Below are 71,190 nucleotides of genomic sequence, written 5' to 3'. Positions count from 1 at the left end.
CTAGACCGTACTTACTTCCTCCTATGCTTAGATAGGCGACGGGTCCGAAGAGGTCCATATGTAGCAGCTCCAGGGGTCTTGAGGTGGTCATCACATTCTTGTTGTGATGTGCTCCTCCCACTTGTTTACCTGCTTGACAAGCTGCACAAGGTCTATCTTTTTCGAATTGCACGTTAGTCAAACCTATCACGTGTTCTCCCTTTAGAAGCTTGTGAAGGTTCTTCATCCCCACATGTGCTAAGCGGCGATGCCACAGCCAGCCCATGCTAGTCTTAGCTATTAAGCATGCGTCTAGACCGGCCTCTTCTTTTGCAAAATCAACTAAATAAAGTTTGTCGTCTAATACACCCTTAAAAGCTAGTGAACCATCACTTCTTCTAAAGACAGACACATCTACATTTGTAAATAGACAGTTATATCCCATATTGCATAATTGACTAACCGATAGCAAATTATATCCAAGAGACTCTACTAAAAACACATTAGAGATAGAGTGCTCATTAGAAATTGCAATTTTACCTAACCCTTTTACCTTGCCTTGATTCCCATCACCGAATATAATTGAATCTTGGGAATCCTTATTCTTGACGTAGGAGGTGAACATCTTCTTCTCCCCCGTCATATGGTTTGTGCATCCGCTGTCGATAATCCAGCTTGAACCCCCGGATGCATAAACCTGCAAGGCAAATTTAGGCTTGGGTCTTAGGTACCCAACTCTTGTTGGGTCCTACAAGGTTAGTCACAATTTCCTTAGGGACCCAAATGCAAGCTTTATCACCCTTGCATTTTGCCCCTAATTTCCTAGCAACTATCTTCCTATCCTTTCTACAAATAGCAAAGGAAGCATTTAAAGCATGATAAATTGTAGAAGGTTCATTAACTTTCCTAGGAACATTAACAACATTTCTCCTAGTCATATTATGAACAACATTTCTCCTACCAACATTTCTATCATGCACATAAGAGGAACTAGAAGCAAACATGTCATGAGAATCAAAAGCATCATATGCATTACAACTCCTATAAGCATTTCTAGATTGTCTCCTATCATGGTACATAAAAGCATGGTTCTTTTGCACACTACTAGCCATAGGGGCCTTCCCTTTCTCCTTGGCGGAGATGGGAGCCTTATGGCTTGTCAAGTTCTTGGCTTCCCTCTTGAAGCCAAGACCATCCTTAATTGAGGGATGTCTTCCAATTGTGTAGGCATCCCTTGCAAATTTTAACTTATCAAATTCACTTTTGCTAGTCTTAAGTTGGGCATTAAGACTAACCAATTCATCATTAAGTTTGGAAATTGAGACTAGGTGTTCACTACAAGCATCAATGTCAAAATCTTTACACCTAGTGCAAATCACAACATGTTCTACACAAGATGTTAATTTACTAGATTTTTCTAGCTTAGCATTTAAATCATCATTTATGTTTTTTAAACTAGAAATTGAATCATGACATGTAGACAACTCACAAGAAAGCATTTCATTTCTCTTAATCTCTAAAGCAAGTGATTTTTGTGCTTCTACAAACTTATCATGTTCTTCATATAAAAGGTCCTCTTGCTTTTCTAATAGCCTATTCTTATCATTCAAGGCATCAATGAGTTCATTTATCTTATCTATCTTAGATCTATCTAAGCCCTTGAATAAGCATGAATAGTCTATGTCATCATCATCACTAGACTCATCATCACTAGAAGAAGCATACGTGGAGTCTCGAGTACTCACCTTCTTCTCCCTTGCCATAAGGCATGTGTGACGCTCGTTGGGGAAGAGGGATGACTTGTTGAAGGCGGTGGCGGCGAGTCCTTCATTGTCGGAGTCGGAAGAGGAGCAGTCCGAGTCCCACTCCTTGCCTAGATGCGCCTCGCCCTTTGCCTTCTTATAGTTTTTCTTCTTCTCCCTCTTGTTCCCTTGATCTTGATCACTATCATTGTCGGGGCAGTTAGCGATAAAATGACCAATCTTACCGCACTTGAAGCATGAGCGCTTCCCCTTTGTCTTGGTCTTGCTTGGCTGCCCCTTGTGACCCTTTAGCACCGTCTTGAAGCGTTTGATGATGAGAGCCATCTCTTCATCATTAAGTCCGGCCGCCTCAAATTGTGCCACCTTGCTAGGTAGCGCCTCCTTGCTTCTTGTTGCTTTGAGAGCAAGAGGTTGCGGCTCGTTGATCGGTCCATTCAAGGCGTCGTCCACGTACCTCGCTTCCTTAATCATCATTCGCCCGCTGACGAATTTTCCTAGGACTTCTTCGGGCAACATTTTGGTGTACCTGGGATTCTCACGAATATTATTCACCAAATGAGGATCAAGAATGGTAAAGGACCTTAGTAATAGTCGGACGACGTCATGGTCCGTCCATCGCGTGCTTCCATAGCTCCTTATTTTGTTGATAAGGGTCTTGAGCCGGTTGTATGTTTGGGTTGGCTCCTCGCCCCTTATCATCGCAAATCTTCCAAGCTCGCCCTCCACCAACTCCATTTTAGTAAGCATGGTGATGTCGTTCCCCTCGTGAGAGATCTTGAGGGTGTCCCATATCTGCTTGGCATTGTCCAAACCGCTCACCTTATTGTACTCTTCCCTGCACAAAGATGCTAATAGAACAGTAGTAGCTTGTGCATTTCTATGGATTTGTTCATTTATAAGCATAGGGCTATCCGAGCTATCAAATTTCATTCCATTCTCTACAATCTCCCATATGCTTGGATGGAGAGAGAATAAGTGACTACGCATTTTGTGACTCCAAAATCCGTAGTCCTCCCGATCGAAGTGTGGAGGTTTGCCAAGAGGAATGGAAAGCAAATGTGAATTCGAACTATGTGGAATACGAGAATAATCAAATGAAAAGTTCGAATTGACCGTCTTCCTGTAGTCGTTGTCGTCGTCCTTTTGGGAAGAAGTAGACTCATCGCTGTCGTCGTAGTAGACGATCTCCTTGATGCGCCTTGTCTTCTTCTTCTTTCCATCTTTGCGCTTGTGGCCCGAGCCCGAGTCGTTGGACTTGTCATCCCTTGGCTCGTTGACGAAGGACTCCTTCTCCTTGTCGTTGATCATGATTCCCTTCCATTTAGGATCCATCTCTTCGGGCGGTTAGTCCCTTTGTGAAGAGAACGGTTCTGATACCAATTGAGAGCACCTAGAGGGGGGGGTGAATAGGTGATCCTGTGAAACTTGAAAACTTAAGCCACAAAAGCTTGGTTAATCGTTAGCACAATAATTGCCAAGTGGCTAGAGAGGAGTCAAAACACAATAACCACAAGAAATCAATCACAGAGATGGCACGGTGGTTATCCCGTGGTTCGGCCAAGACCAACGCTTGCCTACTCCACGTTGTGGTGTCCCAACGGACGAGGGTTGCAATCAACCCCTCTCAAGCGGTCCAAAGACCCACTTGAATACCACGGTGTTTTGCTTGCTTTTTTCTCAATCCCGTTTGCGAGGAATCTCCACAACTTGGAGCCTCTCGCCCTTACACTTGAAATTCACAAAGAAGCACGGAGCAAGGGTGGGATTAGCAACACACACAAGACTAGAAATCACAGCAACTCCACGCACACAAGTCGCAACAAGAGCTCGCAACGCAACTCAATGAGTTCACAACTCCACTAGAGCTCTATATGCTAACACAATGAATCAAAGGTGCGGAATCGATGTCTTGGTGCTTAGTAATGTTGTAGGAATGCTTGGTGTACTCCTCCATGCGCCTAGGGGTCCCTTTTATAGCCCCAAGGCAGCTAGGAGCCGTTGAGAGCAAATAGGGAAGGCAGATCTTGCCTTCTGTCGCGTGGCGCACTGGACAGTCCGGTGCACACCGGACACTGTCCGGTGCCCGATTTCCTTCCTTAAATGGCGAAGCCGACCGTTGGCTGACTTGGAGCCGTTGGCGCACCGGACATGTCCGGTGCACACCGGACAGTCTGGTGCCCCCTTCTAGCCGTTGGCTCGGCCACGTGTCCCGCGCAGATCGCGCGGCCGACCGTTGGCCCGGCCGACCGTTGGCTCACCGGACAGTCCGGTGCACACCGGACAGTCCGGTGAATTATAGCCGTACGTCGCCGGTGAATTCCCGAGAGCGGCCAGTTCGCACAAGCCAGCCTGGCGCACTGGACACTGTCCGGTGCACCACCGGACAGTCCGGTGCTCCCCGACTCAGCAGAGTCTTGGCTGCTCGAGCCAAGACATTTCCAATTGGATTTTTCCTGTTTCCAGCACTTAGACACAATACATTAGTCCATAAAACAATGTACTAAGTCTGAGAAACATACCTTTATTCTTGATTTGTACTTTGTTCACCATTTTACACTTAGGCACTTGTGTTGGACACCAAATCACCAAAATACTTAGAAATGGCCCAAGGGCACATTTCCCTTTCAATCTCCCCCTTTTTGGTGATTTATGCCAACACAATATAAAGCAAGTAGAACAAATACAAAAATCAATTCAAATGAGAACTCAAATGTTTTGATTCAAATTTGACATATATGGATCACTCTTTGCCACCACTTGGTTTGTTTTTGCAAATCAAACTCAACTTTCTATCTCTAAGTCAAACACACATGTTAGGACATAAAGAGAGGTATTCCAAAGAAGTTTGATCAAGAATTTCAAAAACTCCCCCTTTTTCCCATAATCAATACTTCTCCCCACAAGAAGCCAACTTTTGACAAGAGAGACAATAAAAGAGTTTTGACAAACCAAAAGCTCTACTCTACTATATTCAAAATCTCTCAAGTGGTAGCTGATCCATTTATTGCTTTGGCCTTTATTTTCTCCCCCTTTGGCATCAAGCACCAAAACGGGATCAATCTTGGCCCTAGAACCCCATTGCCTCACCAAAATCTTCAATAAGAATACAAAGGCAATAAGAGTACATGAGATGAACTTGGAATAAGTTACCCTCTCATCGGAGTGCAGTGGAAGTCTTTCATGGTCCAAGTCCACCTTTTCCCTTTCAAACCTCCTTTGAGACTAAAACAAGCAAACTCAAGCACGTGGTTAGTCTCAAAGGGTCAAGTTGTAACACATCTCCCCCTAAACATGTGCATCACTTTGCAACGGACTTGTGAGGTCCAGGGAGTGTTTGTACAACTTGAGCACCATCATTAAGCAAAAAAATGCATAAGGAACATGATCAAAGGCATAAACACATGTATGCTATAAATCAATCCAAGTTCCTCGAATCTAAGACATTTAGCTCACTACGCAGCCTGCAAAAGGTCTTCTCATCTAGAGGCTTGGTAAAGATATCGGCTAGCTGGTTCTCGGTGCTAACATGAAACACTTCGATATCTCCCTTTTGCTGGTGGTCCCTCAGAAAGTGATGCCGGATGTCTATGTGCTTTGTGCGGCTGTGCTCAACAGGATTTTCCGCCATGCGGATAGCACTCTCATTATCACATAGGAGTGGGACTTTGCTCAGATTGTAGCCAAAGTCCCTGAGGGTTTGCCTCATCCAAAGTAGTTGCGCGCAACACTGTCTTGCGGCAACATACTCGGCCTCAGCGGTGGATAGGGCAACAGAAGTTTGTTTATTAGAGTTCCATGACACCAGGGACCTTCCTAAGAATTGGCACGTCCCCGATGTACTCTTCCTATCGACCTTACATCCAGCATAGTCGGAATCTGAATATCCAATTAAGTCAAAGGTAGACCCCTTTGGATACCAGAGCCCGAAGCAAGGCGTAGCAACTAAATATCTAAGGATTCACTTCACTGCCACTAAGTGACACTCCTTAGGACCGGATTGAAATCTAGCACACATGCATACGCTAAGAATAATATCCGGTCTACTAGCACATAAGTAAAGTAACGACCCTATCATTGACCGGTATGCCTTTTGATCAACGGACTTACCTTCTTTGTTGAGGTCGGTGTGTCCGTCGGCCCCCATCGGAGTCTTTGCCGGCTTGGCGTCATTCATCCCAAACCGCTTCAGCAGGTCTTGCGTGTACTTCATTTGAGAGATGAAGGTGCCGTCCTTGAGTTGCTTCACTTGGAACCCAAGGAAGTAGTTCAACTCGCCCATCATTGACATCTCGAATTTCTGCGTCATCACCCTGCTAAACTCTTCACAAGACTTTTTATTAGTAGAACCAAATATTATGTCGTCGACATAAATTTGGCACACAAAAAGATCACCATCACAAGTCTTAGTAAAGAGAGTTGGATCGGCTTTCCCAACCTTGAAAGCATTAGCAATTAAGAAATCTCTAAGGCATTCATACCATGCTCTTGGGGCTTGCTTAAGTCCATAGAGCGCCTTAGAGAGCTTACACACGTGGTTGGGGTACCGTTCATCCTCGAATTCAGGGGGTTGCTCCACGTACACCTCCTCCTTGATTGGCCCGTTGAGGAAAGCGCTCTTCACATCCATTTGGAACAATCTGAAAGAATGGTGAGCGGCATATGCTAGCAAAATACGAATGGACTCTAGCCTAGCCACAGGAGCAAAAGTCTCCTCAAAGTCCAAACCTGCGACTTGGGCATAACCTTTTGCCACAAGTCGAGCCTTGTTCCTTGTCACCACCCCGTGCTCGTCCTGTTTGTTGCGGAACACCCACTTGGTTCCCACAACGTTTTGCTTGGGACGAGGCACCAGTGTCCACACTTCATTGCGCTTGAAGTTGTTGAGCTCCTCTTGCATGGCCAACACCCAGTCCGGATCTAGCAAGGCCTCCTCTACCCTGAAAGGCTCAATAGAAGAGACAAAGGAGTAATGCTCACAAAAATTAACTAATCGAGATCGAGTAGTTACTCCCTTGCTAATATCACCCAGAATTTGATCGACGGGATGATCCCTTTGAATCATCGCTCGAACTTGGGTTGGAGGTGCCGGTTGCGCTCCTTCCTCCATCACATGATCATCTTGTTCTCCCCTTTGATCACACGCCTCCTGTTGATGAACCTGTTCATCGTCTTGAGTTGGGGGATGCACCATAGTTGAGGAAGAAGGTTGATCTTGCTCATCTTGTTCCTGTGGTCGCACATCACCAATCGCCATGGTTCGTATAGCGACCGTCGGAACATCTTCTTCGTCTACATCATCAAGATCAATAACTTGCTCTCTTGGAGAACCATTAGTCTCATCAAATACAACGTCGCTAGAGACTTCAACCAAACCTGATGATTTGTTGAAGACCCTATACGCCTTTGTATTTGAGTCATAACCTAACAAAAACCCTTCTACAGCTTTGGGAGCAAACTTAGAATTTCTACCCTTCTTCACTAGAATGTAGCATTTACTCCCAAATACACGAAAGTACGATACATTGGGTTTGTTACCGGTTAGTAGCTCATACGACGTCTTCTTGAGGAGGCGATGAAGGTAGACCCTGTTGATGGCGTGGCAAGCCGTGTTCACGGCTTCCGACCAAAAGCACTCGGGGGTCTTGAATTCTCCTAGCATCGTCCTCGCCATATCAATGAGCGTCCTGTTCTTCCTCTCTACCACACCATTTTGTTGTGGTGTGTAGGGAGCGGAGAACTCGTGCTTGATCCCTTCCTCCTCAAGGAACTCCTCCACTTGAAGGTTCTTGAACTCGGACCCGTTGTCGCTTCTTATCTTCTTCACTTTGAGCTCAAACTCATTTTGTGCTCTCCTTAGGAAGCGCTTGAGGGTCCCTTGGGTTTCAGACTTATCCTGCAAAAAGAACACCCAAGTGAAGCGGGAAAAGTCATCAACAATAACTAGACCGTACTTACTTCCTCCTATGCTTAGATAGGCGACGGGTCCGAAGAGGTCCATATGTAGCAGCTCCAGGGGTCTTGAGGTGGTCATCACATTCTTGCTGTGATGTGCTCCTCCCACTTGTTTACCTGCTTGACAAGCTGCACAAGGTCTATCTTTTTCGAATTGCACGTTAGTCAAACCTATCACGTGTTCTCCCTTTAGAAGCTTGTGAAGGTTCTTCATCCCCACATGTGCTAAGCGGCGATGCCACAGCCAGCCCATGCTAGTCTTAGCTATTAAGCATGCATCTAGACCGGCCTCTTCTTTTGCAAAATCAACTAAATAAAGTTTGTCGTCTAATACACCCTTAAAAGCTAGTGAACCATCACTTCTTCTAAAGATAGACACATCTACATTTGTAAATAGACAGTTATATCCCATATTGCATAATTGACTAACCGATAGCAAATTATATCCAAGAGACTCTACTAAAAACACATTAGAGATAGAGTGCTCATTAGAAATTGCAATTTTACCTAACCCTTTTACCTTGCCTTGATTCCCATCACCGAATATAATTGAATCTTGGGAATCCTTATTCTTGACGTAGGAGGTGAACATCTTCTTCTCCCCCGTCATATGGTTTGTGCATCCGCTGTCGATAATCCAGCTTGAACCCCCGGATGCATAAACCTGCAAGGCAAATTTAGGCTTGGGTCTTAGGTACCCAACTCTTGTTGGGTCCTACAAGGTTAGTCACAATTTCCTTAGGGACCCAAATGCAAGCTTTATCACCCTTGCATTTTGCCCCTAATTTCCTAGCAACTATCTTCCTATCCTTTCTACAAATAGCAAAGGAAGCATTTAAAGCATGATAAATTGTAGAAGGTTCATTAACTTTCCTAGGAACATTAACAACATTTCTCCTAGTCATATTATGAACAACATTTCTCCTACCAACATTTCTATCATGCACATAAGAGGAACTAGAAGCAAACATGTCATGAGAATCAAAAGCATCATATGCATTACAACTCCTATAAGCATTTCTAGATTGTCTCCTATCATGGTACATAAAAGCATGGTTCTTTTGCACACTACTAGCCATAGGGGCCTTCCCTTTCTCCTTGGCGGAGATGGGAGCCTTATGGCTTGTCAAGTTCTTGGCTTCCCTCTTGAAGCCAAGACCATCCTTAATTGAGGGATGTCTTCCAATTGTGTAGGCATCCCTTGCAAATTTTAACTTATCAAATTCACTTTTGCTAGTCTTAAGTTGGGCATTAAGACTAACCAATTCATCATTAAGTTTGGAAATTGAGACTAGGTGTTCACTACAAGCATCAATGTCAAAATCTTTACACCTAGTGCAAATCACAACATGTTCTACACAAGATGTTAATTTACTAGATTTTTCTAGCTTAGCATTTAAATCATCATTTATGTTTTTTAAACTAGAAATTGAATCATGACATGTAGACAACTCACAAGAAAGCATTTCATTTCTCTTAATCTCTAAAGCAAGTGATTTTTGTGCTTCTACAAACTTATCATGTTCTTCATATAAAAGGTCCTCTTGCTTTTCTAATAGCCTATTCTTATCATTCAAGGCATCAATGAGTTCATTTATCTTATCTATCTTAGATCTATCTAAGCCCTTGAATAAGCATGAATAGTCTATGTCATCATCATCACTAGACTCATCATCACTAGAAGAAGCATAAGTGGAGTCTCGAGTACTCACCTTCTTCTCCCTTGCCATAAGGCATGTGTGACGCTCGTTGGGGAAGAGGGATGACTTGTTGAAGGCGGTGGCGGCGAGTCCTTCATTGTCGGAGTCGGAAGAAGAGCAGTCCGAGTCCCACTCCTTGCCTAGATGTGCCTCGCCCTTTGCCTTCTTATAGTTTTTCTTCTTCTCCCTCTTGTTCCCTTGATCTTGATCACTATCATTGTCGGGGCAGTTAGCTATAAAATGACCAATCTTACCGCACTTGAAGCATGAGCGCTTCCCCTTTGTCTTGGTCTTGCTTGGCTGCCCCTTGTGACCCTTTAGCACCGTCTTGAAGCGTTTGATGATGAGAGCCATCTCTTCATCATTAAGTCCGGCCGCCTCAATTTGTGCCACCTTGCTAGGTAGCGCCTCCTTGCTTCTTGTTGCTTTGAGAGCAAGAGGTTGCGGCTCGTTGATCGGTCCATTCAAGGCGTCGTCCACGTACCTCGCTTCCTTAATCATCATTCGCCCGCTGACGAATTTTCCTAGGACTTCTTCGGGCGACATTTTGGTGTACCTGGGATTCTCACGAATATTATTCACCAAATGAGGATCAAGAATGGTAAAGGACCTTAGTAATAGTCGGACGACGTCATGGTCCGTCCATCACGTGCTTCCATAGCTCCTTATTTTGTTGATAAGGGTCTTGAGCCGGTTGTATGTTTGGGTTGGCTCCTCGCCCCTTATCATCGCAAATCTTCCAAGCTTGCCCTCCACCAACTCCATTTTAGTAAGCATGGTGATGTCGTTCCCCTCGTGAGAGATCTTGAGGGTGTCCCATATCTGCTTGGCATTGTCCAAACCGCTCACCTTATTGTACTCTTCCCTGCACAAAGATGCTAATAGAACAGTACTAGCTTGTGCATTTCTATGGATTTGTTCATTTATAAGCATAGGGCTATCCGAGCTATCAAATTTCATTCCATTCTCTACAATCTCCCATATGCTTGGATGGAGAGAGAATAAGTGACTACGCATTTTGTGACTCCAAAATCCGTAGTCCTCCCCATCGAAGTGTGGAGGTTTGCCAAGAGGAATGGAAAGCAAATGCGAATTCGAACTATGTGGAATACGAGAATAATCAAATGAAAAGTTCGAATTGACCGTCTTCCTGTAGTCGTTGTCGTCGTCCTTTTGGGAAGAAGTAGACTCGTCGCTATCGTCGTAGTAGACGAGCTCCTTGATTCGCCTTGTCTTCTTCTTCTTCCCATCTTTGCGCTTGTGGCCCGAGCCCGAGTCAGTAGGCTTGTCATCCTTCGGCTCGTTGACGAAGGACTCCTTCTCCTTGTCGTTGATCACGATTCCCTTCCCCTTAGGATCCATCTCTTCGGGCGATTAGTCCCTTCTTGAAGAGAACGGCTTTGATACCAATTGAGAGCACCTAGAGGGGGGGTGAATAGGTGATCCTGTGAAACTTGAAAACTTAAGCCACAAAAGCTTGGTTAATCGTTAGCACAATAATTGCCAAGTGGCTAGAGAGGAGTCAAAACACAATAACCACAAGAAATCAATCACAGAGATGGCACGGTGGTTATCCCGTGGTTCGGCCAAGACCAACGCTTGCCTACTCCACGTTGTGGTGTCCCAACGGACGAGGGTTGCAATCAACCCCTCTCAAGCGGTCCAAAGACCCACTTGAATACCACGGTGTTTTGCTTGCTTTTTCTCAATCCCGTTTGCGAGGAATCTCCACAACTTGGAGCCTCTCGCCCTTACACTTGAAATTCACAAAGAAGCACGGAGCAAGGGTGGGATTAGCAACACACACAAGACTAGAAATCACAGCAACTCCACGCACACAAGTCGCAACAAGAGCTCGCAACGCAACTCAATGAGTTCACAACTCCACTAGAGCTCTATATGCTAACACAATGAATCAAAGGCGCGGAATCGATGTCTTGGTGCTTAGTAATGTTGTAGGAATGCTTGGTGTACTCCTCCATGCGCCTAGGGGTCCCTTTTATAGCCCCAAGGCAGCTAGGAGCCGTTGAGAGCAAACAGGGAAGGCAGATCTTGCCTTCTGTCGCGTGGCGCACCGGACAGTCCGGTGCACACCGGACACTGTCCGGTGCCCGATTTCCTTCCTTAAATGGCGAAGCCGACCGTTGGCTGACTTGGAGCCGTTGGCGCACCGGACATGTCCGGTGCACACCGGACAGTCCGGTGCCCCCTTCTAGCCGTTGGCTCGGCCACGTGTCCCGCGCAGATCGCGCGGCCGACCGTTGGCTCACCGGACAGTCCGGTGCACACCGGACAATCCGATGAATTATAGTCGTACGTCGCCGGTGAATTCCCGAGAGCGGCCAATTCGCACAAGCCAGCCTGGCGCACCGGACACTGTCCGGTGCACCACCGGACACTGTCTGGTGCACCACCGGACAGTCCGGTGCTCCCCGACTCAGCACAGTCTTGGCTGCTCGAGCCAAGACATTTCCAATTGGATTTTTCTTGTTTCCAGCACTTAGACACAATACATTAGTCCATAAAACAATGTACTAAGTCTGAGAAACATACCTTTATTCTTGATTTGTACTTTGTTCACCATTTTACACTTAGGCACTTGTGTTGGACACCAAATCACCAAAATACTTAGAAATGGCCCAAGGGCACATTTCCCTTTCAATATATCCAAGAGACTCTACTAAAAACACATTAGAGATAGAGTGCTCATTAGAAATTGCAATTTTACCTAACCCTTTTACCTTGCCTTGATTCCCATCACCGAATATAATTGAATCTTGGGAATCCTTATTCTTGACGTAGGAGGTGAACATCTTCTTCTCCCCCGTCATATGGTTTGTGCATCCGCTGTCGATAATCCAGCTTGAACCCCCGGATGCATAAACCTGCAAGGCAAATTTAGGCTTGGGTCTTAGGTACCCAACTCTTGTTGGGTCCTACAAGGTTAGTCACAATTTCCTTAGGGACCCAAATGCAAGCTTTATCACCCTTGCATTTTGCCCCTAATTTCCTAGCAACTATCTTCCTATCCTTTCTACAAATAGCAAAGGAAGCATTTAAAGCATGATAAATTGTAGAAGGTTCATTAACTTTCCTAGGAACATTAACAACATTTCTCCTAGTCATATTATGAACAACATTTCTCCTACCAACATTTCTATCATGCACATAAGAGGAACTAGAAGCAAACATGTCATGAGAATCAAAAGCATCATATGCATTACAACTCCTATAAGCATTTCTAGATTGTCTCCTATCATGGTACATAAAAGCATGGTTCTTTTGCACACTACTAGCCATAGGGGCCTTCCCTTTCTCCTTGGCGGAGATGGGAGCCTTATGGCTTGTCAAGTTCTTGGCTTCCCTCTTGAAGCCAAGACCATCCTTAATTGAGGGATGTCTTCCAATTGTGTAGGCATCCCTTGCAAATTTTAACTTATCAAATTCACTTTTGCTAGTCTTAAGTTGGGCATTAAGACTAACCAATTCATCATTAAGTTTGGAAATTGAGACTAGGTGTTCACTACAAGCATCAATGTCAAAATCTTTACACCTAGTGCAAATCACAACATGTTCTACACAAGATGTTAATTTACTAGATTTTTCTAGCTTAGCATTTAAATCATCATTTATGTTTTTTAAACTAGAAATTGAATCATGACATGTAGACAACTCACAAGAAAGCATTTCATTTCTCTTAATCTCTAAAGCAAGTGATTTTTGTGCTTCTACAAACTTATCATGTTCTTCATATAAAAGGTCCTCTTGCTTTTCTAATAGCCTATTCTTATCATTCAAGGCATCAATGAGTTCATTTATCTTATCTATCTTAGATCTATCTAAGCCCTTGAATAAGCATGAATAGTCTATGTCATCATCATCACTAGACTCATCATCACTAGAAGAAGCATACGTGGAGTCTCGAGTACTCACCTTCTTCTCCCTTGCCATAAGGCATGTGTGACGCTCGTTGGGGAAGAGGGATGACTTGTTGAAGGCGATGGCGGCGAGTCCTTCATTGTCGGAGTCGGAAGAGGAGCAGTCCGAGTCCCACTCCTTGCCTAGATGCGCCTCGCCCTTTGCCTTCTTATAGTTTTTCTTCTTCTCCCTCTTGTTCCCTTGATCTTGATCACTATCATTGTCGGGGCAGTTAGCGATAAAATGATCAATCTTACCGCACTTGAAGCATGAGCGCTTCCCCTTTGTCTTGGTCTTGCTTGGCTGCCCCTTGTGACCCTTTAGCACCGTCTTGAAGTGTTTGATGATGAGAGCCATCTCTTCATCATTAAGTCCGGCCACCTCAATTTGTGCCACCTTGCTAGGTAGCGCCTCCTTGCTTCTTGTTGCTTTGAGAGCAAGAGGTTGCGGCTCGTTGATCGGTCCATTCAAGGTGTCGTCCACGTACCTCGCTTCCTTAATCATCATTCGCCCGCTGACGAATTTTCCTAGGACTTCTTCGGGCGACATTTTGGTGTACCTGGGATTCTCACGAATATTATTCACCAAATGAGGATCAAGAATGGTAAAGGACCTTAGTAATAGTCGGACGACGTCATGGTCTGTCCATCGCGTGCTTCCATAGCTCCTTATTTTGTTGATAAGGGTCTTGAGCCGGTTGTATGTTTGGGTTGGCTCCTCGCCCCTTATCATCGCAAATCTTCCAAGCTCGCCCTCCACCAACTCCATTTTAGTAAGCATGGTGATGTCGTTCCCCTCGTGAGAGATCTTGAGGGTGTCTCATATCTGCTTGGCATTGTCCAAACCGCTCACCTTATTGTACTCTTCCCTGCACAAAGATGCTAATAGAACAGTAGTAGCTTGTGCATTTCTATGGATTTGTTCATTTATAAGCATAGGGCTATCCGAGCTATCAAATTTCATTCCATTCTCTACAATCTCCCATATGCTTGGATGGAGAGAGAATAAGTGACTACGCATTTTGTGACTCCAAAATCCGTAGTCCTCCCCATCGAAGTGTGGAGGTTTGCCAAGAGGAATGGAAAGCAAATGCGAATTCGAACTATGTGGAATACGAGAATAATCAAATGAAAAGTTCGAATTGACCGTCTTCCTGTAGTCGTTGTCGTCGTCCTTTTGGGAAGAAGTAGACTCATCGCTATCGTCGTAGTAGACGATCTCCTTGATTCGCCTTGTCTTCTTCTTCTTCCCATCTTTGCGCTTGTGGCCCGAGCCCGAGTCAGTAGGCTTGTCATCCTTCGGCTCGTTGACGAAGGACTCCTTCTCCTTGTTGTTGATCACGATTCCCTTCCCCTTAGGATCCATCTCTTCGGGCGATTAGTCCCTTCTTGAAGAGAACGGCTCTGATACCAATTGAGAGCACCTAGAGGGGGGTGAATAGGTGATCCTGTGAAACTTGAAAACTTAAGCCACAAAAGCTTGGTTAATCGTTAGCACAATAATTGCCAAGTGGCTAGAGAGGAGTCAAAACACAATAACCACAAGAAATCAATCACAGAGATGGCACGGTGGTTATCCCGTGGTTCGGCCAAGACCAACGCTTGCCTACTCCACGTTGTGGTGTCCCAACGGACGAGGGTTGCAATCAACCCCTCTCAAGCGGTCCAAAGACCCACTTGAATACCACGGTGTTTTGCTTGCTTTTTTCTCAATCCCGTTTGCGAGGAATCTCCACAACTTGGAGCCTCTCGCCCTTACACTTGAAATTCACAAAGAAGCACGGAGCAAGGGTGGGATTAGCAACACACACAAGACTACAAATCACAGCAACTCCACGCATACAAGTCGCAACAAGAGCTCGCAACGCAACTCAATGAGTTCACAACTCCACTAGAGCTCTATATGCTAACACAATGAATCAAAGGCGCAGAATCGATGTCTTGGTGCTTAGTAATGTTGTAGGAATGCTTGGTGTACTCCTCCATGCGCCTCGGGGTCCCTTTTATAGCCCCAAGGCAGCTAGGAGCCGTTGAGAGCAAACAGGGAAGGCAGATCTTGCCTTCTGTCGCGTGGCGCACCGGACAGTCCGGTGCACACCGGACACTGTCCGGTGCCCGATTTCCTTCCTTAAATGGCGAAGCCGACCGTTGGCTGACTTGGAGCCGTTGGCGCACCGGACATGTCCGGTGCACACCGGACAGTCCGGTGCCCCTTCTAGCCGTTGGCTCGGCCACGTGTCCCGCGCAGATCGCGCGGCCGACCGTTGGCCTGGCCGACCGTTGGCTCACCGGACAGTCCGGTGCACACCGGACAGTCCGGTGAATTATAGCCGTACGTCGCCGGTGAATTCCCGAGAGCGGCCAGTTCGCACAAGCCAGCCTGGTGCACCGGACACTGTCCGGTGCACCACCGGACACTGTCCGGTGCACTACCGGACAGTCCGGTGCTCCCTGACTCAGCAGAGTCTTGGCTGCTCGAGGCAAGACATTTCCAATTGGATTTTTCCTGTTTCCAGCACTTAGACACAATACATTAGTCCATAAAACAATGTACTAAGTCTGAGAAACATACCTTTATTCTTGATTTGTACTTTGTTCACCATTTTACACTTAGGCACTTGTGTTGGACACCAAATCACCAAAATACTTAGAAATGGCCCAAGGGCACATTTCCCTTTCAGCTGCAGAAATGTGGAAAGCACTTGAAGAAATATACTCGGGAGCTGGAAATGTTATGTTGATGGTGGAGACTGAAGATCGCCTCCATAATATCAAACAGGGGGAGCGATCTGTGGCGGAGTATGTTCAGGAGTTACAATGTTTATGGGCTGATGTTGATCATTATGATCCTATTGAGCTACCACACTCAGAGTGTGTTGCTTGGGCGAAGAAATGGGTGGAAAAAAGACGTGTACTTCAATTGCTAAGGGGGCTAAACTTAGAGTTCGAGAGAAGACGTGCCTCCATGTTTCATCAATCCACTCTTCCTAGCCTACAAGAATCCATAGTTGCCATATCCCAGGAGGAGTCAAGACTCAAAGTGATGAGAGAAAGTTCTCAAATGCCGCCTCATCCTGTGTTTTCAGCTATGAGAACCAAAGATACTAGAGAATGTTACAATTGTGGTGATGTTGGACATATTGCACGTAATTGTTCTAAGCCTTCCAAAGTTAATCGTGGGAGAGGAAGAGGGGCTCCTAGAGGCGGCAGAGGTCGTGGAGGCAGGAGTTGGGCAAGGGCGAATGCAGCAACTACACAAGAACTTGAAACATTTATGGAACACGAAGATGAAACAAAGTTGAGGAAGAAAAATCAAATCTCTGGAGATAAAGATCAGGAGTCTCACACCGGGGATTTTGTCCACTTCGCCTACACTGATGAAGGTAATTATGCTCATGCTTTTGTACCCACACAGGTCACACAGTTAAAATGGATTTTAGACTCAGGAGCATCAAAGCATGTCACAGGCACGTCTAGTGAGTTTACATCATATATAAGATATCCCCACACACGTAAAGAAATTATACAAACTGCTGATGGTACACCACAACCCATCAAGGGTGTTGGCACAGTGCAATGCACTCCATCTATTAAGTTGTCATCAGTTTTGTTGTGCCAACCTTTCCTGTCAACTTGATATCACTAAGCGCCTTGGTTGATCAATTGGATTGTCGTATTATTCTTGATCGAGATAATTGTTTAATTCAGGAGAGGGAAACATGGAAGAGACTTGGGACAGCTACCAGGCGTAATGGATTGTGGTATATGGACCATGAGGGGACTAATGGTACAATATGCACTATGCTGGCAACAAGAATGGAAGAGAAGGAGGTTGCAGTGATGCTCGTGCATTGTAGATTAGGGCATCTTTCTTTTGATAAGATATGCAAAGCTTTTCCTGATGTAATGAGTGGGGTGGATAAAAGCAAGCTATTGTGTGATGCCTGTGAGTTTGCAAAACACACAAGGACATCTTATATTAGTCGAGGTATCAGGAGTATATCTCCTTTTGTGCTAGTTCATTCTCATGTTTGGACATGTCCTGTGACTTCTATTAATGGGATGAAGTACTTTGTTACTTTTATCGATTGTTTTTCTCGGATGACTTGGGTCTATGTGATGAAGCATAAAGATGAAGTACTGAAGTGTTTTCAAAATTTTTGTGCACTAGTTGAGAATCAATTCAATACTCAAGTCAAAATCCTAAGAACAGACAATGGAACCGAGTATGTAAACAAGGAATTTAATGCCTTTCTGTCAAGAAATGGTATATTACATCAGACATCCTGTCCTGATACACCTCCACAAAATGGTGTGGCTGAAAGGAAGAATCGTCACATTTTGGAAGTTGCTCGTTTGCTGATGTTTACAATGAATGTTCCGAAGTTCCTATGGAGTGAAGTTGTATTGACTGCCACATATCTTATTAATCGCACTCCTTCAAAAATACTTGCAATGAAGACTCCATGTGAGATTCTTCTTGGTGAGAATAAGTTTGTGGTTCCACCTAAAATTTTTGGATGTACATGTTTTGTCAGAGATCATAGACCTCAGGTGGGGAAGTTGGATCCTCGTGCTGTGAAGTGCATTTTTGTTGGATATCCTGCAGGGCAAAAGGGATACAAGTGTTGGAGTCCTAGTGAACGACGTTTGTTTGTAAGCATGGATGTTACATTTAGAGAGACTGTGCCTTTCTATGGTGAGAAGACAGATCTAAATTTTTTTCTTGATTCTGTCTCTACTAGCACAGATGAAGCTAGTCGAGAGGGGGAGAACAGAATGGTTGATTCAATGGAACAACAACCAAATAAAATGGAAGTGGTGATTGGTGCTTCTCAAAAGATGCAAGTAATGCCAAGTGAATTGGAGACACATCCTAGTCACGAGAATAATAAAGCTTGTGGAGACAACTTACGATATAAGGGCGAAGTATATACAAGAAGAAAGTCCCATGTGCAATCTCAGGCTCCTGAAACCAATTCAGCATCAAGTACTGAGCAGTTTTCTCCAAACACATTAGAGGCTATAAATGTACCTTTGACGTCTCATGGAGAAACTGAAGATTATGGCACTTATGATTTGCCCATTGCAATACGAAAAGGAGCGCGTGCTAAAGCTGGAGTCCCCCCAACAAGGTATGGATATGAACATGACATTAGCAATTATGTCTCATATGCGTCTTTGTCACCATCATATAGAGCATTTGTTGCATCATTGCATTCCGTAGCAATTCCAAGAGATTGGAAAGAAGCACAATGTAATTCTAACTGGCGTGAGGCAATGTTGGAGGAGCTTAAAGCTCTAGAAAAAAATCAAACATGGGAATTTGAGAAACTACCTAAAGGAAAGAAGGCAGTTAGTTGTAAATGGGTATTCACTGTGAAGCAAAACCCAGAAGGAAGGGTAGAACGATATAAAGCAAGATTGGTTGCAAGAGGGTATAGTCAAACATATGGAATTGATTATGATGAGACATTTGCACCAGTGGCAAAAATGAGTACTGTAAGGACATTGATCTCTTGTGCTTTTATTTTGGATGGCCCTTGTATCAACTAGATGTTAAGAATGCTTTCTTACATGGTGATTTGCAAGAGGAGGTCTATATGGAGATTCCTCCTGGATTGTCAAAGCCTGAGACAATTGGGAAAGTTTGTCGATTGAAAAAATCATTGTATGGTCTCAAGCAGTCCCCAAGAGCATGGTTTGACAGATTTAGACGTGCAATATGTAGCATGGGATATAAACAATGCAACGAAGATCACACTGTTTTTTATCAACGCTTTGGACGACGAATTGCAATTCTAGCTGTGTATGTGGATGATATTATTATTACAGGTGATGCCGAGCTTGAGATTGCATGTTTAAAGAAGAATCTAAGTAAGGAATTTGAGGTTAAAGATCTTGGTCATCTCAAATACTTTCTTGGTATTGAGATTGCTCGATCTCCAAAAGGAATAGTTCTCTCCCAAAGGAAATATGTTTTAGATCTACTTGATGAAACAGGTATGTTGGGGTGTCGGCCTGTAGCAACACCTATCGACTTGAATCATAAATTATGTGTTGAATCTGGTGATCCTGTGAATAAAGAAAGGTATCAAAGTCTTGTTGGACGGCTCATCTACTTGTGCCATACAAGACCTGATATCACATATGCCGTCAGTGTGGTGAGTCGATATATGCATGACCCCAGAAGTGGACATCTTGGTGCAGTGTATCGTATACTGCGATACTTGAAGACTTGTCCTGGAAAGGGAATAATCTTTAAAGGTCATGGTCATCTAAAGGTGGAAGGTTACTCTGATGCAGACTGGGGTAGTTGCCTTGATGATAGAAGGTCAACTTCAGGATGTTGTGTGTTTGCTGGAGGAAATTTAGTATCATGGAGAAGCAAGAAACAATCTGTGGCATCCCGTTCCACCGCCGAAGTAGAATATCGAGCTATGGCCCTTGCGATAAGTGAGATGCTATGGATAAAGGGTCTCTTATCAGAGTTGAATGTATTAAGAAAAGACTTCCTGAAGTTATGGTGTGATAATAAGTCAGCCATGAATATAGCTAACAATCCAGTTCAACACGATAGAACAAAACATGTGGAAATTGATCGATTCTTCATCAAAGAGAAGCTAGATAATGGTACTTTAGAGTTGAATCATGTAAACTCAAAAGGTCAAATAGCAGATTGCTTGACTAAGGGTGTAGGAGTAAAAGAGTGTGATGTGTTATGTAGCAAGATGGGGATGATTGATATCTATCGCCCATCTTGAGGGAGAGTGTTGGGCCATGTGTCTAGTGTTGGCCCATTAACGTGTACATATATACTAGAAGTGTGTGTGGTGTAGTGTGTTGTACGCTTCCATCTTCCAGAAAAACCCACACAAAGTTTCTGAGGCAACAAAATACTTGGTCTAAAGGACACAAAATGTAGAGAGTAGCAATGCAGAAATGTGTCTTTTTCACAGTCGTGTTTAATCTTCATGGAGTTAATGTTCTTTTATTTATGTTGTGTGAAGCAGTAAATAGTGTTAAATATTGATTACTCACCTTGCTATATAATTGGGTACTACACTTCTTAATACAATAGATACAATAGATTTTTTACGTGTCTAAATTTTAACTTGAGTAAATCTTATTCGTGCAAGTAGATATATACAGGTAGGTATAGAATAAAATTCGTTTTAGATAATTAATGAGTTCATACAACACTTAACGTATATGTTTTATATATGCATTCATCATCATCATTCTGAATATGTACATAAAAAACAAGAGCTAAAACGTCTACTATTTTGATGAAACGAAGGGAGTATATGTTTAGAAGTATAACCTTTTTTAGGAGATCCAATTGAGGTTATGGTAGTTTTTCTTTTGGCCTTACTGGTGGTCTTTATTTTGTCCTAGTTAAGAAAAATATGATTATTACTAATAAGATTTTTTTGGTTATGTAGTTACTTACTTAACTGCAGGAAAACATAATCGGTAAATTTAGAAACATTAATTGTGAAATGAGGAGTAATTGTACCTTTGCATTTTTTTCATCAGTATCAGACCTGGAATGATGGTGTCTGCAGTTATGAAGTAACTGTTTGTTTATTATGAATTGTTTGATATATAATTGTGTTTTGTGATGAAGTAAGTATACTGTACTAAGTATATTGTACGATAGTTGTTGAATATGTTATCTTCATTGTAACCTACGACATTCGTTATCTAATCTGAATTACTTGATATCAGGTGGGACAATATATATTATTAAAAATAAAAATACAGGAAAGATCATGTTTTTGGGAGTTGTTGGCTGCACTTTTCCGAAAACTGAGTTGGCTTACTAAATAATTTTAAAACAGCTTAAATTGTGAATTGGTATGGTAAAATAAATCGAAAAGGTAGTGTAAATATGAAGGAGAGTGCTAAGAAGGAAGCTAACCCGCTGCAGCTCCTCGTGTTGACTATGTTGGTCTTCAAAATACACAAATAAAGAAATTATAACCCATGCGACAGAATTGTTTCTTGGTATTTACTTGTTCTGGTTCTGCATCCATCTTGTATTAACAGTTTATAATTTCCCTAGTTCACCGCTAACCGCTTGCTCCAATCAAAGCAAACCATAAAAATTGATGCAAATAATTAAATGATCGATGATGAGGGCTTGTTGTAAAAAAAATTAATTCTGGTTGATTGCCAATGACATGGCACCAGACTCAAACGCGTAGTACAAAAGAAATTAAACCAGACAACACCACTATACAAATGGTGATACAGCTACAGACTCAACCTAGATGAGTCTTCCTTTCATTGGCCACTCAATATTCAACAATATTTAAGATGTATGTATCACAGTTTGAGGCACATTGCACAAAGGACAGCAAGAACAGCGGTAAGTACTGTCAGCTTGTGGACCTCGCTGATCCCTCTCTAGTACTCCTACCAACATATCCTATTTTTTGTTTGAAATGTTAAGCCAGAGCTATGAGAACTTGCCATTTCTTCAGAATCAATCAAGAGTCTAATGTATATCCTAAAGACATGTGAATGCAGTTAAGTAGGTAATAGCAGCAACTTTTATTTCAAACACAGTCTAATGCGTGCAAATGTGCATACCATCTTCACACCATGGATCTTCTTAGTCCTGTTCTTTTTTTTCATGTGCTTGTGTTGCTTCTCCACCTTGGTAGGAAGACCATTCTGCAGAAACCCAAACACAAATTCTTGTAAAAAATAAGCAGACCAGACAGATAGTGTTGTTTGAATCATAGAATGTACATTGCAATATAACAGAATTGTAAGATATTTTTTATGTTTTGTCTCCTTTAGCTTTAAAAAATAGCCAACATATAGTTAATGCAGTGCGGAATTGACGGAATAATGGGAAAGGTCTACATCTGAGTCAAATTAACATGAAAAGGAATTAGAAAATTGAGTAAATATACGCAGCTAATTATGAACTCGGTCCTAGTAGGCTAATGTATAGTTTTAAAACGTTTACAATTTACATGGTAATGGTCGATGTCTAATTTTGCAGCTCCTGCACATCTGAATTCTGAATCAGTATAAATGTGTTGAAGTTAGTCTATTCTTGTCATCAATATTGCTATCAAAAGCATAACACATAGATTTTACCTAGAAACCACTTCACTCGTTACAATTTACATGGTAATGGCCAATGTCTAATTTTTGTAGGTACTACACATCTGACTCCATTTTAAACGACATGTGTTTAAGTTAATCCATTCTTATCATCAATATTGCTATCAAACTATAACAGAGAGATTTTACCTAGAAACCACTTCACTCTCGTTCACTAAACATTTCTATGAGCTTCTGCTCAATCTCCGGCCTCTTAGTAACTAACAATGTGTAATTGTTCAGAAGCTCAGTTTCTCTCTAACAGTCCCCAAAAGGAACAACCAGTTTCATGCCAAGTGATGTTCCATCCAATCTTCCTAAGTACACAGATGGGAATGGTACGAACTCGTCTTGCGGCTTACAAATGCAACCATGTGCTCCGTCTGCAATGTCATTCGGCCACAGACGTGGCGGCGGCACGTGCAGGAACCACAACACTGTTTTAAGGGGGTGAGCAGGGGATGGCGACACAGCCTGCGCCGGCACGGCGGCGGTGTCTCACGCACGGTAAGGCCAGGGATCCCATTTCTCGAGAAAGAGGATGGAGCGCTGACCTTGAGTAGTGGACGCACGTTCTTCGGGTCTTGGCATCCTAGCGTGGGGCCCGCTGGAGGACTCGATGGTGGACCTGGAGCTGCACGTCGGCGCAGGCATGGGCACATTGGTGAGAGAGCGAGAGCTGAGCGTGGGGAGGGAGTTGGGACTCATGGCAGCGTCCACGTCGAGCTGCGCAGGGCGCTTGAGGCCGAGCGATGGGCACGACCGAACAAGGCCGCCGACAAAGCACATTTGATGTGGTAGTCGGCGTGGGCTGTCACGGCTTGCCGCGACTAAGCAGCAGCACACAGTCATCAAGTTTTGTCGCGGCTTCGCAGCAGCACGCTTGTGGGGCGCCAGCGGCCGACATCCCGGAGGAGGACGAAAGGTGATCACGAGGAGGGGGAGGGCCCATGGCGTGGGGAAAAGCGGGACACGCCACCGTCGACGAAGAAGACACCGCCCCTCCATAATCCCCTTTTGACTGTGCGGTGGTGCTCTCTGGAAGTGTCCTGTGTCCTCAGACTGCCTGTTGAGGCGATCTGTCCGAGAGTGGAACGTTCATCGCAACCATTTGGAAACGATCCGACGGCTGGAGAATTAAGGGATGACGTGGATAGGCCCATATACACCGTTTCGAACCGGCTTTGTTATATAGTAAGTAAATGTATCCCATGTTAGCAAGGTATCCATATGCACACCATTTAGACGAAAGATAACCAATCAAGCTAAATACCGTTAGCAAGGTAGTATCCATGTAGTACGTGTTAACGTTCATCGTGAAACACTGAAACTATTGGGGGCTGTCACCCCGTATGTGTCTAGCAAAATTAGAAGAACAATGCAACATATTTATATGTTCCAAGCATCCCAAAGTACGTATGATAGATCCATAGATCGTACGAGACAACCGCCTCTAGGATTATATAAGGGTGTTTGCTCCATGCGATGAACATATCCTTCTAAGTGGTTGGGTAGCTGTGCCACTTCCAAATATATGTAGTCGAAGCCAATGAGCATCCTATGAAAACCACGACTATCTCCCACTTTGAGTAAATATGCATGGTCCTCTGCAGCAAGAGCGCGCAAGTAAACAGGGCCAGATACAATTATGACGGCCTTACAAAAGTGTTTGAGCATGTGTGGTAGGCTCGTTGATTCGCATGTACTCGCCAACGACATGCACGGGGGACATCGTACGCAAGAATCCGAATGGCGACGACAACCTTCTGCAATGTAGAGAGCCCTAGTTCGCTAGCGCGGTTAGACCTCTACACGGAATAGGGTTCCATCTGCTGGATGGCCTCAACAATGTGCGTGCTCGAAGACATGGCGTCACATTATGAAACCCGCAATCGTCGTCCGCTGAATTAGAACGATGGAGAGGATACAAACTTAATCAATTTAGTTGTCGACCAGAAATAAGTCACCTCATCCAAAACTGAGCTCTGTTGTACACGGGTGCATTGAAGAAATAGTTCGATCTGATTCTCGCGTCACCCTCTTAAATGATCATGGTGCATATGCACACACCCTACAATGGAACCATTGTGCGACGTAAGAAGCCACATAATGCTCTTGCATGATGTAGCCAACTCAAGATCCTTATGGTCGGTGTACATCTCCTCAACCAATCATAACGAGAGGCTACTTTTACTGTCGTCCATTAGACCATCTCCAGCAACTTACTTATACCGTACACATACCTATATTCAAACTGTACAAACAATACAATCTACAATGCAAAAAGGTGTTTTTGGTGACCATATGAGTTGTACATTACACCTATATGGCCACTAAAAACACCGTTTTGCATCGTTTTGCATTGTAGATTGTATTGTTTATATAGCGTTGTTTGAATATATGTATATGTATGAGTAAACTGCTGGAGATGGCCTTAAGGTAGCTATTTGTAGAGAAGTGGATGGATGCAATGGATGGCCATCATCCTATTTATAAGAGCCTTGTCAGGCTTGTTGAGGAAGCCACTAGTGTGTTCTATACAAGAAGCGTAAAGCTACCTTTTCACTCTAAGCCGTAGCGATGTAGGTTGCACTTAAAAATTACTAGTTTGCTCTAGTATATAAGTTATACAGGTGCCAAAGGTTCACTCTTAGCCAATAAAAAGTTCAAGTATTGGGATCAACAAAGGAGCAAAGGGACAACCGAAGGCACCTCTGGTCTGGGGCACCGGACAGTGTCCGGTGCACCAGAGGACTCCAACTCAAACTCGTCGCCTTCGGGAATTTCCAGAGGCACTTCGCTATAATTCACCGGACTGTCCGGTGTACACCGGACAGTGTCCGGTGCTCCAAGGAAGAGCGGCCTCAGGAACTCGCCAGCCTCGGGAAATTGCTCCGCTATAATTCACCGGACTGTCCCCTCGGTCAGTACCGACATCGATGTCTTTGACCGGGACTCTCGGAGGCGACGGAGCGAAGGGCCACACTACTCGAGGGGGGCTTGCTGCAGCCTCACGGATGCACCCCGGACGACTCAGACTCTTCCACTTCGCAGAATAGTCCAGATGAGGTCGAAGGCTCGACTTCGCAGAGTGAAAGGCACAACGCATAAGCGAAGGCTACATCGTTCTATGGTGGGGTGCACGCTACGCCTCATCACCCTCCGGGCTCACTTGTAAGCCCCTCTTTGGGGTAGGTTCCGTAGTATGTCTAGTTTGATTGCAACTCACACCACTGTAATGACCTCATAGGGGGAATATTCCAAGAATGTAGCAGGTAACCGGGGGTATAACGATACTTGGGGACCCACCTGCCCACTTGGTTACCTATAAATACCCCTGCATTGTACATGGATGCGACATGCATAACGAGACACTACAGGTCCCGCCTACTGTTTTGTTGTGCACCTAAGCTCTTCCTCCACCTGAGTGTTTGGGCCCACCTGTCCACGTGCCGGTGGTCCCAACAGAAGGGAAGAAGTTTGGCTCAAAAGAGGAGAAGTTAGGTTAGAGTGGGCACCACCGGACAGTCTGGTGTGCACCGGACATGGCCGATGCTAGCTTGGTCGACTGGCCCAAACTAGCCGCTTTCGAGAAAATACCGAGGCTCGTTGGCTAAAAATCACCGTATAGTCTGGTGCGCCAGGCGAACAACAGATCTTCGCTCGCACAAACGGTTGGCTACGCGATCAGCGTTGGCCACGTCAGCACGGCATTTTTTTGAGAATTCAGGAGGGGGGACCCCTACTGTAATTTTTTGTATTAAGATGTTTGGATACAGAAATATCTGGAACTAAATGTATAGCTTGATATGAGGGTAAAAAGACATTTAAGGGGGAAAGAAAGCAAGCCATTCTGTATAGCTAAATGTGACTCTGTTGCAGCCATTCGGTATTGCGGTGTCATATTTTCCTCTTGCTCTATGAATAATCAAAAGCAATTCATTTCTGAAGTTATTTTTGCAGTGTTGTACTGTTGGATCCAAGTTTTCAACGTCAGCACGACAATGGTCGGGAGGGTCACCGAACATGTCCAGTATGCCACCGGATAGTCCTGTGGCCTCCCGAAAGGAAGGTAGCCACTCAATCGATTCGGTGGTTGTTGCACAAGAGTTGTCTGGTGCACCCGCAGACAGAAGGCAATCAGAGCCTTCCAAATGGAACTCCAACGGCTCCTAGGCCTCTTGGACTATAAAAGGGACCCCTAGGTTGATGGAGCAGTACACCAAGCATACTTTGAGCATACTACAACTCCGAGACTCCACGACCACGCCTTCGAAATGTTTAAGAGAGATTTGAGCACATTTTCTGAGTCGTTATTCTGTCATTTTGTTGTTGCGCTCTCTTCTTTGTATTTGTGTGTGTTGTTGATGTGTTGTGCTCTTGTGTGCGTATGCTACTCCCTCCATTACTCCGGTGTTGATTGTGATCACTTGTGTAAGGCATGAGAGACTCTAACTTGTGGAGATTCTTCACAATCGGGATATTGTGAGATATAAGAAAGAACCATGATACTTAAGTTTGATCTTTGGATCACTTGAGAGGGGTTGAGTGTGCATGCCAGTACCTGCATTGAAAAAGGAGTGGTTGTGAGAGCGTGCACAGTTATGTCCTTTTTAATACCAGAGATGTCATGTGGCGAGCAGGGATTGCTAGTACCGAACACAGCCAGGGTCAGGCAACCTGTACAATCGAGAACAACGACGCGGAGACTCATCCGCATCAGCATGTCCACCACCTTGGAGATGGCCCACAAAGGCAAAGGGAGGGATACAATGACGACGCAAAGAGGATCAGGTGGGGTCGTGCTGAGAACGTCGCAAGGCCATCTCCGCGCGATCCGTTGCTATGGCGCCGAGCAGAGAGACGGGACAGTGAGGGCGCCCGGGCAGATCAGCTTTGGTGACGCCATGGGCGCAAGCAGGAATGACTCCTCGTAGGTGGCTGCGTCGGTAGGAGGAAGACTGGAGGAGCATGGGCTGGACGGCGGAGGCGGCCTCACAGGGAGAAACACGGCGGCGTTGCAAGTGGGCGAGCTCCACGCGCGACCGGAGGCAAGAAGGGAGGGGGTGGCGCTGCAGACGGTTAGACAGGGAGGACGAGGGCGTTTTGGGGGCCGATGCTAGCGGCTGCGGCATCAGAGCCATGACGGAGAGAGCAAGGTGGGTTTCAGCGGGGGGAGAGAGAAGGTGTTGGGCGTGAGCGCTTGTACGAAGAAAACGAGATGGGCTCGTTCGTTAGCAGCGAGGGAGAACACGCGTCACCATGTCACAATGCGTCGTTCCCGTGGAACGCGGGGAGGGCCTCAAAACCTTGCGCCTTTTAAGTCTTTATTAGATATGTACGTATTAAAAGATTTTGCAATTTGTAGATGAACAAAATGTTTCGGTAAAGAAAATACGGTCCACAAAAACTTTCTGTTAATATTGTCCGTACAATATAGGATGATATATAGACGATGAAATTTAATAGGACACCGTTAGAGATTCAAGATATAGATAGTGGATTTTTTTGAAAATGTTATAAAGGATTGAGAACATTTTCTTTAGCCTATAGCCAGCAAATCGATCGCTTTATAGTTGTACACAATATTATTTTGCGCTGTTTAAAAAGTGAAGTTGAAGATGAGAGGTGCAGAAGAATAAGGTGCTGGAGATAGCCTTTTAGAGACTAAATCTAGAGACCCTTATATTAATTCCACAGACCCAGGAGAGAAAATTTCATATGCTTCTGCAAAACATAATGTTAATCTACCTACTGCAACACCAAGCAATCTGATACTTTGTGAATCCCGTTATCATTCGTGAAAATAGCACTACTTGTTGCTACCATATGATTCTATTTACCATTTCCACTTCGTTCTGTAGATTCATTTGGATGGATAAGCCTTTTTTTCATCGCTGCAGCTACATTACCGTCCCCTTTTAGCACGCCAGCGTCCAGCGATCCCAGGTTGCACGATGAAAATTTCAACCAAAGTTTGATCCAGTGCCCTGTGCCAAAGGTTGTATGCACCTTGAACAGAATTTTAACCGAACGGAGACGAAATAATTGAAATTTTGCCACTTGAAACGTTATCTGCTTATTCTCTCGATGATGCAAATATCAAATTCTCTCGACCGGAGACCAATCCGCAACTGTCAACGGTCGGCACAAGTCTGACTGCGAGCTGCGACGAACAACAATTTGCTCGCAGCCAAGCCCGGCAGCCGCGAAGTCCTCCTCCAAATCTTCCTCTTGTCCTCTTCACGCACCCGAAATCGAGTCCTCATCGCCTGCATCGATCGGCCAATAGAACTAGAAACCCACGAAATCTCGATTCTCGAACCGAGGCTTCAGAAAACGCGTTGATCTTTCAGATAACTAGCCCCACCCCCACCCTCCAGATCCCAACCAGGCGGCGCCCCCTCGCCCTCGTCGGGGGTCCTGGATCTGTCGTCAAGCCGCCGGGGCGCCACGGTCGCTGCGATCAGCTGCCCTGCCGCGTGTCATGACTGCTATGGTCGCTGACGAGGAAGTAGAAGCTATTAGTGTATAGAGATTCTGTAATGGTGTGATGGGCTTTCAAGCCAAGATTTGTGTATAAGTAATTGGGCTGTTAAGCCAGGGATCAGTGAGTGGGCCGGCCCAATAGACCAGGCAATATATACTGTAACCTGTCATCGGAACGAGGGGAGAAAAAATACAGAACTGAATAGAAGTTTTCTTACCTTCGTGCTTCGAGTTGCGTCTGTGCTCCTGGCGCTTCGTCGCCGAATTGGTGTGGCTCACGTCGCCGGTGACCTTCCGGTGGCCAGGGGCGTGACAAGTGGTATCAAAGCTCTGGTCCTCGGCGGTGGCGGAGGCTTGGTGTTCCTGGCGGCAAAGTGGAAGCGTGGGGTGGTGGCGAGAGAAACAGAGCCTGCAACCTGTTCGACGGGTTGCTTGGGTGTCGTTCACTCGGCTGGGTCGTCGGCGCAGGCTTCGTTCTCCATCGACGATCTGCGGCGTTTCCTCGCTACAACGCCGTTGGTGATGCCGTCCGCTCAGACAAGCATCCTGCTCGCTGCGATGCCGACATCGGAGCAGAAGGGCGAGGAACGATGGGACAAGGTGATGCGGGTCCTGGGTCGCCTCGACAGTAGGTTGGAGGCGATGGAGGTGAAGCAGAAGGGTATGCACGATCATACGTGCAACGTGGAAGCAGCTGGGCGGAACATCCCAGTTCTGCTTGGAGGTATGGCCCCTCCTGTGTTCGATGAAATGCCCCCCTACTGCAGTGAGGAGGTCATTGCCCTTCCAAGGTGCTTTGGAGGTTCTGGTTATTCAGCGTTCGATGAAACATCTGCTGAGAAGGTGATCTGGGATGAAGAAGTGTTACTTGGTTCCGATTCACTTGGTTTTTGTCAGCGTCTAGCTCATGGAGTGGGGAACCAGATGCCCAACGATTGCAAGCAGGATGCTGTGCCTGATGCCCCATGGTTGTTTGTTGGAATGTCACAGCAAGTAAGTACATACTCAATGTCCAGTGAAATGGGTCTTCCAGTGGCATGGGATGGGGAGATGCAAGCTGAAACTCACACGCATGAAGGATTACTGCAGCAGCTTGCTCAAGGTGAAGAAGCCTTAAAAGAATCAGCTAAGAAGGAGGGTGACGTTGAAGATGAGGCAACCGCCGTGGTTATGAATGGAGGAAACAGGGATGAGTTTATTCCTGCTAGTGTGGTCAGTGTGCTTGAGGATGACCCTAAGCAGGATGCTAAAAATGTTGATGCTACTAGTGCTGGCGGTATCCTTTCTCAAGAATTGGCTCCAGAATCAATCAATGAAACTAATGGTGCAGGCGAGATTGTAGGCGTCGCTGGGGTTGATGATCATGAAGAAGAGGTTGTGGGTAGCGACATACTTGAGGTTATGACAGATGAAGTGGATGAGGAAGAAGGCTGTTTTGAAGGTTTTTCAGCTATAAGAATACATGATGAAGACATGAACCTGGAATTTCTTCTCTGTGGAGTACCATGCACCCTAGATGCATGTTTATTGGGCACACTAAAAGATGGCTTGAATGCACTCTTGAATATTGAGATTTGTGCGAGTAAACTTCAGAACCGAGCCAGTGCTCATCCACCCCTTCAAGCTGAAGATCTTTCACATGGAGTTGCTACAATGCGCTGCGAAATCACAACTTGCAGTTCTGCACATGTGGCGTATTTTGTTTCTGGCAGTGCCCAAACTTGTTTTGGTGATCAGCTTCTAGGGAGCCGTATCAAGAATGAAATTATTGAGAAGAGGCAGTTAGTTTGTGTTCTATTGAATAATGAGGATATCAAGCCATCTTCATTTGAGCCTTGGCCATCCATGGGTGTGGCTTGCGAAGCTTCTACTTTTGAAGTATGGATAACCATGCAAAAATGGGCAGCACAGGTTTTAAAACATCTTGCACCAGAAATCTCCTACAGAAGCTTGGTTGCGCTTGGAATCGCCTGGATAAATGGTATACCAGTGTCCTCATTTGGTAGGCAGGATGCAGACCAGTTTATTTTCATTTGTTCTAACCAGTGCGGAGATCAAGCTATTCTAAATGGCTCATTTGCTCATGTATCCAACTGGGCAGCACCCTTTACTAAGGATAATTTCATGCTTGTTCTATATGAAGCATGTACCGGGCAAGAGGTGAGATTGGAATGCAAGAATGTGTTGATCTTTGAGGGGAGGCAAAACAAAGGTAGTTTTCGACATGGGATATCTGAACTGACACAATGGTGGCTAACTGGTTTTAGCCCAGGAAACGGTGCTATGGCAGTTCAGTCTCAGCCATACACTCAACAAAAATTCATGAACAAATTAATGGGCTTACAGTTCAGAATGGTGTATGATAGAGGCAAGGAGAATATAGCGACTGATGCTTTTGTTCAGGATTTGTGGCCGAGAGTGACCATTTACATTCCATATGGGAATGTGTTCTCAGTGCAGAAGGACAAGACTAGAAGACTTCCTCCATTTTGGGTGGGCAGGAGCTCAACATTCAGCACTAAATTGATTCGAAGCTTTCATGATTCAATGGTGTGGGAGTGTTCTGTAAGCGCAGCGGAAGCATGGTGGATCGGTCTGCAAACTATGGTGGAGCAGTTCGGAGAGCAGTGGTCAGTTACTGAGCAAGAGAAAGAAGAGCAGCAATACTTGTTTGCTATCCAGGATCATCCTCGACTGTGGAAAATTGGGGGTTGTTTTCCCTGTACAGCACGATATGAGTATAACAATATGGTATTGGTTGTACTGGTGCTCAACGGGATTGTGGATTTAGTGAGGGCTGCTTGGATACAACTGAAGGCTATGTGCTTAAGGAGAAATTTCCACATGCTCTTGCTTGAGGGCAAGCAAGTTTTGCAGCAGGGGAAGATGTCATGACTGCTATGGTCGCTGACGAGGAAGTAGAAGCTATTAGTGTATAGAGATTCTGTAATGGTGTGATGGGCTTTCAAGCCAAGATTTGTGTATAAGTAATTGGGCTGTTAAGTCAGGGATCAGTGAGTGGGCCGGCCCAATAGACCAGGCAATATATACTGTAACCTGTCATTGGAACGAGGGGAGAAAAAATACAGAACTGAATAGAAGTTTTCTTACCTTCGTGCTTCGAGTTGCGTCTGTGCTCCTGGCGCTTCGTCGCCGAATTGGTGTGGCTCACGTCGCCGGTGACCTTCCGGTGGCCAGGGGCGTGACACCGCGCTGCCAGATCCGGCGACGTATCGACTGTCACGGTAACTAGTCTCCAGCCGGGGTCCCAGCCGATGGGCGCCAGCGGGCTCACCGCGGTCGTCGTGCTACTCCTCGCCTCGGCGCTACTCCGTGTCCCTGCCTCTGCAGGTAGAAGCCTTCTGGAAGGCGAGAACCCCAACTCCGGCGGCGAGGTGAAAGCCCTATCATCTATGCTAAGCATTTTAGATCAGCGTTCCCGTGAATAGATTGACGGGATTCTGGATTCTGAGGTTGTTATTGTTTGGATCTCCTCAGGACGCTCCTGCACCTACCGTTTCTGGGAAGTCTTCAGCTGCGGGGCAGCAGCAGGCTGAGAGCAAGCGGCAACAGAATTCACTGGCACCACTGCCATCTGCATCATCACCGCCGCCGCCGCCACCCACACAGGAGACGAATTCGCACAAGGCAGCCAGTCCTCCCCCAGGAGGTGGAGCAGGACCGAATGGCGGGACGGACCCAGAGGACACGGGAAGTCAGGGGAGGAGGATGGGGACTGATAAACTGAAGGAGGCGATGGAGAAGTGTGATGCCTCGCATAAGTGTTCCTCTGGAAAGGAATTTTCTGCCTGCCTTCAGGTTTCTGAGGACGGTAATGCCTTGATTTCTTTTCGAAATCCAGCAGAATAATTTATTGAGATACGGCTATCTGAATTTCCCCTTGTTGTCCAATTGCCGTATCAGGGATGTTGAGTCAAAATCAGAAGTGCGGTATTGAATTTGTAGCTCATAAATGTTCATGTGTATCTGCATTTTAGCTTTGGTTAGTTTTGTTGCAAGGGTAGGAGCATTGTGATTCATTTCATGTGTTTTGTACTTTTGTTTAGAATAAACTGCATTTATAGTAATAGTGTTCAGTCAAGTCATCTAGTTGATCCTAGTCACCATGGGACTGACCAGGCGACTAGTCGCTATTAGTCGTCGAAGATTGGCCCTAGTCGTCCTATACATATCAAGACTAACATACAAATCAGGCATGACGGACGGTAGCTCTAGGGTGGTGGCCGGTGGGTGCATGTAGGGTTGCAAGTTGGGCTGAAAAACATGAGTCCAAGTGGCCTAAGCCCATGTCCTAAGCTGCCCAGCAATTCCATTATGTTTCTGGTCGATGACCAGAAAATTAATTAGCCTAATCGAGTCATAGCCCCTAATCGAGTCCAGAATACTGGCTAGGACGATTAATCGCAATTAACCAGATGATTTGATAACACTGGTAGTGTTAACTATTTGCATATATAATTTGGTGAGTACAATGTACAATTACCTTGTGATTCTAGTCACAGACGTGATTGTATTAATCTCTGCTGGGAAGTGCCTCACGATGTATTTCTGGCTAAATTAATCAAGCTATCTTAAAACAAGAAAATAGTAACAGGTCATAAGACAATTTACAAGCTTGGATATCCTTAATTTTAAGTTGAAGAAATTTCAAAGGTTGCCCAACATAAACATAATAATATGTGAACCGACTATTAGTTAACCTCAATGTTTTCGAGTCGAGAAGTTGAGTCGAGTCGTGCAGTTACTGACTAGTAGACTAGTCGTGACTATGATAGACTAGTCGTGACTAGTCGAACATAAATCGATGGTTATAGTTTTATAATTGTTCATATATACTAAGACCCAAAAAACATGCTTGAACCCAAAAGAGGGTCCTTGGATGGATCATACGGAACACCTTGGTTCCCCTGGCTTGCTGCCTGTAATCCCTATATAATAAAGATGATGGCAGAGAGAGAAAGAGCGAGAGGTGTCTTGAATTAACATGTTCCATCGAGCATAAAGCTGAACGGAAAGGGTACAGAACGCGCAGGAGAGGGAGCAACCAAGAACAGAAGGGAAGAAAGAGCAGGGGAGGGAGGAAGGGGATGGGGAGATACCTCGGCGCCAATAGGAGGAGGTGGATCTCCAGCGGCAACCATAGCCGGTGAGCTGGAGGGTGGCAGCGCTCTGCTGCTCGATGACGGTGGGGTTCGCGGGGCTCTACTGCGCGGCGTGTGGTGGAGGGGGCGACGCTTTGCTGCGCGGCGTGTGGTGGAGGGGGTGACGCTCTGCTACATGTCGGGGGCGAGGCTTTACTATGATGGAAATCATAGTAAGGATTATGTAACATACGATGGTCTGCACTTTCATGAATATAAAATGAGTCTTTTGTTTATTCTTGCAGCATCAGTTGGGTCATATATTATTGTCAAGAATGAAGGCCAGCATGACATTGACATTAATGTCAAAGAACCGTCATCAAATACAGATAATGATAAGAAGTCTCTACATCTTATCAAGGGTGCCTTTGGACAGGTATGCAATTTACTCTGTTAAAATATTTGCATTAGGTTCTCTTGAATAGTATACATATTCAGGTTGAATAGATGCTGAGAGCTACTTGAGTGACTGAATCAGCCAAATTAATTTAGGGTCATATATGAAGGGCCATGTGTTTCAAAATTACCTTTACTTTAGAGCGTAACATATTTCATGGTTTCCCATCCTCACCTCACGTGTTCATTTGGGGCCTGTACCTATAGTAGTAGGGTATTTACTGTTAGAGAGTAACTGTTAGGGTTTCCCGTATATTGTTAGGGTTTCCCTGTTTGCCCCTATTGTAATGGGCTTTGGCCCACTTAACCTCTCTATTAATACATGTCCAACCCAGGATTAGGGTTTTCTCCCACTCCAATATTTACTTTTGAGTTGTTGGACTGGGTAGATTGCCTGTGCATTCCTTTTGAGATTGAGAAGCTACATGTGACCTTTGAGACTAACCAGAATACTGGCCTTTGACTTTGAGCATACAAGCTGAGTCTATTCCTTACATATCTGATGCAACCGAGCTGCTTTTATTTCTCATGTTTGAAGAGGGTGAAATGCATGGTTGTCTAAATATAATACTCCCTCTGTTCCCCAAATTATAGTTCGCTTTAGTTTTGTCAAAACTTAAACTTCTCTCTAACTTTGACCAATTTTTTGGTAAAAATATATTATCATCTGCAAGCTGAAATAAATTCACTATCAAGAGATTTCATGGAGAATTCAATGAAACTAATTTGATGTCATAGTCTTGTAGATATTGGTGTATTTTTCTATAAATTTTCTATAAACTTGGTCGAAGTTAGAGAAGTTTGACTTAGGATAAAGCTAAAGTGAACTACTCTACTATTTGGAACAGAGGGATAAATTACTATTCCAAGTTTTTGTTTGAAATTTTATTATATGTGCTGTCATTTTGATTCTGTTGTCCTCTAATTTTTTTGGTTCAATTTTTATAACCAGATGAACATAACATATACCACTTCAGATGCTGGGAATATTACTTTAAGTGATGGAAAGGTAGACTGCATCATACATGTTGGGCAGCCAGTAGAGAGGAAATCGGTTTATGATTTGCAACAACAGTTTCAGCAGCTTACAGCCTATGCAATGCGTTTGAATCCAGCTTATGGAGCCTCTTTTTTTGTTTTCACTGTTGTTTTGGTTGCTGTTGGATGTGCCTGTTGCAAGTTTGCAAAGAGAAAAGGCAATGATGGTGTCCCGTACCAACAGCTTGAGATGGGAGGTCAGGCACCAAACTCTTCGGGGGTGGACAACACCGCAAGCACAACAGATGGCTGGGAAGACGGCTGGGACGATGACTGGGATGATGAAGAAGCACCGGCAGGACCTGTGGATAAAAAGCCTACGGGCAGTGTCTCAGCAAATGGCCTTTCGTTGAGATCACAGACAAATAGCAAAGATGGTTGGGATGTGGATTGGGATGACTAAGCTCCTAAGAACTTGGAGTGTAGCTGTCAAATGAGGGAGGAAGATACTTCCATCTGTCTGACCTGCAGGAAAGACATCTACAGTTCGAAATGATGGAACTTAGTCTTGACCAAGTGACCCTTATCCTGAGGTGAAGGATTGCCTCACGCCCTCACTTCATACGGTTTGTACAATATTGTTCCACCCCCCGTCTGAGTTGATACACGAACTGTTAGCGGTACTGATTTAGTTCTTTTCGGTTTGTAATGGTACAGAAGAATTGTCAGTATATATATATATAAAACCAAAGCACACATTTTTATTCTTTGGTTGAGGTAATTATTCTTTATTCTGCACACACTCCTGAGTCCCATACCATTATTTGTATCATCATTCATGTTTATACTGACACATTTCGGATAAGGTATGTGCAGTGCAACAGACAGTTTGCTGGGTACCTTTTTCTGAATACATTAGTTGTTGTGTACCAATGACTCTGATCAGTCGCGCATTGTTTTACATCTGTGCTGCTGTTGTCTACGGCCATATCATCTGGACATAGCACATGTATCTTGTATTTGAGCCACTGGCATGAACACAGTCGAGTGCACTAAAGGACTAGACATACTATCATGGTATCCCAAGCACGCTCTTTTATCCAAGTTTCAGAGTGTCTGATCGCGTCAATCATTGATACAATCAGGCTATGACCTAGCTCGGGGGCTGGCGGTGGTGGCCTTGCTTCAGATTTGGGTGCGCAACAGTTCATGTGTAACTTTGCGGTTAGGTTTCTCTGGGACAAGCATAAAGTCTAGGCTTCTGGTATGATGTTGTTTCTGGCTGCTTCTACTTGACCACTTCACTGCTGGCTATAGTTGCAGTTGATCTGCTGAAGTAACGTCATTTTTTTAGGCTCGGGTTCCTTTGTAAGTTGCTACTGTACATACTCTCCTGGGGCAGCTACTTCTTGATATATCATTGTACTTTTGGCTACCTACCCCAAATCTTTGCAAGGTTGATCTATTTAGTAGTATTTGGTTTCGAAATATGGTGGGATGAAGCCGATTTGCTTATAATTTGTTATTGTTTGGATCAGTTTTACGTAGGATAGAGTGACTTTGAAAAAGAAAACAATTATGCTCAATACTGACGCAACCGCTCTCTAGTATGGAGACGTTTCATTTGGCTTTGGAACCAAGCACTAACTAAAAAATCGACATGCAAGAGCACAATGCCTTAAGCTCTGGTAAAAATCCTCTTAGATCTCGATTTATCGTGCGCTATTCCTGGACACACAAATATATGCCGATCAAAGAAAACTACAATGGCCCAGTACAAAGTTTAGGGCCCAGCCCAGTACTCTTCCACCATCCGTCCCACTGCCTATAAAGCTTTCCCTCCCTCATCTCACGAAACCCTACTGCGGCTTCAGGACTCGACCTCTTGCGCCGCCGCCATGGCGAGTCCTAACCAAGCCTGAAGTTCGATCTTCCTCCCTGTGCATGTACATCTCGAATCTAATCCATTTTACTCCCTGTTCTCTCTCCGCAGACCTTCAAGCGCCGCAACGGCGGCCGCAACAAGCATGGCCGCGGTCACGTCAAGTACATCCGGTGCTCAAACTGCGCCAAGTGCTGCCCCAAGGTGAGGAGATGCCTCCACAGTCGCCTTTCTTTTTCTCTTCATTTACCCGTGTGGTGGAGTCCTTGATCTTGATGCTCGTTACAGGACAAGGCGATCAAGAGGTTTCAGGTGAGGAACATCGTGGAACAGGCGGCCATCAGGGACGTCCAGGAAGCATGCGTCTATGATGGTAAAATCTCTCTATTCCTCTAGATCTGTTTCGTTAGTAATAAATCTTTAATGCAACCTGTTGTTTTGACGAGGGTAAACGTGTTCTATGGCTCAGGCTACGTCCTCCCGAAGCTGTACGCCAAGGTGCACCACTGCGTCTCGTGCGCGATCCACGCTCACATCGTCCGCGTCCGATCCCGTGAGAAGCGCAGGGACCGCAAGCCGCCGGAGCGCTTCAGGCGCAGGGTATGATTACATCATTCTATCGCCGATCGATTTAGCGTTCTATCGCCGACCGATTTAGCGTTTATAATGAATATCCTGTGAAATAAGTTGTTAAGAAGGAGATCTGTCAATGCATTCTTGTGACTTAGTTCTGATTAGCGCCCGTATAATTAGTCTTTTTGCTGGTTAGTTTATCTTCTCTATGATGCACCTTTTAACTGTTTCCAGTTCCTCTGATGTACACACCTGATTGTTTTCTGATAGCATTTACTGTTCTGATTAGTACCTGTAAGAAGTAAGATACACCGGTCTCGTGATGTCTTGATAGCCCTGTCTTAATGGTCAACTGCCTTCAGTTATACTCCGTATTTCACTATTTGCCTTTCAGCTGTAAGATGTTTACCATGTGTTCTTATCCGGCCAATTCAAATAGGATGTATGTGATTAGAGTCTGCTATCCTTGATTGACATGATCGTTTTTGTGCTGAGTTATGCAAATTTGCAATGATATTGGTAGGATCATAATCCCCGATTTTAGATTAGCGAGCTTGAAGTTCCATGTATAGGGTAGAACATATGTTTGTTTGGGACTTCATGTCTGCCCCGATGGCAAGTCCGGAGTGCCTGTGGGATGAAAATGTCCCTGACACGTACCATTTATTTACTTTGTCAGTTGATATTTTGTTTTCAGCTGATCATGAAGGATGGGAAATTTCCATACGTGGATGTGATCCATGTTTCTATCTCTGCCTGTCAGCACTGGCCACAGTTTTTTTTTGTTAATACTTAGATACAACTTAAAATTGCTAAAGAGCAACCTTTGCTTCCAGTCTGATCTGACATGCCACATATCTGGGACTTCTACGTTGCCCCTATGGCTTTAATGTTGTGCCCGTGGGATGAACAGGTCCCAACATTTGCTCCATTTTTTACTGTCAGCTGATGGCCATAATTGTTTAGCTGATCATTAAGAATGGGAAATGGTCAAAAGTAGAATTTTCTTGCTATGTTATATGTTCTGCTTGCCTCTGCTTGAGCACATCTTATTTGAAATATCATGTTTTTTTGGGACTAATACGTTGCCCCGATGGCAATAACAGTGCCTGCGGGATGAACAGGTCCCAATATTTACTACCATTTTGCTCACTTTGTCAGCTATTATTCACATTATTAGCTGATCATTTAAGGATGGGAAATTCTTACAGTTGTATTATTCATGTACTGGCTTGCCAAGTGCTGTTCTTTCGTGCAAACTTTGCCAGTGCTTAGACCTTAATTTGTCCTGCTACTTGCAATTTAGATTGCTATATATGCTTCTCAAGGAATGCATGCTGTTTGTTCTTTGTATCCTTCTGTTTTCCCGTTCTGCCTCCTCAATGCTATTTTGTGGTGGATAATAATATGTTTATTTTCGCATTGTGTTGTGTTCAGGAGGATAGGCCTGCTGGTGGACAAGGAGGCCCCCGCCCTGGTCCTGGTGCTGCTGCTACAGCTCCAGCTCCAGCACCGGTTGCTGCTCGCCCATAGGCTTTAGCTTTTCGACCGTGTTAAGTCTTCTGCCCACTCAGTTTCGGAGTTGTCCCCCGTGCGTGTGTGAAGCTGCTATATTAGAGTTACTTTTTGTCTAAAGTCTGAACATTTTCGAAGAATTTGAATATCTGAACATTTGAATGTTTGTGCTGAGTTTTTCAAAGAATTTGAATATCTGAACAATTGAATATCTCACTTGAACGTTATATGGCTTATTTTAGGCATTTTTTCTTTTTGTATGGATTTGGTTTCAAATCATAAATACTTGTTGTAATCTTATTAGCCTCTGAGGGCACACCTTGCTTCAACATATTTGTCTACGGAATTGATGACAAGTATCCATGCTTCAACATATTATATGCCTTTCTTTGTCGATCATGCATGCCTTTGCTCCATATGTGTGCAAATTAATGCATTCGCGCAGCAGGAAGCAGTATGTACGAGCTGCAGTGAGGTATCGTGCTAAAATAGCAACACTGTCCTCCTGAACGTTGGCCCAGCTTCGTAATACTTTTTGAAGCGAAAATAAAGATTGGAAGCTGGTCAATGGTCACCTTCATCAACTTGAGGCCACGTGGATGAAGAAGAATAGTGAGAAATTGAGAATGGCCGGTAATCTTTGTTGACAAGTTGTATCCGATCGACGATATGACACGAATGTTTGGGTTTATACTGAAAGTTTTCTCGTTTTTTGTGCTTTTTCCTATAAAAATAAATTGTTTATTTTGAAATTTCTGTAAAGTTCCCGGACTCTACAGGAACGAGCGAACAGACGAAGCTGTAGAGCAACAGCAACCATGACGACCCCCGACCTGCTGAAACGGCAGCTGGAAAGAAACGGATGGTCAGTGACTGCATGCCCGTGCATGGACGGATGGCGAGCTCACGCTGTCTGCAGCGGTTTCTCCTAAATTTCTTCTTCTATATCACTTTTTTGCGTCACATTATCAACATTTTATCTTTTATTTTTTCATCTCTCGCAGCGGTTTCCCCTATATTCTCCCCCTATACCCCACTATAATCATAAAATATCATTATCTAACCCTATTCATCATCTATTACCATTTTTTCTTTACCTATTAAAAAAGCACCGTACGCATGAACAGTGAATAAAGGGGCGACTGCTTCACGCTGGCTATGGCGGTTCACTGTTCAAATCTGATGGCTAGGGGGTCCTGTAGGGATGCCGTTGCAGCCTTGGGGGGGCTTCTGTAGCCGCCAGATCAAGGGGAGGGGGCTGCCTGGCGGACGACTGCAGACAGCCTCACCTGCGATCGATAGTAAGACTATCTTCAGCGGTTCCCCTAAATTTCTCCCCCTATATCTCACTCACGTGTCATGTCAGCGTTCTCTTCCCCCCTATATCTTCACCCTGTACAGCGGTTCCCTCTAAATCCTTACTCTATACCCCACTACAAACATAAAAATATTATTTTCCATATCTTTTCATCATCTATTATCATTTTTCTCTCCTCTAACAAACACTGACGCGCACGTATAGCGAGGAAAGGGGGCTGCCACAGCGCCCTCTTAGACTGACTGCAACGCTCCCCCCTTCCCCTCCCCTCCCCTTTCACTGTTCACGATTTAGGGGACACTGTTCACCCCTAGCGTCCGCAGCGCTCGCCGCTACCCGCTCCCCTCCGCCGCGACCCTCCTCTCTCTCACGCCAGATGCAGGGCGTCACTGTGCACTCCCCCTCGCCTGCTTCTCGCGGAAGAATCCGCACGTGCCACCGACCGGACACTTCGCGCTCCTCTTCTCTCCCGTTCGAGGCGTCTGCGGAACGGCGATTTCCGGCGAGGCGGCGGCGAATCTACCGCGGGAAGGTCGCGTCGGCGCCGGTCCCCGTCGGGTCTGTGGAAGACGAAGTCGAGGTGCTCAGCAAGCAGGTCCGGTCGTGACCGAAGACGAAGAGGCCGCAAATCCGAGTCCGTCGAGGTTCGTCGTGACCGCTTCCTTCGTTTCCCGCTCCGAGCATCGACACCTTCCTCGGATCCGGACATCTTCGCTTCGATTCCTCTTCTTTCGACCGAAATCTTCGGATCTTGAGGTACGCCCTTCGTCTCCTATGGTTTCTGTACTTCATGCGCCCCTGTTTGATGAACTAATTAGTACACGAATCGACTAATCCTGTTAACCGTTCTTCATTACATCCGAGAACAAACGATTTATCCCCGGTGCAAACAAGTCCACGGATTTGGTGTGCCTTTTAGGGTTAAATTTATATGGTACTCTTAATCCCGCTGAATATCCTTGATATTTAGTGGAACAAATGGTACTGCAAACTATTACGGCCTAATGGTCTGCAGATTGCCATATTTTTGAAACCCTACACTACGGCTTCATTTCGAATCTGCCTTAAACTGTCATGTCTTGTGCCAAATATTTTGGTCCCCACTGTCCAGAACAATAGACCATTTTAGTAAAGTAGTAGCATGATTCATCCTTGGGTAAGCCAAAATGTGTTACCTTACCCGAGCCAAAGTAATGGTCATTGTTTATTACAGTAGCTAAAAGTGTCATTAACGTTTCAGAGGGTCCTTTACTTCCTTAGTTACTATGAATGATGTTCAGTAAAATTTTTAGGTCTATGTCGTACCTTATTGTATTGCACTACTTCATCACAAATTTTTTGTCACCCTTGGATACGACTGGAGGATAGATAAATTGTTTGGACCTTCATATACTTGGTTTGTATATTGTTACAACAACTACATGACTTTGTTCTGTTGACCGAATTATGGCTGAACACACATATCTTTAGTATGTCGTATTATATTTCCTTACATTCAGTACAATGTCTGTTATTTTGTATTGTTCAAGTTATGTGTACAACCCTCACCTTTTTCACAATATCTATCCATGAACATTTTGTATTGTTCACCAACATATGGCTGAGCACACAGTTCTTTATTATGTCAGATTTGTTTCTCCTTACATGGAGTACATTGCTTGTTCTTTTGTATCCTTCAAGTTTTGTGCAACACTCACCTATTTCCACAATATATGTCGATGAACTAATGATACAATTAACCTATCATATACAAACAACTGACGTATTATGTCACGGCTACTACAAGTTTCTATAAGTCATGACCAAGCTATGATAAACATCTCTATACCCTAGTACTCAATTTTATTTAAATATCATTGTCATACATTGCCCTTAACATTCACAACATTATCAGTGTTATACTTCACTAAATTGGTTATGTTCCTTCCTGCTATATCACTGCTGCATTTCAAATCATTACATGTCCCTGCCAAAAATTTTGTTAATGGTTTTGGGAAGTATTTCATTCGTATAGCCTATATGGTATATAAGGATATGCACGTGTTTCTTCATATATTATTCTTTGCAGCACACTTGCGAATGGCATCCTCGAAAGAAGATACCATGAAGTCTTTGCTTAAAGTACTTGTCGACTGTGCCGAGGATGCCACAAAATCCCTTGGTGGATTAGTAGATCATGCATTAGACCACATGCATGATGAAGAGATATTAGCTAGAACCCTCTTTGCCATGAAAGAAAAACTTGATTTGCTTCACCAAGATGCCTTAGAGGCTAAAGTCCAAGCTTTTCCTGAAATTGCTAAGTACGACGGGGATGACATAAGTGTTGAACCGACATCTCCGTCGACCCCTCCAACAATTACTGAACCATCTGTCGATGAAGAGGAGTTCTACTGCCCCGATGTGAGTGATGAGTGGTACTTCAGCGACTCAGATAGGTCAACTCGTAATAGCTACTGGAATCTTTATTAGCTCCATGTATTCCAGCAGTAGTTGCAGGATAGCCTTTTGAACATCCAAGTACTCGGGGTGTCCAACTTGTCATGTTGTCGAACTAGTCCTGTGATGTATGTCTAAGTCTCAATGCTACCTCGTGACCTTAAGTTATTATGATGTTAAGATCCTTGTAGTATGTGAACTATGTTGACTCTTAAATGTTCTAATGCTGTTGTTCCTCCTGAAAAAGTTCGTGAGATCATTTTATTATTATTTTCTTTGTTCATATGCTTTGTGTGTTGTTTATGTACCTCGTTTTGTCGATTGCCTTCAGTTTATAACATATGACTAAATGTCTGCCATCTCCACATATCCTAGCATGGACCCTGCCAACAATGCGACATTGTCGCAGCCGATGTCAAATCCCTCAAATGCCCAGCAATTTCCTCCCCCACCCCCTTTATGGCCAACGGGCTTCATGCACCAGAATCCTGTCGATTGCAACATGATGGGAAACATTAATTTTCCTAGTCCTGGTCAAGGTCCAACTACAATGTGGGCTCCTATTCAGACAGGGAATACTAGTTCCCAATCTACCATGATTCCGGCTTCGCAATCTGCACTATATTGGAATCATTACATGAATTTTGTGAGGAACCCTCTTGGTTCAGTTGGAGTGAGTCCATACACAGATTCTTATCCTGCATCACATACAAGTACACTATTGCAGGGTTCGAACACTATACCTCAATTACCTGTAAACTTGGAGTCAGATGCTGAACAAAGTGTTCAGGACATCAATAGTCCAGGCAAAAATGCACCTCCTGTTCAAAAGCATAAGAAATCCAAAGAACAAAACTTTACAGCACCAGAAGACATACTCCTTTGTACTACATGGTTGCAAATTAGTAGTGACCCTATTGTGCACACTGGACAAAGGAGGGAGGGTCTTTGGGCCAGAATTGAAAAAAGGTACAATGAACAAAGGGGGGAGTTTCCTTGTAGACTTAACAGAGCACTTATCAGCAGATGGGACAAGATTAGAGCTGATGTCAGTAAATTCTCTGGATACTACGCCAGAGTCCTAAGAGAGAAACAAAGTGGCTTAAGTGACGAGGATAAGGTAAGACAATTTCAACTATTATTATTTATAGTACAACTTTGTGTCCTTGTACTAATTGTAATTGAACATCCAATTTTGCAGACATCGAAGGCAGCTACTTTGTTTGCTCATGAGGAGAACAAACCATTCCATTATATGCACTGCTGGCATCAATTGAAGGGGGAACCGAAATGGGAGAGCATCTGTCAAAGACATTCGTTTAGAGGATTACATGCAAGATCAATACCATCTTCGGGGTGTCCATCAGTTGAAGCACCAGAGACTGATAGTGGATCGGCTGGGTTGACAGGAAAAAGGCCCAGTGGTCGTGATTACAGTAAAGCAGAAAGAAAGAAAGGTGCATCTTCTTCTTCTCCTGAATACTTAAGCCGATTACAAGAAATTACTGAAAAACAAATACAGAGGTCCATAGAAAAGGGGAAAAAAAGAAAAGAGCAGTGAAGAAGACAGGGACATACAGAAGAAGAGATTGGAATTGGAAGCACAAAAGTTAAGCATTCGACAAAGGGAACTCAAACTTGAAGAACTCGAATCGGCAAACAAACGTTTGCAGATGCTGCTGTCGACAAATGAAGAAGATGTTGATCCAGAAGTTTGGATAATGATGAAGGAACAGAAAAAAATGCAGCAGTTTATATTTAGTTTTGAGTAATCGTGAACGCTTCTGTTACATGTGGTCGACAGTGCTGTTGACAGATGTTCAGACAATTTACCTTAGTTCCTTTAAGATACTGTTTTTTCGAGAACACTATTTATTTGGTCGAACCAATGTATGTTAAGTTGTGTGTTGTTGTATTACAAAATAATGAACTCGGCTGTGATAAATGTTTGAACAATATTTGTGCCTATTCTATGGTATGTTATATATTGTAGAAGAAAACATGAATCCCAAGATCAATTGCAATGCTATGTTTACACTTCGTAGAAAAGAAGATACATGTTATGGTGTAGCTGGTACACAAAATCGATGTATGTCAACACATATGAAGCCGGCTGTCCGGACATTTTGGAAACAACTTTGATAATTTATTGGAATACTTAAATAGACGACATGACATTACAAGGACTTAATTTAAGTGTGAACTAAGCAGCTACGACACATAATTGTTACATACTTCCACGGCGAGCCCATAAATGCTCGACAAGATCATTTTGAAGTGAGCACGATCTTTCTTGGCGACGAAGATCAAAGTGGTTAATAACCCATTCCGCCCGGCCTTCTCCTATAATTTGAGATGGTTCAATCCCTGAAGAGATGTCTCCGAAATCAATGTTTGCAGCAAAAGGCCCTTCGTCTTCGACAATCATGTTGTGCATGATGATGCAAGCTGTCATTATCTCTGTCAAACGATTACGATCCCAACCATAAGCTGGTCCACGGAGCACCGCCCACCGGGCTTGAAGAACTCCAAATGCACGCTCAATATCCTTTCGGCAACTTTCCTGCATCTGAGTGAAATATACTTTCTTTTCCTCGTATGGGTGTCGGATTGCTTTGACAAAAGTAGGCCAGTTGGGGTAAATACCATCAGCAAGGTAATAACCGAAGTTGTACGCATGACCATTTACTGTGTAATTGACTGGTGGCATTCGACCAGTAGTCATTGGGTCAAATACTGGGGATCGGTGGAGCACGTTTACGTCATTGTTTGTCCCAGGCATGCCAAAAAAAGCATGCCAAATCCATAGATCATACGATGCTACTGCTTCCAGTATCATCGATGCTCTACCATTTCGGCCACAAAATTGACCACGCCAAGCCGTTGGACAGTTTCTCTACTCCCAGTGCATGCAATCTATGGAACCCAACATGCCAGGAAAACCCCTAGACTCGCTATTATGCATGATGCGTGTAATGTCATCTTGAGTTGGAATTCGTAAATACCAGCCACTAAAACATGCAATGATTGTGCGACAAAAATGATGAAGGCATTCCCTAGCGATTGATTGCCCAATTTGAATATACTCGTCTACCGCATCAGAAGGTAACCCATAAACAAGTATCCGCATTGCCGCACAAACTTTTTGTAATGGATCTAGTCCGGGCATACCAGTTGCGTCTACTCTTTGTGTAAAGTAAGTATCGTGCTGTTGAAGACCTTGCAGAATGCGGAGAAACAATGGCCTACTCATGCGGAACCTAACAAAATTGCATTGGTTATTTGTGAAAAGTTGAACAAATGATAACCTATGACAATAATATGAAGTGCGTACCTTCTACGAAACACATGGGGTGGATACACTGGGTTCGCGCCAAAGTAGTGATGCTGGATGAGGTTTTCTCCAGCAAAATGATCTCTGTGAATGACACGGCGAGGTAAACCCGACCGTCGTCGGTGATGGCGTTGAGCCGCAATGTTCAGGGTGAGTAGGTTGACTAGCAAAAGAGTTTCGTCCTCACTATCACTCGAATCACTCGAAGCAGAATCATCTTCCGTATGACTGTGAGACATACCGAGCTATGGCTAACTTGATGAACTCAGAACAATGGGCGTACATTATGCTAGAGATTGATTGCATATATATAGGGAAGACCAAAGCGGCTTCAGGGGGAAGCTGGGGGCTTTCATTGAAAGCCAATTGTGGCTTCCTTTGAAAGGCAACCGTGCCTTCCATTGTAAGGCACTCCTGGCTTCGTCCGTACGACTGGACGGTTTATGTTGCAACGAAAGTGTCGTTCATTATATTGCGTCCCAATATATATGCAAAATTTTGGCATACCAGAATTGTTAATTAATGTTTGCATTTACTAATTAAATGTTAAATGAAATGATGTATGCATTTTTCAAATAAATGATAAATTATTTGATTTTTTCTATATTATGCGTAATGTATTACAAATAATTAAATATATTTTTTTGGTAAAAAGTACGAGCTGTTTAAGCCTAACGTAAAACAGAAAAGAATATAAATAAAAACTGAAGTTAGTTATGTTAGTTATAGGGAAATGTATATTTAATGAGTAGAGGGATATGTAGGGTAAAATTTAGGGGGAACGGTTGCGGGACGAGTGAATATGAGGGAGGGAATCTTGCTGACGTGGCTGCATAGTAAGATTTAGGGGGGAAAATTTAGGGGGAACGCCTGCGGACAGCCTTAATCTGGCGGAGTACCGGCCTCTCCCCTTGCACTGTTGCCGGTAGAGGCTCATATAGCGTCATGCGTTGAACACCGAGGGGGATGCATGTAGCTGTCACAGGTAGTGGAGGGGGAGGCTGGCGGGATGCGTTGAACACGGTCTTAGGCTATCCGCAACCGTTACCCCTAAAATTTTCCCCCTATATCACTTTTCCCCCTATTTCCCCCTATTTTTTCATCTCCCGCAGCGGTTCCCCCTAAATACTTCCCTTATACCCCACTACCACTATAAAATATCATTTTCTATACCAACTATCATTTTTTTATCTACTAACAATTACTCGTGGACCCAAAGTATAGTGTTTAGGGTGATGAACAGTGACACGCTAGATCTAGGGGGAGAGAGAAGAGGACCGACGCGTAGAGGGCGCTGTAGGGGGCACCGCTGTGGCCGTAGGGTGCCTTTTACAGCCGACATGCAAGGGGAGGGGAGCGGTAGCGTCGAGCGCTGCAGATAGCCTAAGGGTTTAGACGCGGCGAGGACGACAACGACTACGAGTCGATCTGTCGATGCCAGCCCCTATAAAGCATACTTGCGTGCATCAGCGTATAGCGCGCAGACTGCATACATCATACGTACGTACGTGTACAGGCCGCAGTGCATGGCCGGTGAAGGGACAGGACGATGGGGACGACGGCACGCATCCGGGGGAGGCCCTGCTGTGCTGGCTGGTCCTCTTCATTCAGTTGGAGCTAGCGGCTAGCGGGTCGATCAGCTAGCTAGCCCATGGAGTTTGCGTTGCGTGCGTGCATGGCCGTTGATCGTATTCGGCTGCCACGCAACCCATCCATGCACGGCTATCTAGTCATTAGTAGTCAGAGTCAGGTAGATTAGCAGATGCATGTTCGGCTCGAAAACTTTGATCGATCCATGAGCACTCGACGAAGCTATTGATTCCGGTAGTGATTAGCCGATGATCTCGTACATGATGCGATGGGCATCGGCATCCTTCGACTGCATGCGTGCCAAGTGTCTGCTTGTTGGGGCATCTCGCTGAATCTTTCCCTTCATTCATCCATCCCAGATGGAGAAGAAAAAATTAAACGCATTCATCCGTACGAACTGTACCATACTACCATATCGGTGCGGCCCGCCAGTTATATAGTGTCTTACTGCCGTCAAAGTTTTTCTTTTTTTTTTAGAATTGGCAGGAGAGAATCAAAACTTTTCCTTTTCCTCACCATTTACCGCTAGCTGCTTAGCTTAGCGACCACACGTGCAGGGTGAAAACGGGACGGGAATTCGTCCCGTTTCGAATACTGTTTTTCCATGATCGTTTTTGAATTGTTCGGGAACTGATTAGAAACGGTACGAAAACGATTTAGCTAGTTTTTCGATCGTTTTCGTATTTTTCGTTTCCGAGTCGTGCTAATACCGTTTTATATAATATGAGATAGATCTAGCATATAATTTATTTAAGTTATAAACTTTTGTTGTGTTCAAGTGAATGAATAAGCGAAAAACAAATGTTATAATTACTCCAACTATTATGAATGATGAAAAAGAGTTGTTTGTGTATTTCTAAATCTTAAAATTTAGACAATACATCACTTTATTATGTTTTTGTTAAAACTACAAAATAATTATCTTTCCGACTATAGTTTATCGTTTTCGAATAACCAACAATTCTGATCCCGTATTTCGACCGTTGGTTTTCGTTTTCGTTTTCGTCCCGACCAAAAAATATGAAAACAAAAACAATTTAGTTGTTTTTTCGATCGTTTTCATCCCTACACACGTGCCCCACGCATCCATTTTTTAGAATATTTTTGTTAGTTAGTATTTTTGTACATGTTTATAGGTCACGATTTTATATCTATTTTTGGACTAAATTGTTGCTAAAAATCAACAACTAAATATCTAACAGTAACATCTGCACAATAAACAGGGCCCTGCGTGACGACGAGAACCCGGCCATGAGCCCATGAGCGCCGCGACGAGAGCTAGCTCGACTAGACCAGCATTAGCATGGCCTGCAGGAAAGTGACAGAGGACCTACTGCAGTCTGCAGCATCCATTATTGCTGGCTCTCCATGCATGCACACCCTGTGTGAACTGTGAGATGTGTTTGGCATATAATCCCAGACGGTCGCAGGTATTACAGGTGAAATGTGAGCAAGTGCGGTATTACTGTTAGTGTTACAGGTGTAATAATACGGGTACGGGTACGGGCAGTGCGCCCACGTTCTGCGGAGCGCACGCAAAGCTGGCCGTGATATTAGGTCTCCGGGCTCCGGCTGAATTAATGAGCCGGAGCCGTTTCAGGCTACCAAACACCCGTGCTGGCTGCACGCTGCTCTGCTATTATATCTCAGTTGCGTTGCGCCGGGGGAGCTGGAGTGCGAGCGAGGCCGATGTGACGCGGCTACAGTGCGTGCGGGGGAGACGACGACACCGGCCAAGGCAAGCAGAAGCGAGCCCTGATCCAAGCTAGCCAAAGCGAGCTAATTAAGCTACCTCCGAGGTCGTCCTGTGGTGGACGCCCTCAGCAGCTAGAGCCGTCTCCTTCCGCCCGGCGGCACGGTCGTCGGCCGCTATACGGACAGTGGGTAGTGAGTGGTTCATCGATCGGGTTGCTCATGGGGAGGCCGAGGTGGTGGGCCAAGCGGTGGAAGAGGAGCTCCGGGTCCGCGCGGACGCTCGGCGTCGCGGCGGTGGTCGCGCTCGTCGTCCCCCTCTGCTTCGTCGCCAGCAGCAGCCGTCTCCCGGGGACACTGGGTGGCGGCGCCCTCGCTTCAGGTAGTGTAGTAAGCTGAGCTAGCTGCGTTGTTCAGTCTCCTGCTGGCGCGTAAAATAAACATAGCGCAACGTTGTACTGCTACTCTACTCTGGTGGTGATCACTTTCAGTTCCATACACAGGGACCATGGCAGCGGCAGCAGGAGCCCATCATCCCGGCGATCAGGCGGCGGCGACTCATGGGGTGCGTTCATTCCTCGTCTAGCTCGTTTCATATATATATATTCGCTAACGAAAACACATTCTAGTGTCTGCGCTCGGCTTCGGTGACCACCTCTTGCTTGCGGTTGACGCCAGGGCTTCGCTGCTCGCCGAATTAATCCACCCTCCCCCCGCCCCCGCCTCCTCAGACTTGGCTCGGTCACTGATGATGGATATGGATTTGGCAGTTGCAGGAGCTGTTCTACATCGCACGACGACGACGCCGGCGGCTCGCGGGAGGCGGCTTGGGGTCGCACCCGCCACGGTGCGCCTCCAAATGCGGACGCTGCGACCCTTGCTACCCGGTGTCCGTGCCCCTGCCCGTGCCGCGGGGGGTTCTGGACTTGGTCACCCCGGAGTCGGAGTACTACCCGGAGGCGTGGCGGTGCAGGTGCCGGGACCAGCTCTACATGCCGTGACGGAGGCCGGCCGGAGATCGATCCAAGTAGGTGTGGAGATCGTTGGCCGGGACCAGCTCCACATGCGCTAGAGCTTGGAGATGATAGCGCGACGACGCTCGATGGAGATGGCAGCACGACAACGCGCACTAGAAATGGGGGCGCGATGGGGCTCGCTAGAGGCAGCGCTAGGCGACTACGGCCGCACGGGGCCTTAGTCGTAGGGTTACGGTTGAATAGGATAGTGTACATCTAGATCGCAATAGGAAAGGGGAACAGGTGTCTACGTGGCAGTGTGAGTAGCCCACGTGTCATATATAAAGATGGCAACAGAGACTCGTTACCTATTATCCCGCAGGTAATTACTCCATTAGGGGACATGTTTGATCACAATTATATACCTGCGAGTCTTTTAATGGGAGAAAAAGAGGACTCAACGGGTAGAACGGGTACGTGTACGTACTCGTTAAACTCGTACATGTGTACCTATGGGTATACAAAAACCTGGAATATAGTCAACAATTCTCTAAATTTTTAGCCTAGCTCAATGATTTGTCTTGGGCTTATGGCTCCTGGTTACAACTGCACACTACATAGGTCTTGGGACACATGGCAGCAGTAGGCAGACAACCAGCCAAAACGGTAAAGCAAATCCAAGGCTCCAAACTTCTGCGATACGACTATTCGTTAGTCCACAGTCCAAGTGACCAAATCGTGCGTAGGCACATGGCACGCCCACACCTGGAAGATGGAAGACGGAAGGCTGGACGTTACCGCTTGGCGCTCACCATTTTCCCTAAACTAAGTGTGGAATTAACCATGCATGCGTAAGGGTTTTGGAGCGGGGAGTTTTTAGTCTAACGAAGTCGGGTCTCAGACAGCAAAACTCGATGGATCTTCACCCGTTGCCATCTCTAGTCACATACCCAATGAGTAACCAGCATGGATGGTGTATATCCATACTCGTGAAAAACTTATATGTGGATACCACATTATACCCATACTTGTACCCGTGAATAAGAAATTCGACCATATTAATGGGTAATTACTCACGATTATTTGCCCACATTCGTACCCATTGCCTTCCTTAATCGTCGTCGGACTCTTATCTTTTACGGAAACATATTCGGTGCTCACATGAGTACGATGCTCATATAGTCACATTTCAAATCCGATACATCCATCTCATTTCTCAAGTTCTAGTCACATTTTACATCTAAGACATCCATCTCATTTCTCGAGTTTTTCTGTGCGCTGGAATGGGTGGCGTTCTCGCCACTACCAATGAGACTATCTCCCGCAGTTTTAGGGTCCGTTTGGCAAGGCTTTGGCTTGCCCAAAAACATCTCTAGCTCTGACCCTTTTTTTTTTGAAAAGCTGTTTTTTTGGTAGTGCTGAAATCATTTTGAAAATTGTTTGGGAGAAACGATTTATTATAGAGCCAGAGTTATTTCCCTATATTAAAGTGTTAGAGTTGAAGTCAAAGTTGATGAAGCTACTATTTATAGCTTCCTCTCCGTAATATAAAAATAACTCTGACTTTTAGATGTTTTTCACATTAAGCCGTTTAAAATAAAAGTGTTTGGCAGAGCTCTGGGCTTTTTATAGAGAAAAGTCAGAACTGAAATCCTGTCAAACGGGCTCTTACTATCTTACCATCTATTTTAAACTTTTCTGTGTAAATCAATGTTTTAATACTGCTATATACACGGATTGAACATTGAAGTGCGCTCCTTTCCGGCCTCCTCCGGATTCGTTCTGATCTGTCTTCCTCTCCTCGTCTCTCACATCCGGTCAGCCCATTCGTCTTCTACAGCTTTTGCTGATGCTATACCCGTCTGCCTGGCGGTGGCGGTGTTGGTGTTTCTTCGCTCGGCCCTGCAGGTCTTTCTTTATTTCCTTCGTCAATTCAGTTGAGGTCTTCTTCAATGCGGCATGCTGTGCACAGCCTTTTGCTCTGCTCCGCTTATGTTGGGATTCCGTTTTTTTCTATGCAAATCCAGCCCCGCTACTTTCACGTGCTTTGACCAGCAAAGGGCCTCGTACTTATGGTTTTTATTTATAGTATAAAACATAAAGACATACGATGTTCTATATGTTAGGTAAGAATATAGATTTAGAGCCAACAATCATAGTTCAGATCCCTATTTATATATAATTTTATTATTTTTATTATTTAAATGTAGGGGTACCATGACGGTGAAAACCGTACAACCTAAGAATCTCTACTAACTATTAAGAAGCTAATGTAGACCACGCCATACCCCCGCCTCCTCTTATCGCGCGTCGCATGCACCAACCTCCCACTGCATGCAAGCATCGTGTCTCCCTCCACTCATGAAGCGTCGTGGAAATTGAGGGGGTTGGCCTGGTGGCTGGCTGTTGTCCGCATGTCCCTTTGCTGCAAGCCTGCAGTGCTGCTCAGTTGTTGTCAGCTCGATCAGTTCCCCTACCCTGGCAGGGCTAGCCGGCTAGCCCTATGGACTCGAGGCCCGGTTCGCAATCTTACTCTTACCCGCTGGGCGCAGTCGCTGATAGCATCGTACAATCTACAATTTCTAGTTCGAGAATAAAATCAGCTAGACAAAAACCACAAATCCAACAAAATCTAATATGTACTCGCACAAAAACAATTAGCCATATATACTTTTTAATTTAGGTCATCAACCACTATGCACTAAGGAACATTATGCAAGCACTGACGGGGCTGGGCGGGAGGAACCTAGCGAGGCGCCACCCATCGTGTTTCCTCTGAGGCTCTGCGATCGCTGTTGTCTTGTTGCATGCACTGAGGCTGAACGCGCTGCTACTGCTCCTTTGCCTGTGCGCGTTCCCTGCCCCGGCGCGGTCGCAGAACACGACCATGGCCACGGTCGCACCGGCATCCGTCGAGGGGTTCAACTGCACCGCCAACCGCACGTACCCGTGCCAGGCGTACGCGCTCTACCGCGTCGGCTTTGCGGGCGTGCCGCTCGATCTCGCGGCCATCGGTGACCTCTTCGCCGTCAGCCGCTTCATGGTCGCGCACGCCAACAACCTCTCCACGACGGCCGCGCCGGCCAACGGGCAGCCGCTGCTCGTGCCGCTGCAGTGCGGCTGCCCCTCCTGATCCCCCAGCTCTTACGCGCCGATGCAGTACCAGATCGGCCCGGGGGACACCTAGTGGATCATCTCCACCACCAAGCTGCAGAACCTCACGCAGTACCAGGCCGTGGAGCGCGTGAACCCCATGCTGGTGCCCACCGACCTCGACGTCGGCACCATGGTCACGTTCCCTATCTTCTGCCAGTGCCCGGCCGCCGCCGACAACGCCACACCGCTCGTCACCTACGTCTTCTGCCAGTGCCCGGCCGTCGCTGACAACGCCACGACGCTCGTCACCTACGTCATGCAGCCCGGGGACACGTACGTGTCCGTTGCCGCCGCCTTCTCCGTCGCCTATCCACAGTGAAAGACACGATGCGGCGGCCGCCTGTGCATGCACTGAAGCTGAGTGCGCTGCTGCTGCTCCTTTGCCTGTGCGCGTTCCCCGCCCGGCGCGGTCGTAGAACACAACCACGGCCACGGCCAAATTTATTTAACTAGATGAAGCCGAAGGCTGAAGGTACGATCGGTGATAAAACAATATATGATTTGTGCATGAATATGTGCTTCAGCTTGTGCTGCAACATAAGACATGTTAGAAATTTAACAATCTGCGTGTGGTTATTAATGTCTTAGAAATTTTAACTCTCGCGGTAACGCATGGACATATATCTAATATAGTACAGAAGAGACTTGGCATGCTTTCTTTGTGCCTTTTGGCTATTTTACTTACTACAGTTTTTTGCATGAGATGTTGTTTTGGCCTTTTTTCTCAGCACCAGATCTGTACGGGCATTTTTTTTGCAGTACCTATAGGTCCCTTCCGGGCTTGTTCGGTTTGAAGAGGTTTGAGGGGGATTGGAGGGGATTAAATCCCCTCCCATTTAAATTTGTATAGAAGGGGATTTAATCCTCTCCAAACCCCCTCAATCCACCCCTAACCGAACAAGCCCTCCGGTGGCACGTAGAGTCAAACGCTCCGTAACAGGAGTAGAGTGAATCTAACCTATATTTTATACTATAAAGTGAAAGCCAAAAAACCTGCTTTCCACTACTCCCCCACTCTCTAACCTCTCAGAAATCACTCCACGACTTATTTATCAAACGATTTTTATCAAATAGATTCACTTCTACTAGAGAATCACTCTATCAGAGAATCGGCTCTCGGAACTAGAGAATCATGGAACGAAGATCTGACGGACGAGGCCTCAATGTGTGAATTTTACTCGTCAGAATGCCATTGCAAACGAGTTGCAAATTAACTCGAACACAAATAGATATGACTAGGTACTAATATCACTAGGTCAGGTAAGCAATACATTAGATGAACTAGAAGTACCAAGGGGACCAATGATTGTCCCAATCCTTTGTTGACAAAAATTAACAAACAAATACTTCAACAGGTAAGTTGGTTACAGACAGACAGCCAACTTGATCCAGCATGACCAGGGAATCCACAGGTAAACGTCCCGGTAGACTGGCAGTTATATGATTCGAACAACACCATCTCGTATCATTACCCTGTTTGCATCCTGCATCCTCTGAGAGCAAAAGGAAATAAAATTTTAGTGCAATCGGCATGCTTAGCTATATGTTGCAAGCCTGAAACAAAACCAACTTGTTTTTCAGTACCTCCAAAATAAACTCTACTTGGCTTCTGGTGTAAGGTGCAGTTGATTCCCTATTAACCACCTGCTCGATTTCATCGATTGACATTTGATCTATATGGTTTGCCAACACATGCTGACCCAGAAATGCTTCAAATGCTTCCATTCTGTAGGGTATGCAAAAACACGAGGGCAGCAAAGGATCAGGCATAAATAAAACGAAACACAAAAAAAAATCAAAGCTGAATGTTCAGATTTGCAGGTTATGTAGTGACCTCGCTAAAGGAACATTCTGATCGTTTGAAGTGTTCCCAACATCCACATCCATTGGATCATTTCCGGAGCTGTGAAGAGTAGAGATATTTTCAGATACATGAATGTGTAGTAAAGTCTGAGGAACAGAAGGCGTAGTTGGCCAAGGAAACATAATGCAAATGAGCTATTTCTTAAAAATGTTCAAACAAGTGGGTATATGGATAAAGTTATAAAATACTAAAATCACCTTCCATGTCCATCCACAGTGCCACCAGTTGCATCTGCATCGTGATCAGCTTGCTGTTTCATCTCCGCTTCTCTCTGTTCTCGCTCTTCCATCTCAGTCAATTCCTTGTGGTATATTGCAAAATTTAGAACTTGCAATGCAGCCTCAACATCAGATTTCAGTACCTGCAAACAAGACATTGCTGCCATGATGAGATCGTCAAGGACAAACAACTCAGTTATCCTTCCAAAAACATAAACTGTTTGTAAAATGGAGAAATTGCTTCATTTCTTGGTGAAATTAAGGAAAATCATGAGCAAACAAAAGGAACTATGGTTCATCCAGAGAATTATTGGAGCTGATTGGATGCCTGCACGCTCGTGCGCAGGCTCTCGGCGCGCAGGCTCTCGGGCGGGTGGCTGGCTGGATACACACGATTTAGGTGTACCGGTACCAGGCAAAATAACTTATCTTGCATCCGTTTATGCGGTCCACGTCTCTCGTATGCAGGTAACCAAATATAATTTCAGATAAAGTCAACGCATGCGGTGGTCCCAAATGAGACGATGTGGGCAACCAATCAGACGAATTGATATGGGTAGGTTGCTAGTAGAATAAACAAAATACCTCATGCCTCAGTTTCATCTTGGTATGAGCTGTCGATAGCCGAATTATGGTTTCCAATGTCCTTGCTGTAATTGGAAGTGTACCTCCACCAGACTGTAAAACACACAGGTAAACAGATGAGAGCTTCAAAAAAGTAGCATTAAGCCATTAACAAGACAGCAGGCAGCCCAAGCTTGAATCAAACCTTTGCATTTGCACTACCATCCCTGAGCTCAGCATATGAAGTCGCAATATGATCAGATGCCTGCAGAAGAATTTCAATACTATATCTGAAGGGAGATCTTTCTATTATGTAAGAGATTCTCTTAAACAATTGAAAAACATTGAAATGCAGGAAGTGTTGTTAAGAGGAAGAAAAGAAAGCAGCACACACATGGTCAAATTGCAATGGAAAATAAGTGCCTGTCATCACTAGTCCAGAAATTCCTGGAGCTAGAACCGTGGGAGATTGAGGGTATTTGATATCATCAAACTCTGGATCACATATATGCAGTGTCACTGTATGTGCAGATGTGCACCTAGATCCATATTGCACTGATGCATAGAGACAGAGTAGTCTCATGTTGAGTACAAATTCAGTGCACATCCAAGCCCTCACATTGGTGAGAAAAACATGGTATGCTAATGCACAATAGAAAAACAATATCTCCATCAACTTTGTATGGCTCTGTATCCAGGATTGGAAAAGGTTACCTCATCAGTGAGCTTTGGTTGAATAAGGTTCTTCGCATAATGAATATATTTCTTCAAAAATTTGACAGTTAGCCTGTCCTGCTTGGCTTTCTTTCCTCTTCTTCTATCCTGACCATGGAGCATTCTATCATACTTAACAAAGATGGCTGCATTAGCATCACCATCATCTTCCTCAGCATATCCCTGTTTATCAAGAGACCTTGCTCCTACATTTGAGGTTTGCCTTTTATTAAGCAAGCGAAAAGAATTAAATAACTGAAAACAAATACATTGGACTGTAAAACAGAAAATCTACCTCCATCATCAGTGCAATATCTATGCATTCGTGCAACGTGTTCTGAAATTTGCCGGTCAATCTCAGGATCCATTTGATCAAGAACAATAAAAAGTAAATCAAAACGGGAAAGCAGTGAATCAGGAAGCCCAATATTCTTTGTTGGAGTCAATGAACGATCATACTGTCATAAACCAAAAAATATTGTCAGAAACAGCAAACAATCAAGAGGAACACAGTTATGGAAGGGAAATAAATTATAAGAGCTTACAGTTCCATATATTGGATTTGCTGCAGCAATCACACTACATCTCGCATTTAGCGAGGCATGTATTCCTGCCTTTGCAATGGTTACAGTTTGCTGTTCCATAACTTCATGAATAGCAACTCGGTCTTGATCATTCATTTTATCAAACTCATCAATGCAGACGACACCACGATCAGCAAGAACCATGGCACCAGCTTCAAGCCTTCTTTCCCCTGAACAGAAATTTGTCATGAGACTTTTACAGGAATACGACACCAATGCACATGCACTGAGTAGAGTTGTGTAATTTACCAGTCTCTTGATCAGAAGTCACAGCAGCAGTCAATCCAACGCCAGATGAACCTCTGCCAGTTGTTGATATAGCCAAAGGAGCAATGTTCATGACAGCTCTTAGGAGCTGGGACTTGGCAACTGAAGGATCTCCCACCATCATCATGTTTATATCTCTGAGAGCCAAAATATAGAAATAAATAAATAAAACACAATCAACAAAATCATGTATCTGTAATGATCTGAAACATCACTTACCCTCTCAAGTGAGTTCCATTTTTTAGATTCTTTTCAACACCACCAAGCATCAATAGTACTACTGCCTTCTTTATCCATAGATGGCCATAAATGGACGGAGCAAGTGAGTTTCCCAGTAAGTCAAAGGTGTCATTTCTCCTTGATATTTCTTTCATACGCTTCAAATCTTCCCGAGTATACACAGGTGCATTTGCCTCTTTGTTAAGAAGCGACACATTATTTGCAATAAGGACAGTTCTACAGACATAGTAATACAAAAACACGTCATACTTTCGAAATAGGTAGGTTGAAGCCAGCTTTGGTGAGGGTCATAGCTGAACTAACCTGAACACACCACTAACACTTCCCTTGCTTTTCCCTGGTAGAGCCTTGTACACACCAACAATTGAGACACGGTCGCCAGGTTTGCAACAATCTACAAGATCATCTTCTACAATAACATCAACAGTCCTTGGAAGCTGTCCAGGTGCAGAATTTTCAGGCACTTCTTGCATGGACAATGTCTGGTGATCCTTATATTCACACATTCCATACTCGGTGACCAACAAGTTGCCGTTGTCATCCTAGCCATTCCAGATTGAACAGCATTACAACCACAGTGCCAAAGGGGTTGATTGAATGAAAGTACAGAGAGCAAATAGTGGGAGCATACCCTTGTTGGATAAACAGAGCCAGTAGGCAAGCCTACAAAAGAAGTGATGTCTCTATATTCACGCGAGAGAAAGGCCCCAGTCACAGGGCAAAAGTGAACACTCTTAACAACTTTTGGCCTTACCAATGAACCTGTTTTTTTTTCAGAAGGAAAAGTAATATTAGCACCCAAAGGTGTGCAGATACTTCACTAAAAACATGGTGTCCACCAGTGCTTGAACACTACTAGTAAATTGCTGGCATGGAGTAATAATTTGAAAGACCAAGTAGTTAGCATCGGATTAGTATGATGTATAAATAGCACAAGGGATGAACCAACAGAGGTCAATACTAAAGTTTCAAAACTCAAGGAGCTCAGAAATTTTGACGTTATCATTCATGTTCACTTTTTACTGACCAGTTAACAAGGACAAAGACGCATTCTGCTTTGCAGTTTCCTTTACCACAGAGGTATCAATTGAATTACCACAAACCTTCTAAGCACCAGCAGGAAAAATGGTAGAGTTCAAAAGACACTGACAACACGACCTGGTACCGTGTGAAAGACGGGCACCCAACAAGCAATATATGAGTGGAACCAGAGCATGACAACAATGCGGTCCATCTGCTGAAAGGGAATGAGACATTACATTTGGTGACGATGCCCTCAACGCAGACCATGGTGCCGATGAAGGAGGACATGAGATCCCTGGGCGTGACCCTGTGGAACCCGAACGGACCCGAGAAGCCCACCATCACCCGCTCCCCTTCCTTCAAAAATTTGGGATCAAGGTTCTTCGCTACCTCCGAAACCGCGTCCGACGCAGGCTGCATATACTCCCCGGGGCTCCGAATCACCCTATTCACACGCAAGGGCAGACCGCATCAGTCAGGAAGGGAGGAACTTGCCCAACGTAGCAACAGAAACGCACGATCAAGGAGAGAGCGAGGGAAGGCAGCGGCTGCGCACCTGCGGGCGAGATCGAGGTTGTGGTTGCGGAGGTCGTCCATGCCGATGATGAGCCGGTGGCGCTTGTTCTGGACCATGTCGCGGACGGCCTGCATGTAAACCCCCTTCCCGACCTGCGGTGGTAGGCAGGAACGTCAGCCGAGGACCCAGCGAGAACCGGCGGCGGCGCTAGGGTCGGCGAGGGGACTTACGTCTTGGTCGAGGAAGTCGAGGAAGGCGCGCTTGTGCGCCGCCATTGCCTCCTCGTTGACGTCCATGGCTGCCTGCGGCTTCGGAGACGGAACGCGAGGCCGGAAGAGAGCGAGCGGGCCAGCGGGGATGGTACAGGAAAGGTCGGGGCGCGGGAATGGGGCTGCGGCAGGCGACCGGATTTGGATTGGGGTAACTGTAAGGGTGGGGGTGAAAGCGGCGTTTTGGCGGGAGTTAACGCGCAGTGTGGCGGGAAGATGTGGTCTTCGCGCGCTCCGGTTCGCGGACAGGGCCGCAGCCCGCAGGGACAGCAGACTCGTTGGGTTGGGTGAGGCGGCCACGCGGGCTCTCACATAGTCGGATTCCGCGTTCCATGGGCTTTGGATCACAGACCCTGTTTATTTTGTTACAAAACATTATGCACATGTGATCAAGCCCATCCATTAGCAGTTACTACCCAAGGGTCACACCCCTTGGGGAACCATGTATACACTTGTATATAAACTGCTCCTCTGCAATAAAGGACAACAATTCTGTCATTTGTTTCTCTCTCAATCTCGTTACCACTGAGTATACTTCAACACGTTATCAGCACGAGATTCTCCACTGAGTTAATCGGCAGAAGAGAACGAAACTACGCAGTCGCTAGAGCAGTTCTCAGCGACATGATGCTGCAGAGGTAATTTTCTAGCCTTAATCATGATGATGGATGATTGCCTCGCGTCGCATCAACAATGGCCAACCGCATTGGATACTGTCCCCAAGTCAGAAGAGCATGGCCTAAATCATGCATGAATGCATTGCTCTGACACTCACTTGCGTTGGACACAACAAAGATTAAAAATGGTACCGATTTATGCTTACTCGTTTTGTTATATTTGGTGGCAACAAAATCATCTTGTATCTATCGGTTCTCATCGGTGATGGCGCTGTTCTTGCACACATGTGTGCTGCAATCTAACGGACAGACGATGGTAGCGCTGCCCGCCAGAGAAGCCTCGCGCCCGCACCGCTGGGGCTGACAGGGACACGCCGGTGCCACCGAGGCTGCTGGGCCCGTGCCCACGCCGGGGACGCCCACGGCCGGACGGGGCCATGCCAATCGCACCGGCGCCGTCGGGGCCGCGCCGGCTGGCCGCACGCCGAGACCGTGCCGACACTTGGCCGGGGGCCGTACGCCCGCGTCTGGGCCACACCCGCGCGCTCGCCCGGGATGGCTGTGCCCGCGCGCCCCCGCGCCGTGCCGCGGGAGGCCGCACCCACGCCGTGTGCCCGTGCGTCGGTGCAGCCTGCACCGTCGTCGAAGGGGCCGCGCGCTTGCGCCGGGCCGAGCGGCCGTGCCGTCCTTGGAGGTCGGGCAGCCGGCATGCACCGAGCCGTCGAAGGCCGCGCCCGCGCTTAGGGGCGGCTGCTCGCCCGCCGGGGTTGCACGCCGGGGCCGCGACACCAGAGGCCACGCCCAGGAGACCGCACCCATCAGAGAAGGCCGCGGCTAGGGCCGCGCCGCCATGGGAAACCACGCCTGGCAGGAGTTGCACACGCGTAGGGCGCCCGGGCCATGGCCCTGTGGATGGCCGTTGCTGCCTGGCCGGAAGGAATGGCTGGTTAGGGTTTTTACAACCAACTCTTATGACCTCACCTAGATGGGCCTCATGGGCCACCTTGTTTGGCTGGACAGATTGGCTCTATGATTTTAACATTTTAGCTTTGATTTTCTGCAATTTTAGACCAAATATTTATTTGTATCACAATTACTATCAGCTTTGAGTATCTAAATTTGAATATTTAGACTGCTGATGATAAATATTGTGATTGTTGTCTGTTTTTATTATAAAAATACAGACTCGTTAGTGAATTATATTTTATTTACATTTATAATTCACATATTTTTGACTTGCTTTTGTTTTTGCATTCTTTTATGTTTGCATGGAAAACATAGCACATTAATTAAGTCGAAACTTAACGGTCCTCATGCAACATAAGATTGCATTTTTTTGGAAAAGCATAGGGTGATGGAGTCCTAAGCACTGGCTGCGCTAAATTCTTTATAGAATTTAGTAGCCCAGAGACCGCGCTTTAGGCCGCATTTGAAATGCCTATCACTATGAGGTCTACATCTTTCGAGATGATTACCTATACGTGCTACCCAAAAAGATCACGGACCAAGCAGGCGTCGCGGGCTATGGAGCCAGGCTGGACGCTGCAGTCATGGTGACTGCTAAAAGAATTCTTTTAATTAAGTTCTACTTAATTAAATGATGAATTCTTGTAAAATATGACACATATCTTGAACTTGGGATATTTCAACACATGATGGAGATCTAGGCTTTGGCTGCAATAAGTTCTTGGAATTTATTTGCCCTGAGACCAAGCTTTTAGACAGCAAAATATTATTTGCTCATCAGTAAGAGGTCTACATCATATGGTTATGATGATTACCTATGTGTTCTCCCGAGTAGATATGTTGGAGATGTGATGTTGATTATTCACCTTTATGGTGATTACCATTTTATTTTTTGAAATTTTGGTCAAGCACAGGGTAGTGGAGCCCTAAGCATTGGCTGCGGTATGTTCTTTGAATATATCAGCCCAGAGACCATGCTTTCAGGCAGCAAAAGTTTTGCCCACTACTGGGAGATCTACTCCATTGTTTCATTACATGGAGATTATCTACGTTGTGTACACCAATTTTCAAAAATCTTTGGTACACTTTATGTGATACCTAGAATTCTCCAACATATAAAGATATGTTATATTTTGCGGCAAAGTTGCAACAGCAAACGAAAATGGTTATGCCATTTGAAGGATAATTATTTAATAGAGTTTGATGAACTCGCCTAATGGGCTCAATTATCCTTAATGTTCATTGGATATGTTCATTTCATCTTTGCATAATATGGGGATTCACTTCTTTATTTTGGAGGAAGTGAGATACTCGCTTTCTCTTGTGGTTCTTATGAAAAGAACTAATGTGCTTTTGTGGCTTGATGTGCAAGCCCAAAATGAATAGCAAAGAAAATCATAAGACTTGTGGACTTATGAGTATGTGTCTACATTATGTTGTAGACTAACACTTTGTATTCATATATTTTGCTTGAAAGCAAATATATAAGCACATTAAAAAGAGAAGGGCAATGAGTATGACAAACTCTTTTGTCATTACACTATACGTGGTATAGTGTTGTATGCCTAAGCATCTAATCTTGTATATGAAATACCAATAGATGCATACTACTCATGAAAGCTAAGATATGAAGTGTACTTCAATCTTCCATCTGACATGATAACAGTGGTTAGTTGTGTAATTCATGATTTGGACTAATCATGTAACAACACTTCTTTTTCTAAGAGAAGACCACTTTGTTAGATGATTCGCTTTTGAGTACTATATAAATGATGCATGAGATTTGGTATAATCTCATAATTGATGTTGTGATAGGTTCAACTCATGCGATGTGAGTTGAACACACTCATGTGATTTGAGTGTAAAAACTCATATGAATTTGAGTTAAACAAACTCATCGATTGGAGTTGATCACTCATGTGATTTGAGTTGAACAAACTCATCGATTAGAGTTGAACGAACTCATCAAGGGAGTTGATGACTCATTGATTTGAGTTGTGCAAACTTGTACGAGGATTCTTCCAATTGAGGAAGAAACATGCAATGTGGAGAATTGAGCCACAAACTCTATAAGTGGGGAAACAAAATATTCTCATATTCCTTTGGAAAGAGGAAAGAATATTTTGACAATCGCTTCGCGCGATATCATGATATGTTATTATCATATCCCTTTTGGTATTGGAAGTATCAAGGATGTGTTGATATATCCTAATTGTTATCTTACCATATTATAGAGATATCCATATAATTTCTATCATGTGGAAACACAAGGTGATAGTGATGGATATTGCATATGTTTCTCAGAAACATTTCTTATGGATTGTATTCTACATACATCCTCCCATACAAAGTGTTGCGTATGTTATAACTTTTCAAGTTATGATACTTACCATGCTGGGTAAGATTGAATTGGTCATCCCATTGTTGGAATGAAATGAAAAGTTATGAACAATTCTATTGGTCATGTTTTTTCCCATAAGATGGATACTTGATGAGTATCATTGGGAATGAGATTTTAAGTCCCTCTTATCTTAAAATCTGATCTGAATTGGTTAAGTTCTTTGAATTGTTTCAAAGGAACGAGTGTGGTCCATTACATAGATGATATGGACATTGAAGGCTTTATATGGTTATTTGGTGCATCTATATGATGACTTGAAGTGTGTCCTTCGGACAACACATGACCATTAAGTAATAATGTCTCAAGCTTGAGCACATTAGCCTCCACACTACTGAATTTACCAAATGTGCTTACAATGATGATTGTTTGTCTTGGTAATCAGAATGATATCCATAAAGGATATGATGAATCTGTGATAGATTCGAAAAATTTCAGATCATTAATGACCATCAACAATGAATTGTCATTTCCAACTGGTTATGGTTGGAGTCAGGAATTTTGCACGCTCCTGACTTGTGATTAACTGCATGTACTGCATGTACAAGTTCCCCTATGGTTTTTAGTACGTGGGAATCCAAGAAAGATTTCCCATGCGTACATTGGGTATGTTCCCAATCTCACCACCGCAGCGTACATATATGGGCACACAGAAAACTGGGGATCTATGTGAGAATTCATTCTCCGTCGATCATTAAGTTTTAGAATCTCTTCATGAGAATCTATTTATGGCCCGTACGCTTGCTTGAATCATGAGCTTTTCCAGGCATTAGGGGGAGATTTCAAGTACCAAAAATGAATGCCAGGAAATTATAATGAATGCAGTAAGCATTCAGGCTCAGGATCACGTACTAAAACTGAACCTTTGGGTTCGAATGATTTGCAAGAAGATGCAAATTAACTGCCATGTGCATTTACTATGAGGTGTCACTCAAATTAATCCTATGTGGAAGTGCCAGAAAGAGTGGTTAAATGGAACACCACTAAACTCCCTATTGCAACGTTGTTGTAAATAAGAGGGGGAGAAGTATGGTCACAAATTGGGATTAAGATGCTTGCAAGCAGCTGAAGGCTATGCCTTCTGAGATAGTAAATGCAGACCAACTATTCGTTGGTAACCAACCTAGTGTTGGTAGACACCTAGAGGATATGGATTATCCTGTGAATGGAAGACATTCACAACCTAGCTCAGTGCGCACTGATGAGGCTAGGTTATCGGAAGCCCTTGATTCTCGTTTTGGGATTTCACGAGGAATCATAAGGGTACATAAAAAATGACTTTATGTCAACTGGAGAATTGTGTTATTTAAAAGCTACAAGTGTCGACACATACATCTCAGCAAATTGTATATGCTCTCCAAGTGATCCAAAAGACTATGGCCATAGCAGAGCATGAGTATGCTCAAACTGGATCTTGTTGAGTGATACAATGTTACAGAGATAGCCTTGCTCACCGGAAAGAAGTGTTAACTTATTTTCACTTCAAGGTATCTTACTGTGGATACAAGTTTGTTTTCATGGACTTGGAAACAATGAGGTGGTGAGAAAGCATGGCTAGTAGCAACTGGGTTTATACGCAAACTCAAGCATTATTTTAATGCTATAAATTCTCCTCTACTGTGAGTAGTAAAATTCCGATACAATAATATGGGCAGTAAATCATCTATCTATGCAGTTGATAGATGTAGTGACAACATATGCATATGTGGTCACTAGATTATAGTATATGTGGAGTCTTGAAGGATTCCAAATACATAATCACCAATCACAAATTTGCAATGCTTGGAAAGTCTTTGTGACTTAGAGCATCTTGGTCAAATATGGTACATTCGACCTAGTGAATCCTTCTTTCTGAAAGGATACACAAAGTATGGTATGTTCAGTGTAAATATGTGCAGCATATTTTAAACATACATTACTTATCGACGGAGTTCAAGATAGATGATATGAATTGAAAGAGATTTTCAATTCAAATTAAACTATCTTGAGTATCTTGGATACAAAATTGTCTATATCCAACATATATTGAAGAAATTCAATATGAGAGAATCATTGTTATTTGATTCTTTCAGATTATGAGATGTGCTATTGTATCTTGCAAGAGCATCCGGCCGGATATTGCTTTGCAATGATTTGCTAGCTAACAGCACATGAGATCGAGTTATGTTCTCTATGAGTACTCATGATCTGGTTACAGTTGGATATACTGATCTTGGATATCTATAAAGATCCCCAGGTACAAGATCAATGACATACTTCTGGTAAGTTGGACCTACTGTTTGGTAAAGGTTAATCAACAGAGATTAATGGTCACTTACACTAATCATTCTATAGTACACTTCGTGGGATTGTATAGAATGATATACTACATACAGAGGGTATGTGGTGGTCATGATTTTATATCAGTGACCTTATTATCTATGGAGATAATATTACTTTGTGTTGTTTAGATGAAAAACAAGTTACGAACTAAGTCTCTACCTTACTCCACATTTTAAATGTGTTTGAGAGTAGGTATATGATGACTTAGTGTTTTGTAAAGATCAGGGGGAGTTTTCCTTTTGATCGAAAGAACTTGTATGTACATCATGTTGTACTCTTTTCTTTGTATGAGTTTTCACCTATTTGGGTTTCTCATTCAAAGTTTTTAATGAGGCAACATCAACACAAGGCCTATGTCGTATCATCTATTTTTCCCATAGAGGTTTTTAAAGGATGATACATTATGACATAGCTATTGTTGTATTTGAACTAGGTTATGAGTTTATCTCATAAGAGTTTAAATGATCAACAATAGATCCTGATTATTCTCCTTATTTTTCCCATTGGGTTTTAAGGAGACTCAGCTGATATGTTGATTTCTCAGATTTTCTGGCAAGATTATCTTGGAAAAATATTAGCCTGAGTTATATGTCTCATCATTTATTTTCCCCACTGGGGTTTTTGAGATGATGGCTATAGACATATTATTGTTCTTTGGGCTAGAGGTCCATTGGAGAACAATGTCGTACTGTGGTTCAATTGAACCACTGACCATTATCCATAAGGATAATTGAGCTTGTGTTGTTCAGATGGAAACAGGAAAATGGAGATATGAATATCTTGCAAACAAAGTCCTGTGATAATCTTGCTGATCTATTCACAAAATCTCCACCATACTCAACATTTTCAGAAATGTGTTGAGGTGATTGGTATGAGAAGACTTAAGTGCTTGCAAGGATCAGGGGGAGTAATTCTCCATGATATTTGACCTGTTTTGATCCATCAAATTACACTCTTTTCTTTGTATGAGTTTTGCCTTGTTAAGGTTTTCTCATCCAAAGTTTTTAACGAGGTAATATCAACTAAGCTATATGCTTCATCATTGATTTTTCCCCACGGGGTTTTTATGCATGATGATTACAAGCATATTTGCCTTTTGGAGTTCAAGTGAGATTCTCTCACGATCCAAAAAGCATTTTGTACTCCTTATTTTTCCCACAGGGTTTTTAAGGAGATAATATTTTGGAGGACAAATTGCAGATGATCAAATGGACTTGGATTGATCAAGGGGGAGTGTTACAAAACATTATGCACATGTGATCAAGCCCATCCATTAGCAGTTACTACCCAAGGGTCACACCCCTTGGGGAACCATGTATACACTTGTATATAAACTGCTCCTCTGCAATAAAGGACAACAGTTCTGTCATTTGTTTCTCTCTCAATCTCGTTACCACTGAGTATACTTCAACATATTTCAGCTTCTGTCACCATAAACTGTTTTAGACCGTCAGACGACCAATTCACTTTAGTTAAACCTGTCTAAAATAAATGTGAACACAGAGGCCTATGACTCTTTTATCCACATTACTCAGATTCTCTTCGTGACCATATTCTAAAAAAAAACTACTCAGAAAAAGTTGAATCAAACATGCCCAATATCACATGAACGCCATTTAGGTCATATTTATGATTGCTTCAGCTTCACAAAAAATTAGTTAGTGAAGTTGATGAAGCATGTCATTAAGAGTTTTAGAAAATCGTAAAGCTGAAATTACAAACTTTTAAAAACATTTAGATAACTCATTTTGTTTCTTATTTAGATTAAAAAAACTTAAACTGTTTAAAAGTATGTTATACGCCGCATCTTCACGACTAGGGCTGGAAAATAAGCTTGAGGCTCGCGAGCCGGCTCGAGTTCGGAGCGGCTCTCTCGAGCAAGTCGAGCCGAGCCGGCTCGCGAGCTGTGTAAAAATTACTTAATATGTATAATACTGATGGATATTGGCTAATTTTATAGGTTGTCAATTTGTTTCTTAACGTTTCATGATAGATATATGACAATTAATAATTTAGATTCCTCATAATATGAATTATATATATATAATTCATATTTATATACTAATAATTCACTATATAATATAATTATATAATATCAGGGTGTGGCTCGCGAGCCGAGCTGAGCCGGCTCGCGAGCCGCCTTCGAGCCGAGCCTGGTTCCTTAGCTCGTGAAATGACCGAGCCGAGCCGAGCTCGGTCAGCCACCGAGCTGCACCGAGTCGAGCCGAGGCGATCTTGGCTCAGCTCGTTTCCAGACCTATTCACGACAAAGCTCGAACCCAGAGCAGTGACAAACACCCCTTAGAGAAAGGAAAAGTCTATTTCACTACAGTTTTTTCTCTCCCTCAATTACACAATCAGACTTACTTCTTCCCTCATGTCTAAAATAAAATCAGACATAGTTATGCAATACTTGGCCCGTCATAAAAAACGACCACACTTAGACCACGAAAAAATATATGTACAAATTATTTACAGAAAATATATCTAAACATGCACCCAAAAACTTAAAACTATCATAAATTTTAACATAAAAATTTACACATGCAGAGCCCAAAACAGTGAGGCCACTGTATCATGTCCCAATCATATATATTTCAATGAGTATAATTTTTTTTTATTATAGCTTGAGCATGCAATGATTAGTTTACCATAAAAAATCATCATAATTTATTCATTGAAACCGTAGCTATGGATTGATTGCAAAAAATCATATATCTAAAGCTATAATAAACATTTTATACTAAACATATCGTATCATATGTTTACTCATGTATAGTTCAATAAAATTAAAATTTCTATCTTATTATTTTTCTAGGATTTACTACAGTTTCTAAAGATTTGACTAAAATAAATAAATAAAAAGAGAAAAACACTAACGAAAATAGTTAGGAGGGTCACATGTCCAGTTTTAATAAAATAAAACAGGAGTTACATCTGATTTTATAGTTAAATAAGAACAAAATTAACTTTTTATGGTAGTTGATGAAAGTAAAATAATTCTGTTCCGTTTAGTCTAACCTTTTTATGTAAACTCTATTTTAGAGATCAGTAAATTTGGTTCGCGATGTGGCGTCTGTATTACTTGTGGGGTGGGGGTGGTGAACGAGTGGTTGAACGCCGTGCACGCGGACACACAATCGCTGCCGTGCGCAGGAGCTTTGCCGATGAATAGCGCCCGCCATGGTCTCGGGATATGCAGAAAGAGAGCCCTATGGCATGAGACGAGACGACGGGTCCGAAATCATCCCGAATCAACGTGGCCAGAGCAAGGCGAGTAGCTGCTAAAAATACCAACTTTTTGTTCATAGAACTAGCTATATTACAAATATAACGATTATTCCGATCGCTTATCTCTTAATAAAAGCATATAAACGACTACGACGCGGCTGAGCACCCACCGACCATCCAAACTAGCTAGCTAGCTCAAGCCACCACGAGTGCAGGAGGCAGCCTTCCGCCTCCTATGCCTCTGCCGCGCGAGCAGCAGCGCGTACACGACGAAGCCCATCCTCTTCCTCCTCGGCTGCTGGAACTGCCTGTGCGAGGCACAGTCGTGGTCGATCCGCAGCGGGGAGAACATCTCGTACTTCTGGCTCAGGATCTGCCCGAGAGAGACCTTCTTCTTCCTCGCGCTCGTCGTGGTCGTCCTCGTCATCTCGAGCTCGCGGTCCAGCTTCATGCTCAGGATCTGCCCGATGGACACCGTCTTCACGCTGTTCGGCCCGGCGGCCACCAGGCTCAGGCCGTTCACGTCGTATATCCCAGCGCCCGCTGCTGCTCTCCGGGGCGCCAGCAGCGCCGTGTTCTTGAATTTTACGGAGCTGCTGTTGGTCGGGCGCCAGTTCTGGATTATTTGGTCCGACCGCAGCTTTCGGAGCGTCTCTTCGGCTACTAGCTTTGCCTTGGTCTCTGACTCCTCCCTCCTCTGGGCCTCCTCCAGAGCCTTCCTGCTCGTCTCGACAGCCGCCATTGCTTCCTCTACTCTTTCCAAGAGTTCGAGCTTACACCGGTTTGCTTGATCGAGCCCTTGCATTGCCGCGTCCACTTTCTTCCTGGCGGCACCATCCGCTTCTTGCGCTTTGAGCACGAGCGTGGAGTGCTCCTCAACGGAGAGTGTGACAGCATCAGAAGTACTGCCGTTCGGGTCCCGCCCGTTGCTCAGTTTTTCCATCTCTGCAAGAGCAACAGATTCTCCACGTTGGGAAGCTTCCTTCAGTTTCTCAGCCATGAGGATTCTGAACTGCAGAGTCTTCGTCTTAGACCTCGTGTGCTCGATTGCAGCTGTCAGCTCACAGATCTCGTTCCTCAAATCCTCTGACGCCTTCTTGTGCCTCGCCTTGTCAGCATTCAGGTGCTTCATCTGCAACCAGATTTCAGAAGGCTCAAGGACAGGCTGTGGAGCTTTTGCTGCTTGCAGCCGTGCGACAGTTTTCGTCAAATCTGCTTCTAACGATGAAGCCTTCCCCAGGTTGAATTGTAACCTTTCGCGGGTTTTCTCAAGCGAGCCTTTCTCCTTCTGTATCTGGCTCTTTAGCATGTTGACGGTATCCGTGTTAAGGAATGCTTTTGCCTGATTGAGCTTGATCAACGTGGTTAGTGGGGACTGTGTACCTTTTGCGCTCTGGACTGGTGGCTCGGTATTTTGTTCGACAGCAGGAAGTGGATGTACCATCCCTGTATCAGCATGGCCTTTTGCAGCATTTGTGTCCT

The 71,190-nt window shown here is 44.5% G+C and overlaps 5 protein-coding genes and 3 non-coding genes across 9 annotated transcripts in view; 6 read left to right on the top strand and 2 right to left on the bottom strand.

Annotated features, from left to right (window-relative positions):
• The first annotated feature begins 31,994 nt into the window (after positions 1-31,994).
• LOC100275141 (uncharacterized) lies at positions 31,995-36,257 on the top strand. 2 transcript variants are annotated; one of them, XM_020541984.3, is made up of 5 exons: positions 31,995-32,318; positions 32,422-32,755; positions 34,331-34,461; positions 35,434-35,490; positions 35,662-36,257. In XM_020541984.3, the coding sequence occupies exons 1-5, from the start codon at positions 32,199-32,201 to the stop codon at positions 35,920-35,922; spliced, it is 903 nt and encodes a 300-aa protein (XP_020397573.1). In that variant the 5' UTR covers positions 31,995-32,198; the 3' UTR covers positions 35,923-36,257. The 2 variants fall into 2 exon arrangements, with proteins under 2 accessions (XP_020397573.1, NP_001142780.1); NM_001149308.2 differs by having other exon boundaries at positions 32,041-32,318; positions 35,434-36,225.
• Positions 36,258-37,318: 1,061 nt separating this feature from the next.
• LOC100284808 (40S ribosomal protein S26-like) lies at positions 37,319-39,656 on the top strand. Its single transcript, NM_001361360.1, has 5 exons — positions 37,319-37,360; positions 37,453-37,545; positions 37,630-37,714; positions 37,811-37,941; positions 39,352-39,656. The coding sequence occupies exons 1-5, from the start codon at positions 37,358-37,360 to the stop codon at positions 39,445-39,447; spliced, it is 408 nt and encodes a 135-aa protein (NP_001348289.1). The 5' UTR covers positions 37,319-37,357; the 3' UTR covers positions 39,448-39,656.
• Positions 38,541-38,635, top strand: LOC111590044 (small nucleolar RNA snoR99). Its single transcript, XR_004852335.1, has one exon. It is a non-coding gene; the product is annotated as a small nucleolar RNA snoR99 (small nucleolar RNA).
• Positions 38,809-38,904, top strand: LOC111590045 (small nucleolar RNA snoR99). The gene has a single exon (XR_004852336.1). It is a non-coding gene; the product is annotated as a small nucleolar RNA snoR99 (small nucleolar RNA).
• Positions 39,020-39,119, top strand: LOC111590041 (small nucleolar RNA snoR99). The gene has a single exon (XR_004852331.1). It is a non-coding gene; the product is annotated as a small nucleolar RNA snoR99 (small nucleolar RNA).
• Positions 39,657-49,781: 10,125 nt separating the features above from the next.
• Positions 49,782-51,125, top strand: LOC100276718 (EPIDERMAL PATTERNING FACTOR-like protein 6). Its single transcript, NM_001150440.1, is given in 3 exon segments — positions 49,782-50,184; positions 50,306-50,367; positions 50,573-51,125. Coding segments are annotated over 3 exon segments (453 nt in total). The 5' UTR covers positions 49,782-50,024; the 3' UTR covers positions 50,804-51,125.
• A 4,022-nt stretch (positions 51,126-55,147) lies between these two features.
• Positions 55,148-60,294, bottom strand: LOC100193296 (putative mini-chromosome maintenance (MCM) complex protein family). The gene is made up of 16 exons (NM_001138435.2): positions 60,136-60,294; positions 59,945-60,057; positions 59,625-59,833; positions 58,997-59,127; positions 58,669-58,907; positions 58,345-58,581; positions 58,108-58,262; positions 57,820-58,028; positions 57,570-57,732; positions 57,275-57,480; positions 56,766-56,825; positions 56,582-56,674; positions 55,976-56,139; positions 55,749-55,817; positions 55,499-55,640; positions 55,148-55,407 (listed from the first exon to the last, which is right to left on the bottom strand). The coding sequence occupies exons 1-16, from the start codon at positions 60,199-60,201 to the stop codon at positions 55,351-55,353; spliced, it is 2,313 nt and encodes a 770-aa protein (NP_001131907.2). The 5' UTR covers positions 60,202-60,294; the 3' UTR covers positions 55,148-55,350.
• Positions 60,295-69,756: 9,462 nt separating this feature from the next.
• LOC100383661 (uncharacterized) overlaps positions 69,757-71,190 on the bottom strand; it is a 3,474-nt gene continuing 2,040 nt past the window's right edge. Inside the window, 1 exon segment of the mRNA NM_001176305.1 lies at positions 69,757-71,190. This exon segment is cut by the window's right edge and continues 154 nt beyond it. Within this exon segment, the coding sequence (NP_001169776.1) occupies positions 69,899-71,190 (1,292 nt within the window). The 3' untranslated portion in view covers positions 69,757-69,898.

This window comes from Zea mays, chromosome 8 (assembly GCF_902167145.1).
Source record: "Zea mays cultivar B73 chromosome 8, Zm-B73-REFERENCE-NAM-5.0, whole genome shotgun sequence".
NCBI classification, from domain to species: domain Eukaryota; kingdom Viridiplantae; phylum Streptophyta; class Magnoliopsida; order Poales; family Poaceae; genus Zea; species Zea mays.
This window is presented reverse-complemented; position numbering and strand designations above follow the sequence as displayed.

Coding starts and splice junctions, on each gene's coding strand:
- LOC100193296 (NM_001138435.2), bottom strand. CDS start 60,201: ATGGACGTCAACGAGGAGGCAATGGCGGCGCACAAGCGCGCCTTCCTC. Junction 59,128..59,624: donor TGAGGGCATCGTCACCAAAT/GTAATGTCTCAT, acceptor AAAAAAAAACAG/GTTCATTGGTAAGGCCAAAA. Junction 56,140..56,581: donor AGATGAAACTGAGGCATGAG/GTATTTTGTTTA, acceptor TCTTGTTTGCAG/GTACTGAAATCTGATGTTGA.
- LOC100275141 (NM_001149308.2), top strand. CDS start 32,199: ATGGGCGCCAGCGGGCTCACCGCGGTCGTCGTGCTACTCCTCGCCTCG. Junction 32,756..34,330: donor CCTTCAGGTTTCTGAGGACG/GTAATGCCTTGA, acceptor TTATTCTTGCAG/CATCAGTTGGGTCATATATT. Junction 34,462..35,433: donor TCAAGGGTGCCTTTGGACAG/GTATGCAATTTA, acceptor TTTTATAACCAG/ATGAACATAACATATACCAC.
- LOC100284808 (NM_001361360.1), top strand. Junction 37,546..37,629: donor GCGCCAAGTGCTGCCCCAAG/GTGAGGAGATGC, acceptor TGCTCGTTACAG/GACAAGGCGATCAAGAGGTT. Junction 37,715..37,810: donor GGAAGCATGCGTCTATGATG/GTAAAATCTCTC, acceptor TCTATGGCTCAG/GCTACGTCCTCCCGAAGCTG.